The 60,948-nt window shown below is 51.1% G+C and overlaps 2 protein-coding genes across 6 annotated transcripts; one reads left to right on the top strand and one right to left on the bottom strand.

Moving 5' to 3' along the window:
- Positions 1-6,840: 6,840 nt before the first annotated feature.
- Positions 6,841-45,821, bottom strand: EFTUD2 (elongation factor Tu GTP binding domain containing 2). Of its 3 annotated transcripts, none has more exons than XM_074978773.1 (28): positions 45,764-45,821; positions 44,586-44,694; positions 43,160-43,325; positions 42,662-42,740; positions 31,456-31,531; positions 30,495-30,560; positions 30,185-30,220; positions 28,722-28,812; positions 27,265-27,347; positions 26,299-26,465; positions 25,240-25,364; positions 23,676-23,739; positions 23,011-23,101; positions 22,352-22,487; positions 21,534-21,661; positions 18,528-18,721; positions 17,488-17,599; positions 17,046-17,186; positions 16,404-16,505; positions 14,628-14,710; positions 13,729-13,815; positions 12,533-12,659; positions 11,952-12,039; positions 11,062-11,180; positions 10,409-10,503; positions 9,991-10,144; positions 7,520-7,627; positions 6,841-7,400 (listed from the first exon to the last, which is right to left on the bottom strand). In XM_074978773.1, exons 2-28 carry the CDS (start codon positions 44,688-44,690, stop codon positions 7,305-7,307), a joined length of 2,919 nt encoding a protein of 972 aa, XP_074834874.1. In that variant the 5' UTR covers positions 44,691-44,694; positions 45,764-45,821; the 3' UTR covers positions 6,841-7,304. The 3 variants fall into 3 exon arrangements, with proteins under 3 accessions (XP_074834874.1, XP_074834875.1, XP_074834876.1); XM_074978774.1 differs by having other exon boundaries at positions 45,769-45,813; XM_074978775.1 differs by lacking the exons at positions 6,841-7,400; positions 7,520-7,627; positions 9,991-10,144; positions 10,409-10,503; positions 11,062-11,180 and having other exon boundaries at positions 11,944-12,039.
- A 95-nt stretch (positions 45,822-45,916) lies between these two features.
- Positions 45,917-52,867, top strand: DNAAF19 (dynein axonemal assembly factor 19). Of its 3 annotated transcripts, none has more exons than XM_074978778.1 (4): positions 45,917-46,077; positions 47,077-47,228; positions 48,460-48,592; positions 50,025-52,867. In XM_074978778.1, the coding sequence occupies exons 2-4, from the start codon at positions 47,086-47,088 to the stop codon at positions 50,523-50,525; spliced, it is 777 nt and encodes a 258-aa protein (XP_074834879.1). In that variant the 5' UTR covers positions 45,917-46,077; positions 47,077-47,085; the 3' UTR covers positions 50,526-52,867. The 3 variants fall into 3 exon arrangements, with proteins under 3 accessions (XP_074834879.1, XP_074834880.1, XP_074834877.1); XM_074978779.1 differs by lacking the exon at positions 45,917-46,077 and adding an exon at positions 46,429-46,478; XM_074978776.1 differs by lacking the exon at positions 45,917-46,077 and adding an exon at positions 46,640-46,913.
- Positions 52,868-60,948: the final 8,081 nt, after the last annotated feature.

Below are 60,948 nucleotides of genomic sequence, written 5' to 3'. Positions count from 1 at the left end.
ACTGGCAAGGTGAACGCCCTCGTGCCCTGGTCCTGACCCGTAGCCAAAGAAAACGAGGGGTGCGCTCCCCAGATTCAGGGGTACAGGCCCAGCCAAAGCCACAGGGGCCAACCCTGAGAGAAAGGGGGCCCCCAAAAACCAGATCTCACAGGCCAGGGATGCTGGAGCCAGGCAGGGATGGGGAAGTAGCATCCGCTCCTGCCCGAGCGGAAGAATTCCAGGCAGAGCAGCAGAGAGACCCCTCCTTGCAGAAGCTGAGGGAACTGGCCAGTCTCAGCCCAGCTCCACAGCTGGGGGAGGGCTGCAGGGAGAGATACCTGTGGGAAAAGGGATTCCTGTACCGGGAATGGGCTCCCAGACGCAAAGCGGAGCCATGGAAGGTCCAGAGGCAACTGGTGGTTCCCCAAAAGTACCGGCGCAGGCTGCTGTACCTAGCCCATGATGTCCCGCTCGCAGGACACCAGGGGATCCACCGCACCAGGAGAAGGTTGTTACAGAACATTTTCTGGCCAGGGATCTTTGCAGCTGTCCGTCTGTATTGCCTGTCCTGCGATCCCTGCCAGAGGGTGGGGAAGAGCCGGGACAAGGGGAAAGCTGCCTTGAGGCCACTGCCCATCATAGAGGAGCCTTTCCAGAAAGTGGCTATAGACATAGTGGGCCCCTTCAGCAAGGCAACGCGTTCGGGGAAGAAATATATTTTGGTAGTGGTAGATTTTGCCACGCGATACCCAGAAGCAGTGGCCTTGACCTCTATCGACGCTGACACCGTGGCTGATGCACTGCTGTCCATTTTCAGCAGAGTGGGGTTCCCCAAGGAGGTCCTCACAGATCAGGGGTCCAACTTCATGTCGGCCCTACTGCAAAGCTTGTGGGACAAGTGTGGGGTCCGGCACACCTGGGCCACAGCCTACCACCCGCAGACCAATGGGCTGGTGGAGAGGTTCAATGGGACTCTGAAGCAGATGCTGAGAACCTTCATGAATCAATACCCCCATGACTGGGACAAGTACTTACCCCACCTGCTGTTTGCATACAGGGAGGTGCCCCAGGAATCCACGGGGTTCTCCCCGTTTGAGCTGCTGTATGGAAGGAGGGTACAGGGACCCTTGGACTTGCTCAGAGAAGAGTGGGAGGGGACGGCCTCTCCTGAAGGGGAGTCAGTGGTACAGTATGTACTGACCTTCCGGGAAAAACTCACCGAGCTCATGGGCCTGGCCAGGGAGAACCTCTCCATGGCCCAAAGGAAGCAAAAGGTCTGGTATGACCGTAACGCCAGGGCCCGAGCCTATGCCACCGGGGATCAAGTGATGGTCCTTATACCTGTGCGGCGGAACAAGCTGCAAGCGGCCTGGGATGGGCCCTTCAAGGTCGTCAAACAGCTAAATGATGTGAATTATGTGGTTGAACTGTCGAACCGGGCCCACAGCCACCGGGTCTATCATGTGAACATGATGAAACCTTACTGGGACAGGCAGAACTTGGTGCTGGCCGTGTGCACACACTGGGAGGGGCAGGGGGATGATCCCTTGGTGGATTTACTCACAAGGACTGGAGCCGGCTCCTTGCTGGAGTCTATTCCCCTCTCAGACCAGCTGACCCCTGCCCAGCAGACGGAGATCAAGGAGGTGCTGCATTTGCATCAACAGCTGTTCTCGGACAGACCCGGACGCACTGACCTGGCTGTCCACCGAATAGAGACAGGCACCCACGCCCCTATCAAGTGTGTGCCATTCAGAGCCACAGGGAGGACGGCTCAGGACATAGAGCGGGAGGTTGAAGACATGCTGGCTCTGGGGGTGATCCAACCCTCGTCCAGCCCCTGGGCCTCTCCCGTGGTGTTAGTCCCTAAAAAAGATGGGTCTGTTCGGTTTTGTGTGGACTATCGCAAGCTTAACGCCATCACTGTCTCGGACGCCTACCCCATGCCCAGGCCTGATGACCTTTTAGACAAGCTGGGGGGAGCCCGTTACCTCACCACCATAGACCTCACCAAGGGGTACTGGCAAGTGCCATTAGACCAAGATGCCCGGCTGAAGTCGGCTTTCATCACTCCTGTGGGGCTCTACGAGTTCTTGGTCCTTCCCTTCGGCCTCAAGGGGGCACCCGCTACCTTCCAGCGTCTGGTGGACCAGCTACTGAAAGGGATGGAGAGCTTTGCCCTGGCTTACATGGACGACATTTGCATCTTCAGCCAGACGTGGGAGGACCATGTGTCCCAACTCAAGCAGGTGCTGGACCGACTCCAGAAGGCCGGTCTGACTATCAAGGCAGGGAAGTGCAAGGTGGGAATGGCTGAGGTGACCTACCTGGGCCACAAGGTGGGCAGCGGCTGCTTAAAGCCAGAGCCAGCTAAAGTGGAGGCTGTCAGAGATTGGCCAACACCCCAGACTAAGAAGCAGGTCCAGGCCTTCATTGGGATGGCGGGGTACTACCGGAGGTTTGTGCCCCACTTTAGCTCCATCGCAGCCCCCCTCACAGAGCTGTGTAAAAAGGGAAAGCCTGACAAGGTGGTCTGGACCGAGCAGTGCCAAGAGGCCCTCTGCGCGCTGAAGGAGGCTCTGGTCAGGGCCCCAGTGCTGGCAAATCCAGACTTCAACAAGCCCTTCCTGGTGTTCACCGATGCCTCGGACGTGGGGCTGGGGGCGGTGCTAATGCAGGTGACTGACAAAGGGGAGAAACACCCCATCGTGTACCTGAGTAAGAAGCTGCTGCCCCGGGAGCAGAACTACGCAGCCATAGAGAAGGAATGTCTGGCCATGGTGTGGGCGCTGGGGAAGCTGCAGCCGTACCTGTTTGGACGGCGTTTCACCATGTACACCGATCACTCACCCCTGACCTGGCTGCATCACATGAAAGGGGCCAACGCCAAGCTCCTGCGGTGGAGTCTGCTCCTGCAGGACTACGACATGGAGGTGGTCCACGTCAAGGGGAACAACAACACCATAGCCGATGCCCTGTCACGCAGGGAGGGCCCCGAACTTCCCCAGGTCACTGGCTAAGTGACCCCGCTCAGTGCGGTCTGGAAGGGGGGAGAGATGTGATGGAGTGTGGGGGGTGCATGTGTGAGTCAGGCTGGATGTCCGAGGCAAGCAGCAGCTCCCAGTGGCTAAGGATGACCCTGGGGCTACAACTGGCAGGTAACACCTCTGCCTGAACAAAGAGCAGGGAGGAGCTGAGCTGGGTTTTGAATCGGGGGCGGCAGTTAGAGGCGAGGAAAAGGGAGAGCTGGAAGGCAGCCAGCCTGAGGAGGGGGAAAGCTACACCCCAGAGGGGCACCCCTCGGGGTCTTCCCCCCAGGACAGGTTGGAAGGACTGTCTCTGGCTGCTATGCTGTTGCTTCTGTGAGAAACTGGACATCTGTTGCCTAATAAACCTGCTGTTGTGCCTGCTGAGTGAGAGTCTCTCCTGCCAGCAGGCGGGGTGCAGTGCAGGGGGACCCCTGAACCCCATCACAGGGGCCCAGAACTGCATGTAATACGCCAGATGTGGCCTCGCCAGCGCTGAATAGAGGGGAGTAACAACTTCTCTAGAGCTGCTGGAAATGCTGCTCCCAATGCACCCCAATATGCCGTTAGCCTTCTGGGCTACAAGAGCACACTTGACTCATAGCCAGCCCCTCATCCACTGTAAACCCCAGGTCCTTTTCGGCTGCACCGCTACTTAGCCTGTCAGCCCCTCAGCCCGTAACAATGCTTGGGATTCTTCTGTCCCAAGTGCAGGACTCTGCACGTCTCCTTGTTGAATCTCATCCGACTTCTTTTGGCAAAATCCTCCAATTTGTGTAGGTCACTCTGGACCCTGTCTCTACACTCCAATGTATCTAACTGACTGCCCCCATAAGCTTAGTGTCACCTGTATATTTGCTGAGGGTGCAATCCATCCCCTCATCCAGGTCATTAATAAAGATGTTGAACAGTACTGGCCCTGGAACTGATCCCTGGGGCAGTCCACTTGAAACCAACTGCCAACAGATCACTACTTCTTGGGCCTAACCACCTAGCCAGCTTTCTGTCTACCTTACAGCCCATGTATCCAATCCAGACTTCCTTAACTGGCAGCCAAGAATGTTGTGGGAGACTGTATCAAGAGCATTGCTAAGGTCAAGGTGTATCACACCCACTGACTTCCCTGTGTCCACAGAGCCAGTTACCTCATCACAGAAGCAGATCAGGTTGGTCAGGCACAACTTGCCCTTTGTGAATTTATGTTGACTGCTCTTGATCACTTCAAACTGGATTCCTTGAGGATCTTCTCCAGGATCTTTCTGGGGATTGAGGCGAGGCTGAGTGGTCTATAGTTCCCTGCATTGTCCTCCTCTCCTTTTTCATAGATGAGCACTACATCTGCATTTTACCAATCATCCAGGATCGTTCCTGAGCTCCACGGAGTTTTCAAAGATAATGGCCAAGGGCTCACCAATGACATCTGCCAATTCCCTCAGTACCCTCGGCTGCATCAAATCCAGACCCAGGGATTTGTGTGTCTAGTTTTTCTAAACAACTCTTAAGCTGTTCTCTCACCGAGGGCTACCCACCTCCTTCCCGTGCTGCATTGCCTAGTGCCATAGTCTGGGAGCTGATCTTGTCTGTGAAGACCAAGGCAAAAAAAGCATTAAGTACTTCAGCTTTTCCCACATCATCTGTCACCAGGTTCCCTCCCTCACCCAGTAATGGCCCCACACACTCCCTGAAAACCGTCTTATTAACATGCCTGTAGAAACCCTTCTTGTTCCCCTTCACATCCCTTGCCAGCTGCTTTCGTTTTCCTGATTACTCCCCGGCGTTCTCCAATAATATATTTATACTCCTCCTTCGTCCTCCATCCAAGTTTCCACTTGTTTTAAGCATGCGTCTCTTCCTGTGCATCAGGATGGTTTGTTCCTGTGCCTTCGATAAGACTTTAACATACTGCCTGTTCTCCCGGACTCCCTTCCCTGTTGTATTAGCTTCCCGGGGATCCTGCCCATCCCTTCTCTGTGGGAGGCAAGCCTGCTCTTCTGAAGTCCAGGGGGTCTCCCCTTCCTGGGGCTGCGCTGATGTCACTGTCTGCCTTACAGATGCAACCTACTCTGCGAACAGAGCTGAAACCGGCTGTCGGCAGGGCCCAGAAATAGACAAGAGGCAGAGACAGAGATGGAGCCTCTCAGGGCCACGTCAAGGGCCTGGGCAGTCACCTTCCCTGGGCTGGACCTACGCCTTGCAGCCTGGCACTCCTGGGGAGTGGGGGGGCCCTACTGTGTGTGTGAGACAAGCTGCTTTGCTAGTTTACAAAGTTACCCTTCCAGGGAGGATCAGCGCAACCCTTGGTCAGGATTTGGATCTGGTGCTGGGGAGCTGCAAGCAGCGGGTTCCCAGCTGGTCCCAATGGGGCACACAGGACTCCTGGGCTGCATCCACACCCAGGGAGGGGGTGCACCTAGGCCTGGGCTGGGGCGATGGCTTGGCAGCCTGGATGCCAGCAAGGCGAATGAATGGTGCCTCGGCCCAGAGAAAGGTGCTCCTGGGTGAAGGCCTGGGCTGGGGCTTCACGCCCGGCTCTGTGCCTGGCCTGGCACCAGCCAGTGTGAACCGCAGTTCCCCCAGCTCTGCAGGGTGACCACCCCTCCTCTCCCGTGGCCAGCTGGTGGACTGGAACCTCTGGCTGGTACTGCGTGGGAAGGCTGGGGCGTGTGGCAGGGTCCAGGCCAGAGCCAGGCCAAGCTGTGTGTTCTCCATGGAGGAAACAGAGCTCACGGCCCCAGCACGCTTGTTGCCAACATGCACCGCAAGTCTGGCCAAGCTGGTCTCCTGGGAGCCCTGCGAGTGGCCAATGACATCCCCTCCCCCAGGCTGCTGAGAACTGCCTGCAGCCAGCAGGTGGGGGGCAGCCAAGCCCCACTCCTGTGCTCTGGCCTCTTTGCAGCCCCACCAGGCCCTCTCCCTGTCCCCACAACCCAAGCCTTAGGATCTCCTCTGCTCTGCGGCCCCACTACCTGCCGCTAGGCCCAGGGCTATGGGCCATGCCGGCGGCTGGCACACTGCACCAGTGCACACCCACGTTGGGAGCTGACTTTTGACACCCCTGGGCCTTTCCACCTCAGTTCAGTTCGATCCAGCAAGACCCCCATGAGTAAGGCACACGCTCAGCTCCTGCTGGCTCCAGAAAGCTCTGGAAGGGCTAGAGGTAGGCACCCCCTGGCAGGCGGGCTGGAGTCCACTACGAACCCGCCCAAGGGGGGAGCAGTTACAGGGAGCTGGAAGGACCCTATGGACCCAGAAGTGTTCACGCCCAGCAAGTTGGGGAGTGAAGAGACAGGCCCCCCGACAGAGCCCAAGCAGGGCAGTGCCAGCACCAGCTTCCCACCATTGCGAGCTGGAAGGGGCACTGCTGCGGGGAGGAGGGAAGGGCAGTGGCGTGCCTGGATGGAAGCAGGAGAGTACCGGCGGAAGGCAGGCCTTGGACAAGGGGACATTGTGAGCCGCAGCGCTATGGTGGAAGGTGAACGTGAGAAACGGGCACTGCACAGGCCATACGAGCCGCCGCCACAGGGCTGCTGTGAGAGGCGGGAAGTTCAGGCAGCACCAAGCCAGCGACTGGCAACCAGCCTGTCCAGGGTCTGCAGGGAGGGGGCAGGGACCCTGCCCTGCAGTGAGCTGGGGGAGTCACACCAGCGCACCCTGGCTGGTGGAGAGAATCCCCACGGGAGCTGCCCTGAACTCCTGCACCCAGCACGCCTCCCCGCCGGCGGCAGGCTGGGTGCAGCTCACAGCATGAAAGCAGCCCTCAGTGGTTCTGTTCTGTCCTGTCCTGGCTACCGGCTTCCAGGCTCCTCAGCCTCTCGGCTCTGGGACACAGCCACGCTCCAGGGGAGAGGGTTTATTTGGCAGTACCAGGCTCAAAACCAAACTCCAAATGGAAATAAAAAACCAGACTGGCGGCAGGACCTGACTCCTGCCAACCCTCCCTGCAGGTCACGAGCCGGCCCCACCCGCCGGGGAAACTGACACCTCGCTGGCTGCAGGAGCGCGGCAGCAGCTCCCGGCTTTCTCAGAGGCACAGGCAGGCGGCTGAGCCCCTTCGCTGCGGAAATCTGGGTGTGGCCCAGCCCCGGGGGGGGAACTGGTGCAGCCATGGACGCGACAGGCTGCAGGGGACGAGGAGCGGCGCCAGCTGTGTCTGCGGGCCGTCCACCCCGCGTGCGGACTCCTGGAAGCCTGGGGCCGTAGCCGAAGCGCACGGCCAGGGAGGAGGCGTTTGCAGGGTGCTGCTCCTGGGGGCGGGGGGAACTTGGCAGCAGTCTCTGGTCAGCCTCCGCGGCTGTGCGCTCACATGGGATAGTTCAGAACAACATCCTGCTTGGCCAGCTCGAGCAACATGGGGTCGTCAAAGAACTTGCTGATGCTCACGTCCTCGCTCAGGCCCTGTGGAAGGAAACGCTGGGCTGAGCTGGAGAGGCTCCCAGCGAGCTGCGCCTCCCGCCCCAGGAAATGGGCCCGTCCCACTGGGCCCCTGGACCGGTCAGCAGAGGGCCTAGCCTTACCTTCCTGCGCCTGGTCTTGATCATGAACTCCCTGGCCAGGTGAGGTGCTGGCTGGGGCTCCAAGGGCCGGATGACAATGCTCTTGTCCAAGGGGTCTCCAGGCACAATCTGAAACACGGCCAAGACGTCAGCCCGGAGACCAGCGCCACTCAAGGGGGCCGGCGGCTGCTCTTGGCTTCACTAGCAGCCCACAACCGGAAGGAACCAGCCAGGGGTCAGCAACCTGTAGCTCTGTAAGGCGCCAGGCGCAGCTCCCAGTGCTGCCACCGCTTAAAAACTGGTGCTAGGTGCTGCCAGTGGCCTCAGGGAGCCCCGGAAGGGGAAGATGGCAGCCACCTGCCCGCTGCCCGTAGGGCAAGGACAGCTGGGGGAGGGGCGGTGCTGGGGCAGAGGGGGAGGGGGCTGGGGGCGAGGGGCTCTGCCTCCCACTCGTGGGAGCTGCTGTCCAATGCGCAGGGGCACACCAACCAGCACACGCGGGGCTGGACTGCGCGGCTGGCTGCGGTCGTGTCAAGCCCAGGGTGCACACCCAGCCCAGTGACTCCCTCCCACCCCAGGGGCGCTGTACGACACCTGCCCCCACCCTGGGCTTTCAGCTTCTCCCAGCTGAAATCAGTCACAGCCCTCACAGAGGCACCCGGGCGGCTGCGGGAGAGGCGGCTGTCTCAGGCCGGTAAATCCGGGAGGGACGGAGGGTTTGGGGCTAACAACTTTCTAACACGCAAATCATTGTGTGGCTGTGCTCGAAGCTGGGGTGACACACAACCCGGGGAGGCTGTTCACTGAGGACGGTCTCGTATTCACGGGCATTGCAGCTCTTCAGGTAGTGATTTTGTAACCGAACTTGAAAAAAGGGCTCTTCTCGCTATTTCGGCTGCCGACCCTGTGCGAGACGAATCCCTCGTGACCTGCCACTGACAACCTGCCCACCCGTTCGCTCTCCAGTGGGGACACAGCGCAAATGATTCCGCACCCCCCGCCTGCAGCCTGCTTTGCCGGTGCCACCAACAGTCCCCGGCAGGTTAATCCTGCTGTACCTGGCTTGGCTCAGGTGGGGCGTGTCACCAGTGCAGCCAGCGGGGAAGAGGTGTTGGGAGAATGCACTAAGCTAAGTACTGGCACCAAAGCACCATACTCAGCTGTACGAAGGTGCGCCCAGGCTGGCTGCATGGGGGGGGTGCGCCCCGGCTGGCTGCGGTGGGGTCGGGGGATGCGTGCCTGGGCTGGCTGCGGAGGGGGTGTGCACCCTGGCTGGCTGCAGGGGGTGGGGGAGATACGCGCCCCCGGGCTGGCTGGGGTGGGGCGGGGGGATGCGCGCCTGGGCTGGCTGCGGAGGGGGTGTGCACCCTGGCTGGCTGCAGGGGGTGGGGGAGACACGCGTCCCCGGGCTGGCTGTGGTGGGGCGGGGGGATGAGCGCCTGGGCTGGCTGCGGAGGGGGTGTGCACCCTGGCTGGCTGCAGGGGGTGGGGGAGATACGCGTCCCCGGGCTGGCTGTGGTGGGGCGGGGGGATGCGCGCCTGGGCTGGCTGCGGAGGGGGTGTGCACCCTGGCTGGCTGCAGGGGGTGGGGGAGATACGCGCCCTGGCTGGCTGTGGTGGGGCGGGGGGATGCGTGCCTGGGCTGGCTGTGGGGGGGGGGGGTGTGCACCCTGGCTGGCTGCAGGGGGTGGGGGAGATACGCGCCCCGGCTGGCTGTGGTGGGGCGGGGGGATGCGCGCCTGGGCTGGCTGTGGAGGGGGTGTGCACCCTGGCTGGCTGCAGGGGGTGGGGGAGATACGCACCCCCGCTGGCTGTGGGGGGCGCCCCAGCTGGCTTGTTACCATTCAGGAAGGGTTTGCTCTTTTCACACACCAAGCGTGCAGCCCCCCGGCTGAGTTACGGCTGGGGGCTGGCAGCTCCCACGGGCTGTAGGTGCTCTCGTGATTCATTCCAGCAGACGTGTCCAGCCCAGCCCAGTATGTCTGAGGTCCCTTTAGTCAGGGAGCACTTCCCTGCTCCTGCCCAGGCCTGGTGCAGCCCAACAGCCCACAGCTCCGCCAGCACTTTCACAGAGCAGACACCCATCCGAACAGGCTCTGCAATCGCAGCTGCGGAGGAGCCAGCGGCTGCCAAGCCCGCATCTGGCACTGCAGAACCCTGGATCTCAGTTCCTGGCCCTTGCTTCCTCCTCCCTGAGCCGAAGGGCGGGGGGTGCCATTGAGACGGCCTCCTCCTCTCCCACGAGCGAAGGCCCCCGAGTGCCCAGCAGAGGTGGAAGGAATCCTGGCCGAGGAACCGGCTGCACGGCTCCTCCCTGCGCGAGGCCAGGCACAGGCCATCTGGCCTGCAGCCAACAAGCCGCTGCCATCCAAAAGGGAAGGGAGCAGAGGCTCTGCCCCAGCCCTTGAGGTGTGACTCATGCGTTCCCTTTGCTCAGGGGATACAGCACGGCTGCTGGGACCCAAAATGCACCCCGGCGGCACAGAACTCACCTGCCAGTGGTGGAAGACGGACAGGGAGAAAGCTTGTCCCTGCGTGTGAGTCCGCAGGTCAGTCTCAAAGCCAAAGGAGTCGATGGCGGGGATAAAGGCTTTGATGGTGTAAAGTGGGGAGCCGGGGATGGGCGCATCCTGCGTCACGTGACCTCTGTGGAAGAGTCACAACGAATTAGCCTCTGAGGCATGATCTGACACCACCTCTGTCCGCCCCTCGAGAGCCGGGCAGACAAGGAGCTGAGTGTGACCTCTGGCACCCCTCAGGCTGGAGCAGGAGCTCCCTGAGACCCCCCAGAGAAGGGCTCATGCAGTGCCACTGGCAAATCAACACAGTGACTGCACGTCTGGGTTTCCTCCCACAGCCCAGGGCCCCCACCTCGCAAACACGCACACCAGGCATCTCCCGGCCGCTTACCTCCGCCGGGCCAGCACGGTGTACACCGCAGACACACAATCAGCAGGGGCCTGGACTTCCACAAAGTAGTACGGCTCCATCAGCCGAGGGGTGGCCTGCGGGAAGTACGGTGGGGGAGTAAGATACCAGCACACACCGAGCCCAGGCCCTGGATGTTCCTAAGGGCAGGAGGCAGCGGGTGCATGAACTGGAGGTGAACAGCACGGTGGGCACACATGGGAAGGACCAAGACTCACTGGCTGACTGATCCTGGCACCACTGGCAGCACACAAACACAACCTTGGCTTCTCGTCTGTTCTACAGCCACCCCAGAGCAAACCCGAAGAGGGAGCGCCCCTCGTCCTGGCTCAGAGCACCCAGGCTGCTTCCTCCCTCGCCCCAGGCCAAACACAGCACTGTGCTTGGGGAGGGAGCAGGTTCCCAAGCAGACTGGGTTTAGTCTGTAGCACACCAATGACTCTGCTCCCGCCTCCCTCCTTGGGGGCTGGGAAGATTAACTGATGAATGAGTCGATTCAGGTTGTAAATGTCCCAGGACATGAGTTCACCAGGCACTGCCGCAGTATCGACCACCTGCCCCAGCGCTGCACTGGCCCTGAAGGAGAGGGAAGCTCTGTTAGGCCCTGGCCTTGTCACGCACAGCTCAGTCCTTACCATGAGGAAGGCAGAGTACACAACCCTCCTTGCTGTCGGGATAATCTGTCCTCCTCCCCGATGCAGCGGCTCCTGGGCGATCACAGCATCCAGGATCTTAAACTTCACGTTGCGGATCACTGGGAGTGGGAAATGAGAGAGCAGGGGTGATGGGTGTGTGGCTGCTGGGAGTCCCATTGTGACTGGAAGGTTACCCTTTGGGCAAGACCACTCCAAGCACCCTCCCTCGCCCTGCTCAGCCACACAGCAAAGGTGCACGTGAACAAACGCCTGAGGCGCCACAGAAGTCCCGCAGACAGGAGGCCAGAAGGGATCACTGTGGTCACCTGGCCTCAGTTCCCATGTGTCAAAGGCCACAGCTCGTCTCTGAACTAGTCCCTGTTCATTAGAACTAGAGCAAACATTTTAGGAAAACACCCTGTCTCGATTTAAATGTATCCAGGGATGGAAGAATCCACTACTTCTAGTTTCTAACCACTGGATCTTGTTACCTTTGCCTGGTGAACTGATAATGGGCTCTTCAAAGTTTTGTTTACTATGTATGTTCTTATAGACTGTGAGCAAATCATGTCTTAATCTTCTCCTTGGCCAGCTCTTTTCAAACTCTTGGAGGCAAACTGCCTGGCTAGCTCTAGTAGCTTCTATTTAACATCCTCCTTAGTTACTGGTGGTATGGAAAGTATTTCAGTACAATGACATGGCATCTGATTATTTCCCAAACACAGAACAGAAATATGTATTGAGTGCTTCTGCCTTTTGACATCTAGTCCTGCATCCCGAGTCTTGTTTGGACAGCAACACACTGGGTGGTTAAACTAGAGAAGACCTTTTGGCTGCCAAATGGCAGAAGAATTCATTCTTCTTGCACCTGCCCAAGATCTCTTACTTACATTCATCACAGAGGGGCCCTTCCCTGGTGCCCCACTGAAATCCCTGTACGATGCTGTCCTTCACAGATCCCAGCAGGGCCTTGTCCACCTACACAGGAACAGACGACAGACATCCTCGCTCAGCGCTGCTGCAGCAAGGGGAAGACAAAGACCACTCTCAAAAGGAGCAGTACTTTGCTTTGCATGTCCAAGGGCCCTCCAGTCACGTGCAGATGTTCTCTGCCTTTGGTAGAGGGGTCCAATCAGATCCAACTTTTTCCAAGTTTGGTACCGCAATCAAGGGAGCTGGACTGAGGTGGGTGCTAAGCAACTCTGGATTTCAGACTCTTTGGCAAGTGGCTAACTATGGCACAAGTGGCTGGGCCCAGTCCGTGGAAAAGCTGGAACTAGCCCAGAGGTGCCTTGACTGGTCGCCCTCAGTTTGAGCCAGGAAGACAGAAGTATGGCCACACTGCCCTCCTGCCAGCACTGGGGAAAACACGCTGCCTCTGAAGACTGCAGGGTGGGCAACACTGCCCCAAGTCATTACAATGTGACCGCCCCTCTCACCTAACCTCAATCCCCAGGACGGCCCTCCCTACCTCCGAGGGCAGCGTGTCGTCCACCAGAATGTTCGGGCCAGTCGCGTCTGGCCCGAAGGCCCAGATGGAGCGGGCAGCCAGTAAATCCCAGTCGTACTTGGTCTGGAAGAACTCACCCAGCTTCTTCCTGACGGGAGGGAACAGACAGGAAAAGATTAGAGATCCTAATTCCCGTCTTGCCGCCCTGAGCCCATGGGGCAGAGACACGCAGCGCAGAACAACCTTGCAGTGTCTCCTGCTCTTAGGGCTCAGCCACGCCACACAGCCTGGTCGACATAAGGCAGCTTATTGCAACCTAACTCCCTCATTGTCAAGGCTGCAGCCCTCCTCCCCCCGATGCAAGTGCTCTATGACACTGACATCCCAAAACCACCGTCAGCAGAGGCCTGAGGCTTACGGTGACCTAGTCAGAGCCATGCAGTGTCTGCGCAGACAACCTCCAGTACGCTGATTGTCTTGTCAGGTTCCTGGTGTGAGCTGTGAAACTGACAAGCCCCCACTCCCATAGAGATGGAGGCCGACTCCTGCTTCTGACTGGGAACTGGGGCAGCTTTGGTCCCTGGTCTCAGCTGGGAGCCTGGCAGTCTTGGCAATCCACAGCGGGGTGAGCCAGGAATCGCCAAGCCTGCCCCGATCCCCAGAGGGGGCAGGATCAAGAAGTTGGGGCAGCTGGACCCTCTCCAGTGACCAGGGCATGGGGAGGGGGTTATAGAAGCTTTAGACGGCTTCCCCCTGCTCCCAGTGGGAAATGGGCAGGGGAGAAGCCCTGAGTGGGAGGGTGGAGCGGGAAGCCCCAAGTGGCTAACCCGGATGGGGACAGTGCTGGGTAACTTCCCCAACGCCACGAGGGGAATGGAATGTGACAGGAGATGGGGAGCCCACCTGGACGCACAAGGCTGTGGGGCAGCTGGGCTCCTTGCTGGGAGCTGCTGGAGAGGCAGAGCTGAGACTGGGTCCCCAGCTCTCCACATGGCACTCCTGGCAGGGACATGTGCCACGCTGTCCCAAGGAGAGTAGCGTGGCATGTGCCACCCCAGCAATTACCGCAGTGGGTGCAGCATTTAGATCCCATCCCTACTGAATTCCTCTTCCTCACACTCTACGCTGCTGCTGGGTGACTTCCCGAGCCGAGCCGTCCATTTCCCTCTGGCTCCCTCCCACACTCACACCTCCTCTGCACTCCACACCAGCCAGACCTGTTCCAGCTGATCTGGACCACCTCATTCTCAATGTCCTCCGCAAGCCCCTTCTCCAAGGGCTCCGCAATCATCGTGATCTTGTTCCTGGGTGGAGAGAAGTGACACCAGTCGGCTAGCAGCAGAGAGGGGAGCCTTCCCATAGGGCAACAGGCTCAAGTGAAAGGGCATGAGAAGCCCACGGTATGTTCCCTCGTTCTGTGGGACAGCGGTGTTCTCAACAGCTGCACGTGCAGTACGATACCCTGGAACGTGGCTACGGAGACAGGCAGCCATGCACACGCGTCTGTTTGTATATCCAGCACTGACTCCATTCTTAGAAAGCCAGGAGCAGGGCTGTCAGAGGTGGTGGGGCCTGGGACAACCCCCCACCCATGCCCTGGGTTCTCGTTCACAGAAGCTCAGCCTCTTGGGAGGCCAGTGTAGGACTGCACTCTCCTCTGCTCTGCTGAGTGCTGGAAACACTGGGCTGCCAGACCAGACCACATGTAAGAGCCACCTGGCCCAGTACTCGGCGGGAGGGATAGCTCAGCGGGCCTGCTAAACCCAGGGGTGTAAGTTTAATCATTGAGGGGGTCATTTAGGGATCTGGGGCAAAAAAAAAAGGGGGGGCTGGTGCTTGCTCTTGCCAAGAGGGCAGGAGACTGAACTCCAAGACCTCCTGCGGTCCCTTCCGGCTCTATGAGATGTGTACCTCCATGTATGTTTTATTATTATATACTCTCCCTCCAGCAGCTGCCTGTGCTGGATGCTGCAGAGGGAAGTGCAAGAAACTGCTCATGTGGGATAATGCGCCCTCCTCACTCCTTCTAACCCCAGGAGAGACTGACTTCAGCCCCAGGGAAGGGCTCCCAGCCTCTCCCCCGGGGACCCCAGGTCAGAGATGGACTCAGACGTACTTCTTATTGGGTGTCTCAGCAAAACACTTCAGGGAGGAAGTTTCCACAACAGTCTCACAGAACGTCACGACTGGATCAGCAACCTTTAAAGAAAACAGCAGCAGATTGCACCTGTCTCAGAGCTTTACAACCTCCCAGGAACACAGGGACGGTCTGAGGCCTTTTCAGCATCCCCCTGTTACCAGCAGCGCCCAAGACCACAGTAATCAAAGGCAGCCAGAGGAAATCAGGTGCCTGTTTTGTTCCACGCTTCCATTGTGCAAATGGCAGCACAGGGCGCCAGGCAGTGCCCCACCCTCTCAGCCAGGAAGATTGCCCAGGGCAGTTGTGAGTCACTGTGGGTCCCCTCACAGCAGCAAGGGAGCGAGAAGCATTTACAAACCCAGGAAATACGAATGAAAGGCCACAAGGGGCTCTGAAAGCAGCTCTCAGGCTGTGACACTGATTGGATTTCAACTGGACAGCGGCCCTGGGAGGTTCCTGGATCCAGAGGAGTGATTCAGATTATACTCTGGGCCCAGTGAACTCTGCAGCATCCTGGGACCAAATTCTGCAGCAAACACCCCTATTGCCATTGTATCACAGATCCATGAAATGCTCCTCAGTCCCACTCCTCCCCTGCACTCCCACACACTCACCCGACTGGGCCTGAGGGTGGCAGTGCTCAGTGCTGAGCTATGCTGCAGAGTCTGGTTCCAGCAATGACTATTCCTGATGATGGAACTTTCTCTGTGTGTTCTCCCAGCTCCATGGGCCTCACTTGTCATGGTGCCTGGCTCGGCATGGCCTTTCCCCCATGTCAGAGGGAAGGGGAGCATGCAGTGGGCTTAGCCAGTCCATGCCAGTTCCCAGGCTGTGGCTGCTGGCTGTTCCACAGGCAGCGTCGCTGCCCAGCTTACACTTCTGGCTCTGCCTGGAAGCTGCCAGGATGCACTCCCTGCTGCCTGGCTCCCCGGGACAGCACGGGGAGCATGCACCCTGACCTTGCACGGAAACCTTGAGAGCCGCAGTACGGCCTGGGAGGAAACAACACGCCGGGTGCCTGCACCTGGCAAAACAACCACTTCTGCCACAGAAATAACGACAACACCAACCAAAAATGCTCAGGAGCTGTGGAAGCGATGTGCAGGGCCCTGGTTGGACTGGAGGGATGTATCCGCTTTCTTTGCTATTAGGAAATGACGGGTAACTCTTCCCCATCCCACTGCAACCCCTGGACAGGCAGTAACAATCCTTCGCTCTTCTCTACTGCGCGCCAGCTGAGTCTCAAACATCCCAAATCGTGTGTTTCACAGAGGGTAAGGCACACGAGTGGCTTGTCCAAGCTCACAGAGCTAGTCAGCGGCAGAGTCTGTCTGAGCAGACAGCAGTCTCTCTACAGCTCAAAGGCTACGTCTACACTAGCCAAAAACTTCGAAATGGCCATGCAATGAAATGGCCATAGGAATAAGGGGACTTGGAAGTAGGCGGGGTCCTTTCGAAAAGGAGCCCTGTCGGGACGAGCCGCATCAATTTCGAAGTGCCGCAGCTGCCTGCATGCTAATGAGGCGCTGAATATGTATCTCAGCACTTCATTAGTAAACTTCGAAGTGGCCATCTGCATGGCCATTTTGAAGTTTTTGGCTAGTGTAGACACAGCCAAAAGCTGCAGTCATGGCACCCCATGGGCCAATGGGCTTGGGAACTGCAGCTGATTGCCACGCTCCTGAGGGACAGGAGCTCCTGGTTTATGTACCCCAGTGACGATGACAGGAAACGTTCCGTTCTCTTCCTCACCTTGATATCAATCTCCGAATACATCTTCCGTAAGTCGTGCATCACACAGTCCAGGTACAGCTCCCCCGTTCCCAGGATCACATGCTCCCCAGATTCCTCCACCTGAAACACCACAGCAGATACCCCAAGCTAAGGCCTGGCATTCCTCTGACCTAACCTTGCTCCACAAGGCCAAGAAAACAGAGACCCAAGAGGAGAAGCTGCCAGCTCCCAGTCAACATGGCAAGTGGGCCAGCTCCTGGCTGTCTGTGAAGAGAGAGAAGGAAGGGCAGCCCTAGCCCAACTCCCAGCAAGAGACCTTGCAGGACATGCTGCAGAACCATCTGGCTGTGAGGGAGCACAGTTACTCCACTCTTACGCTCTTCACCCCAGAGCCTGCGCCGCTGCCTGGCCGAGCTCCTCACAGGGAAAGGTGCTCTAGCAAATGACACTGGTCTCGCCCTGGTGGAATCCAGGTCGGCTAGGCCATGCAGACTAGACAGCAGCGCCTTTCAGCAGGAGAACAGCAAAGCCAAAATCAGGCTGGTTTTCAACCTGCAAAGCACTGGCTGAAGATAGTCCCAGGGCGCCCACAGAGCAGGAAGGGGCTGGGAGTACTGCAGCCAAGGGCCCTGGGTAAGGGTCTGCCCAACCACCACACACCTTGGTGGTGAGCGACGGGTAGCTCTTGTTGACTTTCCGCAGGCCGTCCAGCATCTTAGGCAGCTCTGAAGGGTTGACGGGCTCCACGGCTATTTTGATGACTGATGTGGTATTGAACTTCAGTGGACGGAAGATCTGAGCCTGAAACCAAAACAGAGCAGTCGCTGAGATTCGGGAGCCAAAGGAAACCTGTGGCACCTGGAGTCAGCCATGACATACGCCCCGTTGGCCCCTCCCCGACAGGCAGCTGCATTCCTGGCTCTCATCATGGCCTCTATGGAGTGGCAGGCATAGACAGGCACCCTGAAAACTACTAATCCACAACGGGACTGCCTTGCTCGCGGGAAAAAGTAACACCCTGATTGGAGGAAACTGCTGCCCCTCAGCCTAACCAGCCCAGCCAGCCAGCATGTTTGTCACCCCTGGGGGTCACGCACGGTACCTCCTCGTTGCCGCGAGGCTCTGTGATGGTTGCAGTCTTCACAATGGGCTGGTCCACCCCCTCTATCAGGACCCAATTGCCAGCAGGGACACGGTTCACTTCTATGTGGTATCTGAAACACAGAGTGGGGACAGCGGGCCTGTTAGGCACTGTGGTGAGCACCTCCCAGTGGTCTGCTCACCCGCCCCCTCAAATCGCAGTCCCCCGTCCCTTCATTCTCACACTTCCTCCATGCAGGACAAGGCCCCCGGGCTGAGCAGGAGACGCTGCTCACTTCCTCTGCAAACTTCTCTTCTGGGACAACTCCAAGCAATCACACTAGGGCCCCGAAGGGCTGCAGATGGGCTATCCTACCTAGGGCCTGATTAACCCTTCACTGGGCCCTTAGCCTAGGCAAAGGCACACTCCTCCTGCTCCGGAGAGGCTCAGGGAAGCCTGAAGAGGGAGGGTGCTTGGATCTTGCAGTGACAGCTCCTGACCTGGCTTCCTGCTTTAGGCGCTGCAGCCTGGTATGTGCAGGGGTCACAGTCCCACTCACGTTTGGCCAGCTGAGCGATGTGGTGATCGGTGCCAGGTCCAGCCCCACCGGAGGGGAGCCCCCCTCCACGCTTGGTCTCCAACCCCCCTGAAACCCTCAGGGCCCCCCTCTGCACTGGGCAGGAGTAGGGTTGTGGTGTTGGTGAAGCAGGTGCATATTTGTGATGATGGACCACAAAACAAGATTGTATGCAGGTGGTGGGTCTGAATCCCACTGCCCCATGGGATAATGTAAAAGAGAATGCCAACCCTGTACCGAGTGGGTCTCTCTGGGCATCCTTGGGACGTCCCTCAGCCTCTCCCATTGGAAGATCTCTGGGGCTTGGGGTATTTTTGATCAGTTTGGTAAACGCAATGTGCCACCAATCCAGTCAATTTGGGATTTTTCACCACATTAAATGTGCCCTTGGAACGTCTCTCCTGCACATGGCAGCGCCAGGACGAGCAGAAAGTCAGGACTCCCAGAGGCACCTACTGCTGTGGTTTGCCCTCTCCAGGGATACCTGGCCACCGACACCCAGAGCCGCCCCACAGTGCAGATCTGAGAATCCTCTTCATCCTCCAGTGTGTAGTTTTCTCCCAGGACCTTCACAGGCTGTCCGGCATGGATGGTCCCACTCAGCACTCTGCCGAAGGCGTGGAACTGAACCCCATCATCCGTGCTGTACATTTTTGTGGTGTGGCACATTAGTGGACCCTTCCCGCAAAAGAGAAACCAAAGTCACTGCCAAGACACACACTTGCAACGCAGTGAGGAGACCCACAAGGAACTGTCTGAAAAATCCATAAGAAACATTTTGGGGCCCTTAATTGTCTTCCTTTGCCTGGAATTCCCCCCCCATTGGCCAGAGCCCTGGACAGATCACAGTGATCTAGGGCTAGAATTTCTGTGCTGCTGGAGCGCCAAACCCAGCCATGACCGTCTGTGCTGGCCAAAGTGGGCATGTGTGACCGTACCAATGGGGTAAGGCACGCGGGCTGAGCAGGGGATGATCTACTCTTTGCAGATCAATTCGTCCCTTCCCAAGCAACAGCCTAGCAGTGGTGGCACTACTGACAGCTGCTAAGCGCCACCCCAGAGGAAGCGACAGCTGAATCATAGAATCATAGAACACTAGGACCAGAAGGGGCCTCGAGAGGCCATCGAGTCCAGTCCCCTGCCCCGACGGCAGGACCGAGCGCTATCTACACCATCCCTGATAGACACCTATCTAATCTGTTCTTAAATATCTCCAGCGAGGGAGATTCCACAACCTCCCTTGGCAACTTATTCCAGTACTTGACCACCCCGACAGTTAGGAACTTTTTCCTAATGTCCAACCTAAACTTCCCTGGCTGCAGCTTAAGTCCATTGCCTCTTGTTCTCTCCTCAGAGGCCAAGAAGAACAAGTTTTCTCCCTCCTCTTTATGACACCCTTTAAGATATCTGAAAACTGCTATCATGTCCCCCCTCAATCTTCTCTTTTCCAAGCTAAACAAGCCCAATTCTTTCAGCCTTTCTTCATAAGTCATGTTCTCCAGACCTTTGATCATTCTAGTTGCTCTTCTCTGGACCTTCTCTAATTTCTCCACATCTTTCTTGAATTGGGGTGCCCAGAACTGGACACAATATTCCAGCTGAGGCCTAACCAGCGCAGAGTAGAGCGGAAGAATGATTTCTCGTGTCTTGTTCACAACACACCTGCTAATGCATCCCAGAATCATGTTTGCTTTTTTTGCAACAGCATCACACTGTTGACTCATATTTAACTTGTGATCTACTAGAACCCCTAGATCCCTTTCTGCTGTACTCCTTCCTAGACAGTCTTTTCCCATTCTGTATGTGTGAAACAGATTATTCCTTCCTAAGTGCAGCCCCTTACATTTATCTTTATTAAACTTCATCCTGTTTACTTCAGACCATTTCTCCAATTTATCTAGATCATTCTGAATTATGACCCTATCCTCCAAGGTAGTTGCAACCCCTCCCAGCTTGGTATCATCTGCAAACTTAATAAGCGTACTTTCCATGCCAATATCCAAATCATTAATGAACATATTGAACAGAACTGGTCCCAAAACAGACCCCTGCGGAACCCCACTTGTTATGCTTTTCCAGCGGGATTGAGCACCATTAACAACTACTCTCTGGGTACGATTAGCCAGCCAGTTATGCACCCACCTTATTGCAGCCCCATTTAAGTTGGACTTGCCTAGTTTGTCGATAAGAATATTATGCGAGACCGTATCAAATGCTTTACTAAAGTCTAGGTATACCACATCCACTGCTTCTCCCTTATCTACGAGTCTCGTTATTGTGTCAAAAAAAGCTATCAGGTTGGTTTGACATGATTTGTTTTTTTACAAAACCATGCTGGCTGTTCCTTATCACTTTACTACCTTCCAAGTGCTTGCAGATGACTTCCTTAACTACCTGCTCCATTACCTTTCCTGGCACAGAAGTTATGCTGACTGGCCTGTAATTTCCTGGGTTGTTCTTGTTCCCCTTTTTGAAGATGGGCACTATATTTGCCCTCTTCCAGTCTTCTGGAATCTCTCCTGTCTCCCATGACTTTCCAAAAATGAGAGCTAACTGCTCAGCTACCTCTTCTATCAGCTCCTTGAGGATTCTAAGATGCATTTCTTCAGGCCCTGGTGACTTGCAGACATCTCATTTTTCCAAATGGTTTTTAACTTGTTCTTTTTTTATTTCAAAAACTAACTCTACCCCTTTTCCACCAGCATTCACTATGTCAGGCATTCCTTCAGACTTCTCTGTGAAGACCGAAACAAAGAAGTCATTAAGCATCTCTGCCATTTCCAAGTTCCCCCTTACTGTTTCTCCCTCCTCACTGAGCAATGGCCCTAACCTATCCCGTTAGGACAAGGGACACCATAAAGGCTGACTCTCTGCCCAGGTGAGCTCCAGCCAGCTTCTCAGGTCAGACTTTTGTGCAGAGAACCTACCTGCCTCCAAAATGGCAAAACAATTGTCCACAAAAGGCCCCCAAGAGCCATCCGTCACAGCACAGCTCCCAGCGGCTGGGAGTTCTGTCCTGAGCTGTGCTCTTCCCTGAACATTCTCCAATAACCCCTCTCCCCAGGGCTGCCCTGCAGTGGTGCTAATAGCCATCACAGGCCCAGGGGCACGCTGCGAGGGGGCCCCAGCTCCCTGCCCCCAGAAGGGGTGGGACAAAGGGCAGTCCTCCCCATGCTCCTGAAGAGCCATGGCACAGCGGCCCTCGGCTTTTCAATTATCCTTGGAGCTTTGGTGGTGGCTGGAGGTCTGAGCCCCTTTGAAATGCCAGGCCCAGGGTCAACTGCTGCCCTCCCCGTCAGCAGGCCTGCTCCCCTGGCAGGCTGCTGCATTTCTCAGAGCAGAGATTTGCATCACTGGCATAAGAGAGATAGGGAAGTGCTGCTGGAGGTCCCTCTAGGAGTCAGCTGCCCGGCCGTCCCCAGGAAAGGGGACTTCTTGGCTGCCCTGTGCTGCTTTCGCAGACTTAACAAGAGGAGAAAGGAGTCCTTACATCAGGGTCACACTCGCTCATGGCCTCTCCCAGGTCTGAGTCAATGCCGCCAGTGTAGGTGTGCTCGATTTTCATCTTGGCTCCCACCTTCGGGGAGGGAATGTGCTGCACACACATGTCCACAAAGCCTAGGGGAGCAGAGCTTCATGAGTGGTGCAACCCAGAGTCCAGCACAGAATAAAACACGCCAACTTTAACCTCGAGGACCAGCCAGGCTTCAGTCCTGGGCAACACCCCACACTTGGGAGCAGACAGCTTACACTGGAACTGCTGCCAGCGCAGGGGACAGGATCAGCACAACTCCACACGAGACTGTCCTACTGATCTTCCACAGCACAGTGGGACATTCCAGGGCAGCCTTGTAGGAGCACATGTTAAAGACAGAGTTGAGGACACATGTGACCTCTGAGGCACTACATGGCATACAGTACCCTGTGCAAATCAATGCCGTGTGCAATGTCTGACCTGGAAGCTATGCCAGCGCCTCTGCGCACCTAAGTCCCACTTCCTCCAAAGGGGAAATTGGTCAAATGAGTTTAGGTGCAAAGGCCCAGACCTTTAAACACCAGAAACCTCCAACGTGCCTCTAAATCCAAATGCAGGCAGGGAAATAAGCAGCCTGACTTGTGGGGCTACCGGCACCAGCTGAGAAGTGAGAGGAACCTGAAATGTGAGGACATCACCACCGAAAACGTGACCCTAACGCTTTGCCTGCAGCAGGTTAAACTGGTACTTGGGGCAGCCGGATGTTGACCCAGAAGGCTGGCGAGAGAACCGTACAGCTCCAGCAGCCGGGGCGGGGTGAAAACAGGACCTACCTGTGAACTCCCCAAAGAACTTCTTGCAGACCAGCCTTAGCAGGGGTCGGATGTTCAGCTTCAGCTCCTCTTTGGTCAGGTGGATGCCCAGCTCATCCAGCGTGCGGGGGAGAGTGGTGTCCACATCACCAACCACCTGTGGGATGGCACACACCAGCTCCACCATTACTGACAGACTCACTCCCCTGACCCCAGGTGCAGACAATGGTATGTCTCACCCATCAATGGACAAGGATGAGGGTGGGGATGCTGTGGGCTCACGCCTGGCTTTTTACCCGGGGACAGCGGGGTTCGGATCAGTTTAGTTGATGCAGTGAAACTACCTGGGGGAGTTTGACGTTCAGTAGCTGGTGCTCATTGGAATACAGTCCAAAACCAACATGCCTGGCGTGGGCCCCCCCAAGGAGAGAACCGCCAAGGGAGGGCATATTTGGGCTGAGAAGCCAAGCAGGCACAGGGAGAGAACAGGCTGCCCCTTCAGACACAAAGGTTGGTGGCTGTGGAATTTTCCTGACAGCTGACAGATATCATACCTAGCACCATCTAGTGTTGGGTCTCTAAGCGCTCAAGCGATGGGAAAGCTTACAACTCCCCAACTCTACAGGCTTCAATTACTTGGCCTTGGCCCCCTACCAAAGAAAAGGGAAAGCAGCACATACCTGCGCCAAGATCTTGTACAGGGGCTCTAGGACAAACTCCACAAAGCTCCGCTGGGAACTGCTGGTCGGGGCCTTTTTAGTGAACTTTCGTCTGTGTACAAAAGCCAAGAAGAATGATGGGAATGGAAAGTGCTCTGCCACCCAAAAGCACTGCGACCTCTTTGATGCGTACACTAGCCCTGACCTTCCCCCTACCCTTCCAGGCCCTCACTCGGAGTGCAAGATCTGCTGGGCAGCGAATCTGACCTGCCCTCTCCTGGGAAGCTTCTAATGCTATACCCGTTACTAAAAAATACAAAGACCCTCCGTGGACCCTGGGGGATTTGGTAGGAACTGGGGGTCCCCAGAAAGAGAACCTGCAATCCATCCAAGACTCCCAAAACCATTCAGAAAACCAGGAAATCAGGTCACAGGCTGCCCTGCATCTCCCTCCGAAATCCCCCTGCATAATCCTGGTGAGGCGTGCAAATATAGCAAACACAGCTAGCCCTGCTGTGCAGAGCTCAATCACTGTACCACCAACTGGCAGGGCACAGCAAACAGAGGAGAGGCTCAGCTCAGCCTCTTCCATCTCCTCTCTTGTTCTACACAATGGCAGGAGTGCAAGGGATGCTGCTTGGACAGCAAGCAAGCTGGTGAATGAAGATCATTAAAACACTACGTACGTCTTGGGGTTGAAATAGATGTCACCCCAAAGCCGCTTTGCAAACTCTTGGTAATTGATATCTCCTGTAAGGGAATAAAGAAAAGACCTCAGCTCTCATTGACAAAATGCTGCTCCCCGCTCATGGGGTCCTTGTTTCTTTGTGAATGGCCAGAAGAGTTCAGCGCTGGGGCAGGGTGCTGACATTCAGGCAGCTGCGGAGCGAGATTCCCTGACACCAATCTCTCCCAGAGCACCTCAGCTCTAACTGGGAAAACCATGCCGGGACTAGAGGAGAGCACCTTGCCTGTGGCCTGATTGCTGACAGGGGTCAGGTAGGGCCCAGGAGTTTGTTCCGTTCTGAAGGGCCTCAGGACTCAAAAAAATTATGGCTGGGAAGAGTCGCCTACTAGATCCACTCACTCCCCCAGCTGACTTGCACCTGCTGGGCCTTCCAGCATTTAACATCTCAGGCTTAGCACTGAAGGACAGCAGGCACAGCACCAGCTCCACCCCCTGCCTCTCTGCCCACCAGCATCCCTCAGCATCCCTTCCCTGCCCTAGCTTTGAGCTCTTGTCCAGACGCAAATATCCCCCCTCAGATGCTCAGGGAATAGGCTGGACTGTACCTCTAGATTTCAAGTCACGCTGAGTTTATGACATCAGCAACCACTCACGTTACATCTCCTCCACTAGGAGCACAGCCCAGAAGTGTGCCTTGCCAGCTGTTACCCACATGCTAACTTAGCCTGAGTGCTGGGAAAACCTCGAGCCACGCATCAAAGGATTTTTTTTATTCCTCCTTAGATGAGAGGGTCAGCCCCCCGATTACTGAACAACGGCTGCTTTTCATGCCCCTCCTCCACAGCAGGGCCGGCTGCCGGGCAACACCCCCCCGCATTTCAACTGCAACCTGACAGACCATTCCAAACCTGGAAGTGCCAAGTTCTAGCTGGCCAGGCCAGTGCAGAAAGTACATGCTAGTCTTTGACGGCCTACTCTTTCAAAGCAGACAGACTACCTCGGGCTGGCGGCAAGGGAGCAGCGTCTCAAACCACAGCCAGGACAGACAGTTACATAAAAAAGATTCGATGGCACCAAGAGGGCAAGAACCCCCAGGTCAAGCTGCAGCCTCGATACAGCTGCGTCTCAGCTCCACAGAACAGGGCTTTCCTCAGGGCAAAGCAGACAGATTCTTAATCCTTTCACTACTGGACCATTTAGTTACCGCATGCACAGCGCCACTGACATGTAACCCTTTATCTCCACCAGTGCCAATGGGTTCCCCACTACACAAGTGCATATCACACAGTGGTGTCTAACCATTCTGATGCTTACAAGGCAGAGAGTTACAAGGGAAAATACTGATCCAACAAACAATGTTCCTCATTAGAATTCCTGAGGCCTCAACAACCAGAAAGGGCAGGTGAGAAATAGCCATAATGGGGCTTTCAGCTCCCTAAATGTTGCTGAGTGCATGTGCTGGTGCAGAAGTGCCAGTGGAGACCTAAAATGCTGTACGTACTTACAAGGGCTCCACAGGACTCGAGACACTGATGTGTGCATAGCTTTTGGCTGAGCCTTACCAAATGTGTCTGCATAAATCTTTGCAAAGGAGCCAAGGGTGAAGCAGATGCTGTACTGGGAACTGGCGAAGCAGACATTCCCCAGGAGAGGAGACAGGACCAGATTCTCATCAGTGGAATACATGCTGAGAAAGAGAGACAGCTTTTATGTTCAGCATAAGTCTACAGAGCGATGGAGCAGAGACTGGAGCTACGAACAGAGAGACACTGTCAACAAACCTAAACTCAAGCCCAGAAACAAGACCCAATCCACTGGAGGAACTCTGCACTGCTCAGACAGACCTGTAAGAGGGCTGTTATGTTTCAGACACAAAAGAGGGAGGCTTTAGGGTTGGCTGCCCCCTCCCCATCACAACTTCACCCACAGGTGCTTTGCAGTTTACATACCTATTGTTTTTTCTTTTTAAGAGCACATGAAAGAAATGGAGAAGGAATTTTTTGGACAGCTGACAGGGAGAGACTGACAGATGACAAACAAAGCAGAGATGGAACAACAAGAAAACATGAATGCCCGGCATGCCACTATCCCAACTGCCAGCACTGCTCCGGGGGTGGATAGCCAGGGTGCCTGCTAAAGCAGCAGACAGTAACACATGGAGTGCATGGACAGCTGTGAAATATTACCTTCTTCCCCACTGCCCTGTGTGGGAAGGGCCCCACTGCACTAGGGCACAGCCTTAGGCAGGGATGCTTGAGACAGCAGTACTTCACCAGGCATTTAGCAGGCTGAAATGCCCAAACGCTCAAGTCACTTGGTCATGTGGGCCTTGTACCATTTTGAGGACATCCACCACGGGACAGGCTGGCCCCTTCAAAACACAAGGCAAGGGCCAGCTCCCCAGCCCCCACATTATGTGCGCAGACCATAGAACAGTGAAGCCCTCTCCAACAACGCTGTGTTTTCCAAGTTATGGCTAGAGCAGGCGCTCGTTCGGAGTGGAACCTGTCACGACTTTGACTTTTGATGTGAGCACAAGTGATGCTCAAACACAGACTTCGAGATGGATTACGTGGGCCCAGGACACTGTCCCCATGACCACTCCCCTCACAAATCTGTACCTGATCAAGCCATTGACCTCATCCACTATGTGTCGGAGCTTGTAATAGGCATCAGTGGGGGGGAGCTTCAGCTCCAGGATCAGTCGATCTATCTTATTAATGCACACGGTCACTGCCAGCCTCTCCTGCACTGCGTGCTTGATCAGCCTCTCAGTGTTCAGCATAACCTGTGGGAAAAAGGAGCCCTCTCAGAAGAGCTAAAGCTCTTGGTAACATGCTACATGGGGCATGACAGACACAGCTGTGACCCCACCCACTGCGCCAGCAGCATGCAGGAGTCGTCTAACTCACCCCCAATGACCTGCTAATAATTTGAATTTTATAAGTATGTGTTTAAACCAGCACATTCCTTCAATCCCCCCCTTCCAGCCCCCTGACATCAATAACCCGCTTCATTTCAGATGCCGGGGGGTGGGGAGTGGAGATACAGAGCAAGTAGTCCAAAGTCACAGCGCTTCACTGCCAGACCTGAAAATGACCCAGGAGCCACGACTCTGCTTCCATGGCTAGAAATCGCTACCCCAGCAGAGTTCAATACGCTCCCCATGCACCAGATGTGGCAGTGCAGCGTGGTGAAGGGGGGGCTCCTCCGGCCGCTCTGCACACACCCCACCACGCGGTGGGAAAAGCATGTGGCAGCAGCAGTGGAGGCAGATCCTCTGGCCCCGGCAGGTTGTGGTCACCATGTCCAAGTCCCAGGCGGCATGGCAGCTGTGATGCAGGGCGACTTCAATGAGTAATCTGGGAGGAGGGTGTGTGCATGTGCGTCTGGCTGGGAGGGCAGCAGCAATCCCTTACAACTCTTTTGGGTGCCACTGTACTACCCCTTCTACACCAGCCACCAGAGAGCCCCGTCACCGATGCAAAAGAACTCTACACAGATTGCTTCTGCCAGTGTGAAGTCAGGATCTAAGAGCCCAAGAGTCTGAAACACATCCACAGTAAGCAAAAGGGGCCAACACTTACCCCTTCTGCTGCATCGATGAACAGCACGACTCCGTCCGAAATACGAAGGCCGGCAGTGACCTCATCAGAAAAGTTCACATGACCTTCAAAACAGAAGCAAAGCTCACAGTGAGCCACGTCTGCGAAGGAGCGTGGGGAAAGCTGCCCCCAGCTCTAGTGACCTCACGCTGGCCACAGGCTCGCACTCGAGAGGGAGAGGTTGGGGTGAGAAGAATGGTGTTCCTCTGCCTTGCAGAAGCATCTCAGTTGAACTAGACAGAGAGCTGTTGCTAACTCTGCATCTCAAGTGGATTTTTGAGCCTATGGCAAGCTAATGTAGTTCTTAAGTAATCGATTTGCAACTGCAGCTCTGAGGAAAGATGGTAACTACAGCAGTACTTTCAGAGAGGGGAACAAACAAGGGTAAGGAGCAAAGCTATAATCCCTGGAAAACCCCCCTCCTTCCTCTGGTGTCTTGTGCTTGTCTCTCCTTGGCTTCACTGAAAGCTTCTTGGGCACGAGTGGTTGTTTGGAATGTGCCGTGTCAGTTTCCAGTTCCATGGTGTTTTATAACCCCTCACAGAACAAGCAGAAGTGGGCCTATGGTCAGAGCAGGGATGAATGCATTTCACTTCCTTGCCCAAATGGCCCATGAGTTCCAAAGAGCTCAGAACAGCAGATGCCAAATTCTTCTGGAAACTAAGCAGAGGTCTCACAAAAATCTGGCCCAAACATGGATGTAAAACCTTGCAAATCTGAGCACACACCCATGTCCCATACGTTTAAGTCACGTTTGCTGATTCTCCCCAGACACAAATAAGTTCCATGAATTCCAAGGCCAATAAGAGACCATCGTGATCATCTTGGCTGACCTCAAAAAAGGGAGAGACCAATGTGTGCAGCTCTATGAGCCCTGAAGGAACCACTCCAGCTAAGGGAGCATGAGCTGAAGCCTATGCTGCTTTCAGCATCAGAAACAAAAACTACCAGCTGCAAAACCTCTCTGTAGCTGGTGGTGGGTTCAGAAACAGAAAGCAGCCACCTGAAGGGCAGACGTGAAGCTCGGTTTGCAGGGCTGGGATGGGATCACTAAGAACTTCCCCAGGTCACCTTTGAAGAGACACTCTTTGGAGTGGTGTTGCACTTTATAACGTCTAACTGGGATAATCAATCTGTTAGACAGACATTGGATTCGATAGACTGTAAACTGGTTTGTTGCAAAACCCCATCATGCCCTAGCTCAGCCTCTACTTTGGTAGACAACGGCTAATATTTTTATCATCCTATTCATGTCTGTGCACTTTCCTTCAGAAGGACTGTAGGTTTTATGAATTGCAGCCCATCTTCTGAAGCCTCTACTGAAAGGTGCATTTCTAACTCACACCAATAGCAGCACTGGCTTCACAGAATCTAACTTACAGGCAGGTCTGCCAGAACTAAGCCCACAAGTTGTTAGCATCTGGATCAGCTCAACACACCTGGTGTATCCATGACGTTGAAGAGAAAGGATTTTCCCTTGGTGTCTGGTAGAACAACTGTCACTGGAGTGCTCTTGATTCCAACACCTCTCTGAAAGAATTGAGCTCAGGGTTAGCAATTAAATTACAAGTCTCAGAGGGGTAACCCTGTTAGTCTGTAGCTGCAAAAACCAGGAGGAGTCCTGTGGCACCTCAAAGACAAACACATTTATTTGGAAATAAACTTTTGTGGATAAAAAACACTTCATCGGATGCAAAAATTACTTTACCCACAAAGCTTATGGTGCTACAGGACTCCGCCTTGTTTTTAAATAAATTACAGAGCAACATGACTGGAGGAAGTGGAAGTCAGCCATGGAAGAATTCTGAACAGTGTCCTAGCTCCTACCACACCGGCTTCGGAGTGAGTGAACAATCTCTAGCAGTAACAAACACTCACTTCATCTGAGGAAGAAGAAATATCCTGAACACTGAACTCAACTAACATGGGAGAATAAATTCCTTCCGCCTCCTTTTCCACTGCAGCCAGCAGGTCATGCTCTAGCGCATAAGCCCAGTCCATGTGCAGTGTAAAGCAGTAGCAAGATGGAACTAGAAAGCTGACAGAAGAGACCCAGACACGATTTATCAGCATAACCCAGGTTTTTTAAAAAATATAATCTAAGACGCCCATCTAAAAGGCCAGACCCCATAAAACCCAGGATTTATTTTTGTTCTGATCTCAGAGTTCAACCTCCACTGCCCTGTGGCTGTTCTTTGCAGACTGAACCTATCTGAACACTGGGGTAGCCTCAAAACTTAAAGCTTTTAATTTTATAACCACCATAATCATGGCAAATCCCACAGGGACACAGGATCCTTGCAGATCAAGTGCTGTCTAGATTCCTAAGGTGATCTAGCTGGATGGTCAGTCTGACCTTACTTTGCCACAGGAGCATTTGTTTACTGGACTGGCCTTGCTTGGTACACACACTTCAGAATTCACTGGTCTTTCATCCTAACAATACCTCCAGCACCAATTTTACATTTACCACCTACACGCAGGATATCAAATGGCCCTTTCACAGTACTATGCTGGTCATGTTTGCCTCAATGTACAGAAACTCTGGGCTGTTTCATCCACAAGGACAACTGACCAGATCACCATAGGTGGACACTTCCTATGAGATTGCACCAGCTTAGATTTTATTTGTATTTAATTATACTTGACTATTAAAATTGTACACAGGGACACGAGAGTAATGAAAGGAGGAGAAGATCTGATTGGCTTGTCACTGCTTGAAGTAAGTAGATCCCTGGTTTATAGATCAGCTGGTGTGATGGATCAAAATGAACTTTTCTCTCCAATACAGGGCACAAGAGGTCACACATGGAAGCATTGTGAGTGAAGAATTTATTCCTTCATGACTTTCTGTAGCTTACACAGTTTGCCAGAGTTAATACCTGTCTCAAAGTGCACTCACCTCTTGCTCTGTGAACAGAATATCTGTGTAGCAAAGCTGCAGAAAACAAAGTTCTCAGGGTTAGATCAGGCAACAAGACATTTTTATAGCAAACATTTTAAATTCCGAAATAGGAAGTGGTGTCTGTTTACACATAAATAACAGTAAATAAATGGCAGATCTAGAAATAGAACTGCACCGGGTATACAGCTCCCTGCTGTAACCATTAGATCACATTATTCCTCCTGCACAGAATCTCTCTCTTTGAAAGGGAGCACCTTTTGCCCTCATGTCATGCCAAATGATCGGAACAGATGGAAATACCACTCACATCCTGGTCGTAGCGCTTCCTGATCTCTGGGTGCGTCTGCTCTATCAGGCAATCCACAAAACAAGTCTGAAAGCATCAAAAGGCAAGAAAATGCAAGATGACCTTATCACTGATAAACAGATGTAGATGGGCCATCAAATCTTTGATATTTGAGCCAGAGAGATGGGAGGGAGCGGAGCTGGTGGCTAACTGTATGATAATTAAAGCAATAATCTCTCAAGGAACTAAAATGATCAGTAGTGATTAATTAACTGACAGATCATTACTGTTACAGTTTTACTATGGGCACGCTCAGGATAAGCACCAGTACAAACATAAATAGCTATAATCTGAATTCTGAAGAGCTTCCAACCTAAGAACCACACAGACATGAAAGATCATGAACAGGGACAGAAGGTACAAACAGAAGACCACCGTGAAGAACGGACAGAGTTTGGCTACTTACAGTTTTTTGTTTTGTCCTTCTCTTTATTCATTGGGAGTATAGGTCAGCACTGGGGAGTCAGTAGGAGCAAAGGAGGGAGGGGCAAAGGGACTGTTACACTCTGTCAGCTCCCTAGCCTTGAGGGGCAGGCCTGGTTTTGTAGGCATTACAGCAAAGGAGTGCCATGACTGGGCCATGGTGAGGGTGTTGCTCCCCCTCCCTCAAGCTGTTTGACTTACCTACATATTGTACCGACAAATACTATCAAACACTGCTGAGCGGATGCACACACAGATAGCTTCTTGAAGGAGTTACACAGGCATTAGCCAGAAAACACAGAACAAAGTGCATAAACTGGCTTTACTTTAACCACTGAGAAGCCACCAATGACTGGGTTGGCCTCCCAATAAAATAAGCACTCACTACTGGGAGCCAGCAAGCTCTGCACAAGGCATTGCCAAGTGCATGGTTATCCATCAACAGCACCAGGCACGTAACACAGAAGACACCCTAAGCACAGCCCTGTATTCATTCTACCTTGCCATGGTGGAGGTGCCCGCACAGGGTCACATTCCGAATCAGCTCAGAGTTGTCCATCAGATCTGCCAGGAAACTAGAGGGAGGGAAGAAACAAATGACTGTTAGCTGCTTCTAGTGAGCCTACAGCACCATCCCCCACCCTGCAAGATCTGGCACTTCAATTGCAACTTTCAGCTCAGGGTCTGGACGTGCTTTACAACACTCATTCCCCTAGCTCCCTGCCAGGTAGGTAGACATTATCCTACATTCACTGACCGGAAAGCTGACCCACAGAGATTAAGTACTGGACCAGTGGAATTGGCCCAGTATTAGATGAAAAAGTAGCACTGTCAACAACAAGTCTGAAAAGGTGCATGTGTTCAATAAATACTTCTGTATTCTACTTTGGGAAAAACAAATGAATATGACGGCAATACACTTCCCATGCCAACAGTAACTAAGGAGGATGCTAAACAATAGTTATTAAAGCTAGAAACATTATAAATCAGCTGTTCCAGACAACCTGCATAGAAGAGTAAGAGAGAGAGCCATGTCCCATTGCCAACTTTGTCTGCAGATCTATTCTGGAGATACCATCAGTGGACCTAACCAGGTTACTCACAGAATCACAGGCACATTCTCATGTTCCTCCACTAACATGATGTGCCAACAATGCTCACATACCATGTACATAGGACAAATGGTAAAACACTCTTCAACAAAGAATAAATGGACACAAAACAGACATCAGAAAACTCTTAATTCACAATCCTGCCAGCCAGCACTTTAATGGAGTGGGCCATTCTGTTAATGACCTGAAAGTCTGTATTTTACTGAAGGAACTCCCTGCTGCTACTCGGGACCTCATTCACTCAGACACACCAGCTGAGCCGCAGCCTGGATTATTCTGTTTACTTCCCAAAATCCACAAACCTGGAAACCCTGGACGCCCTATCATTTCAGGTATTGGCACCCTTACCACCGGACTATCCAGTTATGTGGACTTCCTCCTCAAACCCTATGCCACCAACACTCCCAGCTATCTCCGAGATACCACCTGAGGAACTTCCTGAGGAAATTACAAAACATCAGAAAAGTTCCTGATAACGCCATCCTTGCCACAATGGATGTAGAGGCTCTGTACACTAATATTCCACATACAGATGGATTACAAGCAATCAGGAATACCATCCCTGATGCCACCACAACCAATCTGGTGTCTGACCTCTGTAACTTTGTTCTCACACACAATCATTTCCGATTTGGGGACAATTTATACCTCCAGATTAGTGGAACTGCTAAGGGCACCCGCATGGCCCCACAATATGCTAATATATTTATGGCTGACCTGGAACAACGATTCCTCAGCTCTCGTCCCCTATTACCCCTCCTCTACTTAAGATACATTGATGACATCTTTGTGATTTGGACCCATGGTACAGAGGCTCTAGAAGAATTCCACAGAGACTTTAACAATCTACATCCCACCATCAACTTATCCCTCAATTACAACATGCAAGAGATAAATTTCCAGGACACTACAGTAATAATCAGGGATGGCCTGATCAGTACCACATTGTACCGAAAACCTACTGATCGCCATACTTACCTACACCCTTCTAGCTTCCATCCTGCACACGACTAGATCCATTGTTTACAGTCAAGCTCTTAGACACAATCGCATTTGCTCTGATCCAACTGACAGAGACCAAAAACTACAAGAACTTTACCAAATATTCATAAACCTGAACTACCCACCAGGAGAAATAAAAAAGCCAAATCGACAGGGCCAGACGAATACCCAGAGACCAGCTACTCCAAGATCGGCCCAAAAAAGCCAAGAACAGAACACCACTGGTCGTCACCTACAGCCCCCAACTCAGACCACTGCAACGAATTATTAAAGACCTACAACCTATCCTTAATCAAGATGCCACACTCCAGAACGCCCTGGGTGACAGGCCTGTTCTCTCCTACAGACAACCTCCCAACCTCATGAGGATCCTCACTAACAGCCACAGTCTATACCCCAGGAATACCAGTCCTGGAACCGTTCCCTGCAACAAAGCCCGCTGCCAGCTTTGTCCACATATCTTCTCTGGAAATACCATCACTGGACCTAACCAGGTTACTCACAGAATCACGGGCACCTTCTCATGCTCCTCTACTAACATCATATATGCCATCTTGTGCCAACAATGCCCAGATGCTTTGTATATTGGACAGACTTCTAACTCCCTTAGACAAAGGGTTAATGGGCACAAAACAGACATCAAAACACTCCAGATCCACAAACCAGTTAGTCAGCATTTTAATGGAATGGGGCATTCTGTCAATGACCTAAAGGTATGTGTGTTACTGAAAAAGAACTTTCACACCGTTCTTCAAAGGGAAGCAGCCAAGCTGGCTTTTATATTCAAATTTGGCACATTAACACATGGTTTAAACCAGGATGGGAACTTTCTGAGTCACTATAGGGGCTCGTCTGCATACTTGGCAGTATTTAATTCTTGACCTCCCCCCCATTCCTCCACTCTCTGATTTGCTCACCTTGATTATTCTTTTCTGATTGGTCAACCTTGACTACTATTTTTGGTTCTCTGTGCCTTAAATATTGAGTCTGTTCTGGTCTGGCTATGGTCTGAAGAAGTGGGTCTGTCCCAAGAAAGCTCACCTAATAAACTATTTTGCTAGTCTTTAAAGTGCTACTTGACTGCTTTTTGTTTTGATAGTGTATAGACTAGCATGGCTTCCTCTGTTACTATTTTACTGAAAAGGAACTTTAAGGATTGCCTGTAGAGAGAAAGTGTGGGAACTCTCTTTCATATTCAAATTCAACACATTAACATGTTGTTTGAACCAGGATGGCAATTACCTGGCCCATTATAAGGACTCTTTTAGATACTTTGCTTTATCTGACTCTTGTCTCCCCCCTCCGCTACTGCCCCTCTGCTCTTCTGATTTTCCCACCTTGATTACACTTTTTCTGATTTGTCCACCTTGATAACAAATTAGTTGAAACAATAGTCAAGAATAAAATTGTCATGAACGTAGAAGAATATAATTTGATGGGCAAAAGTCAGCATGGTTTCTCCAGAGGGAAATCATGTCTTACTAATCCGTTACAGTTCTTTGATGGGGTTAACAAACATGCAGACGGGACATCCAGTGGATATAGCATACTTAGACTTCCAGAAAGCCTTTGACAAGGTACCTCATCAAAGGCTCTTATGTAAATTAAGTTGTCATGGGATAAGAGGGAAGGTCCTTTCATGGATTGAGAACTGGTTAAAAGACAGGAAACAAAGGGTAGGCATAAATGGTAAATTTTCTGAATGGAGAGGGGTAACTAGTGGTGTCCCTCAAGGGTCAGTCCTAGGACAAATCCTGTTCAATTTATTCATAAATGATCTGGAGAAGGGGGTGAGCAGTAAGGTGGCAAAGTTTGCAGATGACACTAAACAGTTCAAGATAGTCAAGACAAAGGCAGACTGTGAAGAACTTCGAAAAGATCTCATCAAACTGAGTGATTGGGCAACAAAATGGCAAAGGAAATTTAATGTGGATAAGTGTAAGGTAATGCACATTGCAAAAAATAACCCCAACCATACTTAAGAAAGCTGTAAAGTAGCACTTTAAAGACTAACAAAATAAATTATTAGGTGAGCTTTCATGGGACAGACCCATTTCTTCAGACCAAAGCCATACTACTTTTTTGTTTTGATAGTACATAGAGTAGCATGGCTTTCTCTCTGTTACTAATCAACTATGCTTACAGTATGATGGGGAGTTAATTTACCTATAACTAAACAGGAAAGAGCTCTTGGTGTTATCGTGAATAGTTCCTTGAAAACATACACATAGTGTGCAGGGGCAGTCAAAAAGGCAAATAGGATGTTAGGTATTATTACAAAACGGATAGAAAGTAAGACAAGGAGTATCTTATTGCCCCTATATAAATCTATGCTATGCCCACATCTTGAATACTGTGGACACATGTGGTGGTCTCACCTAAACAACGATATCCTGGCAGTGGAAAAGGCTCAGAAAAGGGCAACTAAAATGATTAGGGGCGTGGAACGGGTCCCGTATAAGGAAAGGCTACAAATATCGGGACTTTTCAGTTTAGAAAAGAGGAGACCGAGGGGGGACATGACAGAGGTATATAAAATTATGACAGGTGTGGAGAGGGTGAATAAGGCATAGCAGGCACCCTTCAGTCTGCACAGACTATGGATCGCGCCCTTTAAAGTTTCAATTGAGGACTTCATTTACAGCGTCTATTGTGACTATAAAGACCCACACGAAAATGACAGTCCTTGCTGCATCTCTTGCAGATGTAGTGGGTGTCTGGCAAGTCCTTATTGTGCTTTCTGTGTGCTCGCTTCTCCTCTGCTAGCTGTCTGACCTTCAACTTGCCCTTCTGAAGGCCCTCGTGTAACCCCTGCCTCCATCTGCCGCAGTCGTCTGCTAGTTCCTCCCAGTTGTCCAGCTCGATGTCTACCTCTCTGAGGTCTCTCTTGCAGACATCTTTGTAACGCAACTGGGGGCGTCCGGGAGGTCTTTTGCCAGAGGCCAGCTCACCATACGGGATGTCTTTTGGAATCCTTCCATCGTTCATCCTGTGGACGTGGCCAAGCCAGCGGAGTCGACGCTGCCTGAGGAGGGTGTGCATGGTTGGGATTCCAGCTTGCTCGAGGACGGCGGTGTTGGTCACTCTGTCCTTCCCATGATATTCCAAGGATGCGCCTGAGGCAGCGCAAGTGGAAGACGTTCAGCCTCTTTTCCTGGCGGGCATACAGGGTCCAAGTCTCGCTGCCATAAAGGAGGGTGCTGAGGATGCAGGCTCTGTAGACTTGCATTTTGGTGTGAGTGTACAGCTTGTTGTTATTCCACACTCTCTTGCTGAGTCTGGACAGAGTTGTGGCCGCTTTTCCGACCCTCCTATTTAGCTCAGTGTCCAAGGACAGGGTGTCAGTGATGGTGGACCCGAGGTAAACGAACTCGTGGACGACCTCTAACGTATAGCTGTCAATGCTGATTGATGGGGATTCAGCAACATCCTGACCGAGTACGTTCGTCTTCTTTAGGCTGATGGTAAACCCAAAGTCCTTGCACGCTTTGGAGAACCAATCCAGAAGTTTTTAAAGCTGGTCTTCTGTGTGAGACACTACGACAGCATCGTCTGCGAACAGCATGTCTCTGATGAGGACTTCCCGCACCTTAGACTTCGCTTTCAGCCTTGCAGGGTTAAACTGTTTCCCATCAGATCTTGTGCGCAGCAAGATGCCCTCTGTTGAAGATCCAAAGGCATGCTTCAGGAGGAGTGTGAAGAAGATCCCGAACAATGTCGGAGCAAGCACGCATCCTTGTTTGACGCCGCTCCTGATTCTGAAAGCATCCGATAACGCGCCGTCATTTTGGATGGTTCCTCTCATGTTTTCGTGGAACGACTGGATCATCTTGAGTAACCATGGAGGACAGCCTGTCTTTTGGAGCAGTTAGAACAGACCATCCCTGCTGACCAAGTCAAAAGCCTTGGTCAAGTCGATGAAGGCTATGTAGAGTGGCTTTCTCTGCTCCCTGCACTTCTCCTGCAGCTGCCTTAGAGAGAAGACCATGTAAACGGTAGACCTCTCTGCGCGGAATCCCCACTGCGATTCGGGGTACACCCTATCAGCAATCTTCTGGAGTCTGCCAAGGATGACGCGAGCGAACAGTTTACCAGTGACGCTTAGGAGGGAGATTCCACGGTAGTTGTTGCAGTCGCTTCTGTCTCCTTTGTTCTTATACAACGTTACAATGTTAGCGTCGCGGATATCCTGTGGAACCTCACCCTCTTTCCAGCACAGGCGCAGCAGCTCATGCAGGGGTTCCAAGAGTGTGTCCGCGGCACATTTGATTACCTCTGGTGGTACCATCCTGGCCAGGGGCCTTTCCAGCTGCAATGCTGTCGATGGCTGTCTTCAGTTCATCCACAGTCGGTTCTTGATCCAGTTCGTCCATTACTGGTAGGAGCTCGACGGCATCGAGGGCTGCGTCAACCACAATGTTCTCGCGTGAGTACAGCTCGGAGTAGTGCTCGACCCAGCGCTCCATCTGTTTGGCTTTGTCAGCGATGACTTCACCAGATTTGGATTTCAGAGGTGCCATCTTGTTCTGGGTGGGTCCTAATGCCTTCCTCATACCCTCGTACATTCCTCTGAGATTACCAAAGTCGGCACAGGTCTGGATGCTGCTGCATAGCCGGAGCCAGTGGTTGTTGGCACAGCGCCTGGCTGTCTGCTGTACTGTTCTCCTGGCCTCTCTAAGTGCTTGCTGGGTACTCTGGCTCGGTGAGTGTTTGTACTCCAGGAGTGCAGCGCGCTTCTTTTCAATGATTGGAATCATGTCATTGGAGTTAGCTTCGAACCAGTCGTTCGTGTTTCTAGCTCTTCTTCCAAACACCGACAAGGCTGTGCTGTAAACTGTATCCCTCAGACGTTGCCATTTGGATGTCGCATCAGCGCCCCCAGGGCCGCTGCGCAGATTTTCCTGGAGGGTCTCTCTGAACTTTTCAGCTTTCTCTGAGTTTGCCGTCTTTCTGGCGTCAATGCGGGGCCTTCCAGCAGGTTTAGAGCGGTACAGCTTCTTGGGTCTCAGCTTGAGCTTGGAGCAAACTAGCGAGTGATCTGTATCATAGTCAGCACTATGATAGCTGCGCGTCAGAAGGACGTTTTTGAGGTTATTACGCCTAGTGATGACCACATCTAGTTGATGCCAGTGCTTCGAGCGTGGGTGTCTCCACAACACTCTGTGCTGTGGCTTCGTTCGGAAGAATGTGTTTGTGATGCACAGATTGTGGTACGTGCACAGTTCAAGGAGACGCTGTCCATTGTCATTCATTTTTCCCACATCGAAGTGTCCTAAGCAGGAAGGCCATGAGGCCCAATCAGCTCCAACTCTTGCATTGAAGTCACCCAAGATGTACAGTTGTTCATGAGCAGGTATTTGCGCTACAGCAGCACTAAGCACGTCGTAGAACTTGTCTTTTACTTCTGGTGTGGCGTACAGGGTTGGGGCATAAGCGCTGATCAGGTGGATGGGACCGGTGCAAGTTTGAAGCGTGATCCGAAGAAGTCTTTCTGATCTGCCCATGACTAAATCCACCATTTGTAGAAGGGTGTTTCTGACAGCAAAGCCAACACCATGCTCTCTGGGCTCTTCTTGGGCTTTACCCTGCCAGAAAAAGGTGTAGTCCTTTTCCTTTAGAGATCCCGAATCTGCGAGTCGCGTCTCTTGCAGTGCAGCGATATCAGCTCGGAGCCTCTTCAGTTCCTCGTTGATGACAGCGGTCTTGCGGGTGTCACTCATGGCCTGAAGATCTTCAGTCAAGCCGGTCAGCATGGTCCGCTCATTCTAGCAAGCAAGCTTGAATTGTTGATGTTTCTCATTTCTTGTTGATTTTCTTATTGGTTTGCCTGGTGCCCAAATTTCAGTCACTTGTCAGGTTCAGGAACCTTAAGCCTCACGCACCCAGCGAGGCAGGTGAACTGTGGTGAGACAGTACCCTATTGGCTGGGGGCTGCGCAGCTTGAGGTGGGCGGTGACTGTCCAGTGAGATGCGAGGATCTCTCCCACCGTCGAAGGCAACCCCTGGCGCTCGTTCTCTATGCCAATCGAGCAAGAGCTTATAACCGGTATCTGTTGCCTCCCGTGTTGACGCAACGCTGTTCAGCGATGCCAGAGTACCTCTCCGGGCGCGAGCCTGGGCATTTGTTATGGAGACTCTGGGCTGCCCAGACACCAGTGTCCCCCTCTCGGCTTTACTGATATAGTCCAAAGGACAGGATAACCTCCACGTCTGGTACCAGCTCAGCTGCAGGAGTTGCTGGGACAGTGCCAGAAGTTGACACCGAACCGCCTTCGGACTCCACTCCGGGTTTTCTGTCAGGGTTTACTCCCTTAGCCTCTCTCCTTCCCAGGATAACCCACAAGGCAGTGGGGTGTGGAGTGAATAAGGAGAAGTTACTTACTTGTGCCCAGAATACAAGAACTAGAGGACACCAAATGAAATTAATGGGTAGCAGGTCTAAAACTAATAAAAGAAAGTTCTTCCTCACTCAGCACATAGTTAACCTGTGGAACTCCTTGCCAGAGGAGACTGTGAAGGCTAGGACTATAACAGAATTTAAGGAAGAGCTGGATAAATTCATGGAGGTTAGGTCCACAAAAAGCTATTAGCCAAGGGTAGGAATGATGTTCCTGGACTCTGATGGTCAGAGACTGGAGATGGATGGCAGGAGACAAATCACTTGATCATTGTCTTTGGTCCACTCCCTCTGAGGCACCTGGCACTGGCCACTGTCGGCAGACAGGCTCCTGGGCTGGATGGATCTTTGGGCTGCCCCAGTGTGGTCGTTCTTATGTTGTTAAGTGGGTCTGTCCCATGAAAGCTCACGACCCAATAAACTGTTTTGTTACTCTTTGAAGTGCTCCTAGACTGCCTTTTTGTTTTGCACAGAAGAGTTTTCTAAGAGCTGGCCAAGAAGCTCACTGGACCATTGCTGCTGCTCTTCGGTAACTGCTGCGATGCTGGAGAAGTTCTAGAAGCCTGAAAGGAAGCTAATGTGGTGTCAACGTTTAAAAAGGAACGACCCAGGTACTTGTAGAGATCTGCCACCTCGACAAGACAATAGAGTGGCTGACACAGGGTTTGAGAAGAATTAAAATATGTTAATGGAATTAATGCCAATCAACTTGCATTTATTTGTACAATTAATTTATAACCCATTCAAATAGGTATCAAGTTTCGTTGATAATGGTAACACACGTTGATCCCTTAGGTAAGACATTTAGTGTGTATCAGAGAGGTAGCCTGTACCTTTGAGAACAAGAAGTCCTGTGGCACCTTATAGACTAACAGATATTTTGGAACATAAGCTTTTGTGGGCAGAGACCCGCACCAGCATTTGGCCTGGTACTGCATGCCATTTTCTTTACCTAGAACATGGCTTCCCAAACTGGGGGACATGAAGAAATTCCAGGGGGACAGAAGACAACCCAGCCCCCCCACCCTCCAGTCATTCCCCCCACCCCAAGAAAGAGCCAGCCCTTGCTTCCAGCTCTCAGCCCCTGCCACTTCACATGGGCCACCCAGTGCAACCACTATAAAAAGCAGGCAGCTGGCCAAGGTGCTCATGAAGCTAGGTGCCGCCTGTAAAGGTGAGTAAGTATAGGATGGCAGGGGATGTGTTTAGATGAGGGGCTGGCAGTGCCTGGCTTTGGGGGAGGGGAGGGGCTCAGGCAAGTAGCTGATTGGCGGCTGGGGTGGCTGGCCCATGGTTAAAAAAAAAAAGGTGGGGGGTGGTGAGGGTTTCTCAAAAATCGAAAGTGGAGAGTGATGCTGAAAAGTTAGGGAACCACTAAACTAGAATGATACAAGATCAACATGGAGCACATATTAAATATTGAGCTAACCTGAGGAGCCAGTCTGAGGAGATAACTATTTTATCGAACTGTAGGTGCAGCGAGGAACTGATCATAGCCTGTAAATACCCATGTGAGGAACAGAAATGTAACAAAGGACTTGACCACTGGACTGACAGATCCTGTGGCTGGAAGCTGAAACTAAACAGCTTCAGACCAGAAATAGGGACAAGTTTTTTTTTTAACCGTGAGAGTAATTAACCACTGTGAAAACTTAAACATAAGAACATATAAAAATGGACATTGGCTCTTCTAGTCTAGCACCCAGTCTTCTGACAGTGGCCAGTGCTAGTTGCTTCAGAGGGAGATGGAACAAGGCAATTTACTGAGTGACCCATTCCTTGTCGCGCAGTCCCAATTTATAGGAGTCAGAGGTTTAGGAACATCCAGAGCACGGGGCTGCACTTCTGCCCATGTTGGCTAATAACCATTGATGGGCCTACCCTCCAGGAACGTATCTAATTCCTTTTAAAACCCAATTATACTTTTGGCCTTCAAGTTCCCCAGGCTGACTACATATAGTGTGAGTACTTCCTTACATCTGTTTTAAATCTGCTGTAAACCAATTTCATAGGTTGACCCCCGATTTGAGTGTCATGTGAAGGGGCGAGTAATACTTGCCTGCTCACTTTCTCCACACCAGTCACAGCTTTATAGACCTCCGTCACATCCCCCGCTTAGTCATCTCTGTTCCAAGCTAAACAGTCTCAGTCTTTTAATTCTCCTCATACGGTAACTGGTCTATACCCTACTCATTTTTGTTGCCCTTCTCAGTATATTTTTTAAGTCTAGCGTATCTTTTTGAGGATGGGAGGAACAAAACTGCATGCTGTATTCAAGATGTGGGGTACCCTGCATTTATATAGCAGCATGATGGTATTTTCTGTCTTAACAGTTCCTAACATTCGGCTTGCTCATCTGAATACTACCGCACACTGATCAGATGTGTTCAGAGAACTATCCACAATGACGCCAAGATCTTTTCTGCAGTGTAACAGTCAATTTAGATCTCATAACCCCAACTATATGTACAAAATCATATTTTCTAATGGGTATTACTTTGCATTTATCAACACTGAATTTGATTACCATTTTATTGCCCAGTGACCCAGTTTTGCGAGATCCTTTTGTAACTCTTTCCAATCTGCTTTGGACTTAACTTGCTTGAGTAGTTTAGTATAATTTGCAAACGTTGACCCCTCCCTAGTTATCTATTTTTCCAGGTCATTTATGAATAAGGCTGTAAATCTTTCATGGAGCTCAAAAAGCAGCTGTCAGTCCCATGACCCCCCAAACGCAGACACACCCCAGAAGCAACTAAGATTTAGTCACAGGCATTTATAGTAAAAATCATGGAGAGGTGAGGGGGAAGGATGGGGGTGGTCAACACTAGGGTTTGGAAGTTAGTGAAGTAAGGGCACCATGCATGCTATGCAGTGAGTGGATATAATTTTAAGCTTTAATTTCTTTTGTACCTTCTTCCTTCTCCCCTCTAGCCAGAAAAAATGGGAACCAACTGCTCTTGCAGCTATGCCAATGAAAAGTTAAACTGCTGCTCTTTTAGAAAACTGGAAGATGAGATGATTTCACCTCCATGCTAAAGCAACTTTTTCCTCCAAGTGGTACACACAAATCCCTCTCACTCATTCCCCTCAGGCTGTGAACATGGGGAAAAGAAGCATACACGGTACGAATAACTTGAACCAAATATGAACTTTAGGGGGGGGAAAAAAAAAGAAAGCCACACATTACTCACTCCATTTCATACACAGTGACAGGCAATGTCTGCTCCATCAGGGAAAATTTCTTGGTTTTCACAGGTTTAATAATAGGCTCTGAAAACAAAACAGAGAAAAATGAAAGGGTATTCCTTAATATCTCTTAGCCCAACACTCACACTAATCTCAAGTATTAACTGTAATAAATAGTAGACAAAAGTCAAAGCTAGCAATGGGATTTTCAAGTTCATGGACTCCTTTTACCTCTTGTACATGCAGAGAATCAAAATCTAAACTGAAATAACTTTTATTCTGCCTTTTTATAGTAACTTATTTTTTGAATCTAGGAACAAAGTTCTTCTTTGTTAACTATCGCACCAGAACTTCTGTTAAAATGACAGAAATTAAATGCTAGCCACAATTAATTCTGAAAAGAGGAAAGTAATGATACTACCAGTAGTAAGACCTACAAGTTTGCTTTAATAAACCCTCCCTGATCAAACCCACAATTTACTAACTGACAGATCATTACGCACCAGTAAGAGGCTGTGTATCTTCCTCCTGCACTATGGTCTCTACTTCAGGCCCATAAACCTCTTCAGCAGTTGGATAGTACTTCTTATCCTCGTGCAATACCACCTCCATTCCAGGAGGATCGTCATCATGATCTCCTATGTCATCATCGTCCTCCTCATTGTCAAGCTGAAATAAAGAAAAAAAAAATACTTTGCTGTTCTTTAGTATCTTCCATCCAATGATCTCAAAGTACAATACAAACATTAAACTTCACAGTATTATCATCCCTATTTTACAGTTAGGAAACTGGAGGCTGTGAGTGCCTGGGTGATCTGCTGATGTTCACACTTCAAGTCGTTGACACATCCGGAAAAGATTCTGGTCATTGTAACTATTATTGCAGGCTGCCGTCTTTCTGAATTAGGCACTAAACTAAGTCAGGTCCAGAAAACGGTTCTGAGGGGCTCCCCAACTTTTTTAGTTTAGAGGTCATTTTTCTATTTGAATCCATTCCAGATACCCACAATAATCAGCAAGTCATCTATAAAGCAGATGCCCGTGCCGTATACAAGTGATGCTTGCACAGCAAGCCATCAATACTGATACCCTTTATCCATGTACACAACATGCCCATAGCAGGCAGGACAAGTTGTGAGATACACTGGACTCCTTCTGTATCCAAGTACAACTATCAAACCCCTGTGCATGAAGTCCCCAAACCCCAGTTGTGTGGGAGTTATAATTTCACTAAAAATTAAGAGGGATTCAGTGTAAAGATCTTGCTTAAAAAATGGGATATAGAGTTCATATTTGAATGCACACAATAGCAGAGAAACTCACCTAAAATAGAGGAAGTTTCTTATTTTGTTCCACATTCGAGACAAAATATTTTGTCTTTTTCTGGCTATCAAGAGGGCAGCTTCTCACTGGATTTTTCATTACACATTAAGATAATTTGTCTTTAAAAATCTACTAAACCAGAATATTTAACAGTACATCCAAATTTCCCTTTACAACAGTAAGTGTACTGTAAGGTCTTTTTCTTTCTTTTTTATTTTAGAGACAGAAATACTTTTCTGGGGACAGGAGACACTGACTCAAAAGAAACAGTCTAAGAGAGGTAGCCTTGTTAGTCTGTATCTTCAGAAAACAAACAAAGCAGTCCTGTAGCACCTTAAAGATTAACAATATTATTTATTAGGTGATGCTCATCATCTAATGAATCATATTATGAGTTTTTAAGGTGCTCTAGGACTGCTTTTTTCAAAAGAAATAGTTACTTTTCCACTTGCACCAAAGGGATGTTGATAACTGTAGTCAGGATAAGAGTTCAGTAGAAAAACGCTACAGCAGAAGGAGGAGAACTAAGGCACAAATAATCTTTTCAGTTTCACATTATGTTGGTGAAAATATAAATGAAGGCTTTTTCAACAAGTCGCACTGCACCTCATCAAGATCTTTGGCTTCTCTGCCCAGTTCATCGTCGTCATCGTCAGAGTCAAGCTCTGGCCCGATATAATTCCCAAACTCATCATACAGGTCTGTGTCCATGATGCTAAGTACCAAAAGAGACAAAGCCATGTGTAACTAGACTTACCGGGGCAATGGTTTCCCTGCACCAGGGATGAAGCTGCATCACCCCACCCTGCCCTTTAAGTTTGTTTATGAAACACGTTTGATAACTGACCCGTTCCGACAACACCCAGTGCTCACCCGCCTACCCCTTTGCCAGCATGACATCATCCCTTCTACAGCCCCCCCGAACAAGAAACCAGTGCCCATCCCCCACTGCACTCCTGGCACATCACCAGCCGCCTCGATCTCCCTCTGCCAGCTCCCAGACTTACCAGCACACCTCTCCCACCCTCAGTCCATCCCGCTGGCCAAGTCCCCACCCTGCCTTCTCCAGAGTCCCTCCATCACAGCCCAGCACCCTTCCACGCCCTGATCATCCGCATGCAGGACACCAGCACCCAGCACAAAGACCCCTCCAGAGCCCACCTCGCCCCAGCCCCTCCAGAACCACCCCGCCCCCCTCGTCCTCTCCAGAGCCTCCTCCCCCTCGCCCCAGCCCCTCCAAACCCCCCCGCCCACCTCGTCCTCTCCAGAACCCCCTCCCCCCAGCCTCTCCAGAACCCCCGCGCCCCCCTCGTCCTCTCCAGAACCCCCTCCCCCCCGCCTCAGCCCCTCCAGAACCCCCCGCCCACCTCGTCCTCTCCAGAACCCCCTCCCCCTCCCCCCAGCTTCTCCAGAACCCCCCCGCCCACCTCGTCCTCTCCAGAGCCCCCCCGGGGCCCCTCCAGAACCCCCCGCCCACCTCGTCCTCTCCAGAGCCCCCTCCCCCCAGCCCCTCCAGAACCCCCCCCGCCCACCTCGTCCTCTCCAGAGACCTCCCCGGGGCCCCTCCAGAACCCCCCGCCCCCCTCGTCCTCTCCAGAGCCCCCTCCCCCCAGCCCCTCCAGAACCCCCCGCCCACCTCGTCCTCTCCAGAGCCCCCTCCCCCCCGCCTCAGCCCCTCCAGAACCCCCCCGCCCACCTCGTCCTCTCCAAAGCCCCCTCCCCCTCCAGAACCCCCCCGCCCACCTCGTCCTCTCCAGAGCCGCCCCCCCCCCGGGGCCCCACACCTCACTCAGCGTTCGCGCTCCCTGTCTCGCGCCTTCCCTTCCTCCCGGCAGCCGCCGCGACACCAGCGCGGAAGGACCCAGGGCTGGCGCTTGGCCTGCCTGACGGGCCGCTTGTAGCGCCGCGGCCCGCACCGAGCCCGGGAGGTGCTCGGAGACCCGGGTCCGGCTGGGTCCGCGGTCTTCGGGGCCGGGCCGTCAGGCTGCGTAGTCGGGTCCCATCAGGCGCCTGGCACGGACAGCCCAAGGCGGGGGCCTCGGCGCCGCGGCGCGTTGTCGTGGAGACCAGCGGGGAGGCCGGGCTGCCGCGGGGGCAGGTGGGCTCGGTTCCATGGCGGCCCCGCTCCCCTGCGAGCCTCCCGGGGCCGCCGGCGGAGCTGGATTCCGCTGCCCCGGCTGGGCCCCCCGGTCCCCCTCAGCCCCTGCGGCGCAGCCGCTACCCCCGCCCCGCCCCGACACCCGCGGCACGTGGGGCTGGCGGCGCCCCGGGAGCTCCTCGGGCCCAGCCCGCCTGGACCATCCCACTCAGGGATGTGGCCGGTGCCCGCCGGCGGGAGGGGAGGTCGCGTGTTCCCCGGGCCAGTCCCGCCGGCCGGTGGCGCATCGCCCCCTCCCTGCCTGGGAGCACCGGCCGGTAACGTGCAGCTCCGCAGGGGGAGGGCTCCTGCCCGGGCTCACAGCGCGTTCGTTTTAAGGGTCCCAGGCCGTCCCCGACGAGGTAGTAATACACGGAGGGACCCGGGGAGTCCTTGAGTCCAGTCCCTGCTCTCTCGGCGGGGCCAAGCACCCTCCCTTTTTATCTCAATTTTTAAGTGTTGCCCCAGACCCCTAAGTGCCCCCTCAAGGACTGAGCTCAGGACTCTGGCTCATACTGGGCGCTTGTGCAGCCATTGCCTGTTTTTAACCCTTCGGCTTTATTAACAGCCTTGTGAGAGCCTGTAACTTTAGTAAAGTTTACATCGTAGCCGCCTTAAGTCAGGGGTTGGGGGTCTGGTGATCAATATGCAACGACACCTGTTTTATGCGACTGAATCCAGATCAAAAACATTTGGTGATAGCGGCTGTTCTTCCACAGCAGGTTAAACAAAACTGCACTGGAAGATTTGGCCATACTTTGAAGAGGTTATTTAAGACAGGAGTTTGCCTGACTGAGGTGGGATCATGAGCAGATGATATACTCTATTATTAGTGACTGCCGTTGAGTCCAGCAAGAATTCTAGTGATGAAACGGGTGGATGTGAAGGAGTGAGGGGTATTTTCTTCTATGATGCTTATTTGCCGAAAGTCACTTTCATCACCATATGTGTTGCTTCTAGGGTTTTGACATGGAGGAAACTGGAGCAATAGATTTTCATGCATTAGAGAGAGAACTGCAGGCTGCTATTGCTGCTGATGAAAAGTATCAAAGAGAAAATGATGCCAAGTTCCGAGCCATCCGCCAGAAGGTGGCATCCTATGAAGAATTCAGGTTTGCAGGATTTTGTTTTCTATGGCAAGTTAACTTTAGGAATATAACAGTTTCAGTAGGATGAAAATTTCATATGAGGTAATCATAGAAATGCAGTTCTGGATGGTTCATCTAGCACTGTCATATGTCATCTCGCACAGTGGTCCTTGAGCTGAGGCAGGAGTTAGTGTACTAACCCTTTCTTAATGAATCCCAGCATTGCTTTTTTGACTGCTGTTGCATATTGAGTGGATGTTTTCAGAGCAGTTAAATAAGATAAGCCATTGCCTCATATCCTTTAAGGCAGAATGTGTTTTGTTGATAAAACCATGGAATGTAGACAAAGCGCTATACACACCCACTAGAGGCACAAGATTGCTGCTTTCTCTAGGACATGTCTGCACTATAATATTAAAGTGAACCTAACTTATGTCAGCACGCAAGTGCACAGTAATTACATCACTTGTGCATGTTTACATTTAGTTCCTTGTGTGGGCACCGTGCATCCTTACCAGGAACGCTTCTATTGATGGTATCATAAACATGGGGCATGGCAGGGTACATCTTCATAAACGGCAGCAATCAACATGAGCAGTGCAGTGCTTCCACTGACACTGCATCAGCCTTGACTCTGTGCCGCTCATAGAGATGCAACTGTTAAATTAGCGGAGCTGGGCAGTTACATCAGCAGGAGTGAAATCTAAGCATAGACAGTTCCATAGTTAGGCTGATGTAAGCTGTCTTGCATAAGCTTAACTCTGTAGCGGAGACCAGACCTAAGATACAGCCCAATGAGGATACAAAGATCTTTAAATATGAGTAGTAGCTTCCTTTCTGAAGGTTTAACTACCACTTAGAGCGAAGTCTTTGGGTCTGTCTCTCTCTCACATCCACACTCTCTCACCCTTTCTCTCTCTTGTTAGGAACTATCAATTAGGGACAGAGGTCCAGACACTCTGTCACAACGCCCTTAGTCCCTTTCTGTTCTGGGACGAGAGATCAGATTTGAGAAGTGGAATCAGATCTCTTGCATGTTAGCCAGTTTAGAGAGTGGTTACTGGGAACATGGGGTCTGGCCACAAGAGATTTTGTGATCTTGATTGGAACCCAGATCTTTAGTGTGGTAGAACTTTGTACCACAAGCTCAGTGAGTGTGCTAGTCTCACAGAGAGGAATCAAACTGGAGATGGTGTTAATTTCAAGAGGGCGTTTGCTCTTGCTGGGCTTACCGTTCCCTTTTTATTGCCTGCAGGGATATTGTGCTAGCATCACACCTGAAACCACTAGAGAAAAAGGACAAAATGGGAAAAAAGAAAAACCTGCTGTGGAATTCCTGTGCTACCCGAGCTAAGTGCAAGCAGGGCGGAGAGATGGAGCTAGCCCAGGTGAGGAGGAAACTTCTATTACTTAAGGATTTCTCTACACATGAAGGTTATTTTGTATTAAGGTAGGGTTGTAATTTAAAATGCAATAGCTGTTCCAGAATAATTCCATGTGTGGACACACATTCTAGAACAAGAGTGCCTTGGTCCACTTTAGTTTAATCTACTTCCTAAGTGGATTGATTTGAAGGCTTGTCTACACTTTAAAATTAATTTGGATTAAGGTAAGGAGTGAATTTTCAAGCACAATAGCTATTTTGGAATAACATAATGTAAAGAAATCTCCAGAATCACCGCAGTATATCACACCAATGGTCTATCTAGTTTCTAGTCCCACATCTCATTTCTGACAATGGCCATGACCTGCGGCAGCAGAAGAAAGTGGAACGCACCCCCTGGGAAACAACCTAGATCATACGATTCTAGGGTTCACTCTGGGTATTACTCTGAAGCATAGATTGTCTTCAGAGCCACTGTGAAATGATGGAGACAGCCACAGGTAGGGCTGAGAGTGCTTTTTATTTAGAATATTGGCTTGTTTAATCATCAGTGGGATTCCTGGTCTGTTACTGTCAAAGTTTTTAGTCGTCAGCTCTTCTCATGTTGTGAGTTACACCCATGTAACAGCAAGGCATGATCTGTCTATGCCATGCCAAGGGCTCTAGGCCAGTGTGCTATCAGAGATAACTAATCAGTACCCTCACTCTCCAGGTAGTTTGCATACAACAGCTTCATTGGTTGTAATGAGTCAGTGATAAAAGGGAGACTGCACAGATGGTGAATTATTTGGGCCAGTTGAATGCCACAGGTTTTTCAAAGGTTGAATTGCCACCCACAAAACTTTATATAAACTCCCCCAACAGATCCATACAAACTCCCCAGCACAACACACACATCCAAAGAAATCAACACTAATCTACCCGCATCCTTCATGTGCAAATCTACACAGCTCCGAACACAGAGCTGCTCCCCATAGCATACAACCCCCTTCATGTGCAAGCTACACAAATCAACACACGACATCTCCCAGCACTCCCGTAGATGACATTCAACACAAATCTCCCTGCACCACACTCAAATACAAATCAACACAAGTCCCTGAACAACTACTCCAGACACAACCACACACATCACAACCAGCACACACAATTATCCCAGACATACACTGTCTCTCACCATAGCCAATCTTCCTCATTCACCTGCTGCACAAATGAAAAATTTGCCATTGCTCATACTTACAATGTAAATTTGAGTGGCAAAGCCATTTTGACTTAACCAATTATATTCAGTGATAGCATAGTGTTTCCGTTGCTAATTATGAAATGACCTGTTCAGAGGGGAATTCTGCTCCCAATCCCTGCACCAGCTGGTAGATTCTGTATTTTATATTTTCATCCTGTTTTACTTAACTGTTACTGACCATCTTTTCATCCAGGGATGGTATGGACTTCCTGAAACGTCTGCAGACTTTTACAGGTACTGGCGCAGGTGTTTGAAAAGCGGACAAGAAAGATACCAGTTCCTGTGTCAGCTTGGTGGCAAGGCCCTGAGCAGAATCTTTCATGCTGATGTCAGCTTTGGCCTCCTGGGGGAATTTCTTGTGGTGCTGGCTGAGCACATCTGTAGGGGAGACAGAGACGCTGTCCTTCAGATATTACAGAGCCTTTCTGGGACCAAACGCTTTGGACTAAATGTGGATCTCCTGAGCCAGGTGGAGAAGGATAGCTGTAGGGACTTGTTTGGGAAACTGCAAAGCATGGGCAGGCACTGTGGTGCTGATGGCCTTCCTGAGGGCACGGCTGATGGAGGGGCAGCTGCTTTGCACGAAGAGCAGAATGAGGCTGAGAGAGAAACCCATCTGAGTGGGTCTGGCCAGCAAAAGGAGGTAGATGACAGACTAATTAAAGAGCTGCTGAAATGTTACGGCATTAGCTGAAGGAGCACAGGCTCACCCTATTGCTCACGCTCCACCAGAATTACTAGGAGCTGAGGGCCACTGCCCTGTCGTTAAAGGCAGAGGGACTGAGAGCCTCTTTTCTAAAGGAAGTTGTTGACTGAGTTTCACTTTGTATCTGCTTCACCTATGCAGAAGAATGGCCTGGTACAAATAAATATTAGTCACCAAAAGGATGATATTGCAGTCACTGGGGGAGGGAGCATAACACAGAAGACACTTGCTGTGAATAAATAGTATTGAATATATTGTTTAGGGGTGGGAAAAATAGCACTTGTTTTAGTCTCGGGGTAACCACGTTAGTCTGTAACTTCACAAGTAACAAGCAGTCCTCTAGTTTTAGTTAGGGATGTTAGTGGTTAACTGGTAAGCAGGAAACGGGTGGGGCTTACTGGTTATGGCGAACCAGCCCTTCAGGGCCTGCCATGGGGAGTGGGGTGGGAACACTTCAGTACAGCTGGAGCGGCCTTGGCAGGGCGGCAGCAGGAATCCGGCCGTTAAACCAACTAAATTCAGTTCTGTTATCTTAGCAGCGACAGGGCAGGAAGCTGCAGAGGAGTCAGCAGCAGCAACTTCCAGAGCTGCAATGGCTCCATCCAGGTCCTGGGGGAGAGCAGTCTGGCCCCAGACAGGGGAACTAGGGATGGGCAGTTTTATGTCCTCCCTCCCCTGCGCACCTGTGTCTTCCACGTTGGCCAGCTCTCTTCCTCCCAGGTCAGCGGATCTGGAGGCTGAGAAGGGATGGGAAGGTCGAATGGGTGCATGGTGATGTAGGAGGGCTTGGCCCCTCTGCCTGCTGTGGGCGACAAGTGCCCCCCTCTCCCCTCCCGGCATGGCCAGGCCACAAAGGTACACAGGTGCACACAGGTGTGCTTTCCGCTCTGCTGGCAGCACGCAGGGTGGGGAGGAGGCAGGGCATGCTGCTGCCACCTGATGAGTGGGCAGGGAGCTGGTGCTGGGTCTCGTGCAGAGCAGCTGCTGCGTCCGCACGCTGCTGCTCCTGGGAATGCAGGAACTCGGGCTACCTCGAACCAGCAGCAGCAGCGTCAGTTCCTGGGACGCCAAGTGGGGCCAGTGCCTTGGCTCAGGCTGGGAGAGCGGTTGTGACGCTGAGTGCCACCTGCAGGGAACTTGCTGCCCAGTTCCTCCTCCTCAGCATGGAGGGTTGATGGGAACATTGCTCCTTCCTGCTTAAGAGCCTGTCCCCAGGCGCAGCATTTTCTTGCCTTCATTTGCTCTCCATTCCAGGGATGAAAGTAACTTAACATTTCTAATTGGTACAAATCATTGTGCATGCGCTGTTCTTAAAATAGAGTTATAGAATCCTAGGGCTGGAAGGGACCTCAGGAGGTCATCAAGTCCAGCCCCCCGCCTAAAGCAGGTTCAACCCCAACTAAATCATCCCAGCCAGGACTACGTCAAGCCAGGACTTAAAAACCTCTAGGGATGGAGATCCCACCATCTCTCTTGGTAACGCATTCCAGTGCTTCACCACCCTCATGGAGAAATAGTTTTTCCTGAAAACCAACCTACTCCTCCCCCCATCATTACAAAAAGTCTGGTTGGATGTTACTTATTAAGGACAGTCTCCTATTCACATGCATTGCAGCTCTCGACATGTTGATTTTGTAACCATATTTGAAAAAATGGCTCTCACTATTTTGGCTGAAGACCCCTGAACTCGCCCATGCTGCTTTGCTTGAGTGCTGCCGCTGGAGTAGAGATCATTGAACTAAATGCTTCACTGTAGAAGGGTGGTCAGTTAGGCAGCTAGATGGAGTCTCAGCAATCACTTCCCGCAAGGGAAATCCAGTGCCCCAAGCTCTTGCTTTTGGAAGGTGAAAGTGGGGAGGGCTTAATGGCCTAAGTGTCTGGTTTGAAATTGCAAGTGCCCTGCCGCTGCCCCGGAAGTCTGTGGTCAAATGTTGCCTGTATAGAATCCCACACAGCTCTATTGCATGTGAGTCTTTCAATGAACAATGGAGGGTCTTGTTCTGATCTAACAATGGAGGTGTGATAGGACAGGGTTTCTGGGCACACTCAGACAGCAAGGAAATTCAGTGTTCTACCCCACAGAGCAAGGGGGAGGTTAGAGCTTGATGGTGCAAGGAAAAGCCTCAGCTATTGAGCCCTAAAATGCCAAAATCTCGAGGATGTGACACCAAGGTTGTGTTGTAATGAGAGGCAATGTGGATTTAACTAATGTGATGCTGTTACCAAAAGCTGTAAACCTGTACAATGTGCATGAAGTCTAGAAAGAACCATGGAAGAGGTTGAAATTGATGTATAAGCATGAGGTGTATGTAAAAGGACTTTGTAATTCTGAAATGTCGGTGTTGTTGTCTGTAACTAGATGTGCAATTTCTCACATGACAAGAAGCATTCGAAACCTACTGTGTGGTTTAGAAAGGGAAACTGAGGCACACAACTATTTTTCTTATATGGCCCAGAAACTAGAATCATACACTACAGGAGACATTTGTCTGTACATTTACTGGATAGTGACTAAATTCCAAACATTGCTTGCGAACAGGGCATTTGCTAACAGGAGGGAGTTTTGAGAGGAGAGTTTAGATGACGCTAGTTACCTCTGACCACCTTTAGACATAAAACTTTATATCCCAAACATTTAAACAAAAGCCCTGTATATAATCAAATTTATTCTTAGGACAAAATGCAGGCAGAAGCCCGCCAGCAGAGTGGGGGCTATCCTGTTTATTGCGTTGAGTGTAACAAGTATGATTACCTGCCCTGTGGGCGGGTGGCATACATGTGCACCCAGTCCAAGGAGCTCCTGCCTCTCAGAGACTAACTTTGGGCTTTGGAGGCCAGGCAGGCTGAACTGGAAGAGCTAAGGGAGGCAGAGACAGTTGTTGATAAGGGTTTCCTGGACACTGTAGTCCTGTCTCGCCTCCAGTCTCACAGCCTCAGCACTGTTAAGGAGGATGAAAGGCTCAGGGGAAGAGAGCAGTCAATGGAAGCAGAGGGACAGCTCCTACACTGCAGTGCTAGACAACGCAGTACGGGAAGGTGGGAGGGCAGCCATCAGAGGGGAAGGAGCAAGTTGAGAGCTACCTAGAAAAACTAGACGTACACAAATACATGAGTCTGGATTTTATGTGCCCAAGGGTGCTGAGGGAATTGGCAGATGTCATTGCCAAGCCTTTGGCCATTATTTCTGAAGACTCTTGGAGACTGGGAGAGATCCTGGATGACTGGAAAAAGTCAAACGTAGTGCCCATCTCTAAAAAAGGAAAGAAGGACAATCCAGGCAACTACAGACCAGTCAGCCTTACCTCAGTACCTGGGAAAATATTGGCAGGGATCCTTAAGGAATCCATTTTGGAGCCCCTGCCAGAGGGGAAAGTGATCAAAAGTAGTCAACATGGTTTCACCAAGGGCAAGTCGTGCCAGACCAATCCGATAACTTCTATGACAAGGTAACAGTCTCTGTGGACATGGGGAAACCAGTGGATGTGATATACCTTGACTTCAGCAAAGTTTTGATACAGTCTCCCACAACATTCTTGCCCATAAGTGGAGGAAGTAAGGATTGGATCCAAGGACTATAAGATGGATAGAAAGCTGGCTTGACAGTTGAGCCCAACAGGTAGTGGTTGAGGACTAAATATCTGGATGGTGGTTGGTTTCAAATGGAGTGCCCCAAGGATTGGTTCTGGGGCCAGTATTGTTCAACATCTTTATTAATGACCTGGATGACTGGATTGCACCCTCAGCAAGTTTGCAGACGACACTAAGCTCAGGGGAGAGGTAAATTTTTTGGAAGGTAGAGGTAGGATCCAGAGTGACCTGGATACATTGGAGGATTGGGCCAAATGAAATCTGATGCAGTTCAATAAGAAGAAGTGTAGAGTCCTGTACTTTGGATGGAAGAATCCCAAGCATTGTTATAAGCAGGGGACTGACTGGCTAAGTAGCAGTACAGTGGAAAGGGACCCAGAGGTTATGGTGGATGCAAGGCTGGATAAGAGTAAACAGTGTACTCTTGTAGCCAAGAAGGCTAATGGCATATTAGGGTGCATTAGGAGGATCATTGTGAGCAGATCTAGAGGAGTAGTAATTTCCATCTATTCAGCACTGGTGAGGCCACATCTGGAGTGCTGAGTCCAGTTTTGGGCCCCCCCAGTACAGAAAGGATGTTGATTTGGTGGAGCAGGTTCAGCGGAGGGCAACAAAAATGATTAAGTGGCTGGAGCACATGACCTATGAGCAGAGGGTGAGGGATTGGGGCTTATTTAGTTTACAGAAGAGAAGACTGAGGGGTGATTTAATAGCAGCCTTCAATGTCCTGAAGGGGGGCTCTAAAGAGGATAGTGAGGAACTGTTCTCAGTGGTGACAGATGACAGAACAAGGAGTAATGGTCTGAAGTTAAAGAAGGAGAGGGGTAGGTTGGATATTAGGAAAAACTACTTCACCAAGACGGTGGTGAAGCATTGGACTATGTTGCCTAGAGAGGTGGTGGATTTTCCACCCTAGAGATTTTTAAGTCCCGGCTTGACAAGATCCTGGCTGGGATGACTTAGTGGGAGTTGATCCTGCTTGAAGCAGGAGGCTGGACTAGGGCTACGTCTACACGTGCCCCAAACTTCGAAATGGCCATGCAAATGGCCATTTCGAAGTTTACTAATGAAGCGCTGAAATGCATATTCAGCGCTTCATTAGCATGCGGGCGGCAGCGGCGCTTCGAAATTGACGCGCTTTGCCGCCGCGTGGCGCGTCCAGACGGGGCTCCTTTTCGAAAGGGCCCCACCTACTTCGAAGTCCCCTTATTCCCATGAGCTCATGGGAATAAGGGGACTTCGAAGTAGGTGGTGTCCTTTCGAAAAGCAGCCCCGTCTGGACGCGCCGCGCGGCGGCAAAGCGCGTCAATTTCGAAGCGCCGCTGCCGCCCGCATGCTAATGAAGCGCTGAATATGCATTTCAGCGCTTCATTAGTAACCGGGACTTTGGGGCACGTGTAGACACGGCCTAGATGTCCTGAAGTCCCTTCCAGCCCTATGCGTCTGTGAAATCATCCCATAGTTGGGACCCTCCTTCCAAAGGATGTTATGGTCTCCTCTCGCACTGAGGATGCTTCTCTGGGGGTGGGAACGCCAGTTGTTAGGAAGAGGCAGGTGTTAGTAGTGAGTGATTCGATCATTACAAACCTAGATAATTGGTTTTGTGATGACCAGGAGAACCACATGGTGACTTGCCTTCCTGGTGCAAAGGTTGCGGATCTCTCAAGGCATCAAATAGACTTAAGTGTAGTGCTGGGGAGGATCTGGTGGTTGTGGTACATGTAGGTACCAATGACATAAGGAGGGGTAGCAGAGACGTCCTGGAGGCCAAATTTAGGCTGCTAGGGAAGAGAGTGAAATCCAGGACCTCTACGGCGACATTCTCAGAAATGCTTCTTGTTCCACACTCAGGGCCAGGTGGGCTGGCAGAACTTCAGAGTCTCAACGCGTGGATGAGACGATGGTGTGGGGAGTAGGGGTTTAGTTTCATTAGGAACTGGGGACAGTTTTTGGACAGGGGGAGCCTACACAGGAAGCATGGGCTCCACCTAAGTCAAAGGGGATCCAGACTTCTGGCACTAAATGTCAAAAAGGTCGTAGAGCAGTTTTTAAACTAAGAGATGGGGGAAGCCAATGGGTGTGGAGGAGCTCATGGATCGGACGGAGACGTTTCTTAGAGGAGAGTCCATTGACAGAGATTCTCTAGGTCTTAGTCAGAAACAGGGGAGGTGATATAATACGCACCAGATCAGAGAGGAAACATTCACATATAAAAGAATCTAATACCTCAGGGAAGGGCAGACAAATAAATGGTGGCAATTTTTTAAAGTGCTTCTACACAAGTGCTAGAAGTCTAACTAGTAAGATGGGTGAACTAGAGCACCTTGTACTAAAGGAGGACATTGACATAATAAGCATCACAGAAACCTGGTGGAATGAGGACAATCAGTGGTACACAATCGTACGGGGATATAAAATATATCAGACGGACAGAACAGGCTGTGTGGGTGGTGAAGTGGCACTGTGAGTGAAAGATAACGTAGCTTCAAATGAAGGAAAAATCTTAAATGAATCAAAATGTTCCATACGTAGTAATTCCATTCTCTGATAAGAATATAGCAGTAGGGATATCTTAGCGACCGCCTGGCCAGGACAGTGATAGTGAATTTGAAATGTTCAGGTAGGTTAGAGAGGCTATCAAAATAAAAATCTCAATAATAGGGGATTTCAGTTATCCCCATATTGAATGGGTGCATGTCACCTCAGGATGAGGTACAGAAACAAAGTTTCTCAATGCCTTAAATGACTACTTAGAGCAGCTGATACAGGAACCCACCAGCGAAGAGGCAAGGCTTGATTTAGTACTGAGTGGAACACAGGGTCTGGTCCAGGAGGTAACTATTACAGGACCACTTGGGAATGGGCAAAACACCTCAGGAGTCCAACACTCTGGTATTTAATTTCAAAAAGGGGAATTACATAAAAATGAGGAGGTTAGTTAAATGGAAATTAAAAGATACAGTGACTAGAGTAAAATCCCTGCAAGCTGCATGGAAAATTTTCAAGGACACCATAATAGAGGCCCAACTTAAATGTATACCCCAAATTAAAAACATAATACGAGACCTGTAAATGAGCCACCCTGGCTTAACAACCATGTAAAAGAGGCAATGAGAGATAAAAAAGACATCTTTTAAAAAGTGGAAGTCCAATCCTAGTGAGGTAAATAAGAGGGAACATAAACACTGCTAAACTAAGTGTAAAAATGCAATAAGAAAAGCCAAAAAAGATTTTGAGGAACAGCTAGCCATAAACTCAAAGTAAAAGCAAAATGTTTTTTAAGTACATCAGAAGCAGGAAGCCTGCTGAGCAACCAGTGGGGCCCCTAGATGATCAAGATACAAAATGAGCAATCAAGGATGATAAAGCCATTGCAGAGAGACTAAATGATTTCTTTGCTTCAGTCTTCATGGCTGAGGATGTCAAGGAGATTCCCAGACCTGCACAATCATTTGTGGGTGATGAGTCTGAGGAACTGTCCCGGATTGAAGTGTCATTAGAGGAGGTTGTGGAACAAACAGAAAAACTTAACAGTAACAAATCACCAGGACCGGATCACATTCACCCAAGGGTTCTTAAAGAACTCAAATGTGAAGTTGTGGAATTATTAACTGTGATTTTAACCTATCCTTTAAAACACCTTCCATACCCACAGGCTGGAAGACAGGCAACATAACTCCAATATTTAAAAAGGGCTGTAGAGGTGACCCTGGCAATAACAGACCAGTAAGTTTAATGTCAGTACAGGGCAAATTAGTCAAGGTGGTGAAGAATAAAATTTTCAAACAAGTAGCGCATAATTTCTTGAGCAAAAGTCAACATGGTTTCTGTAAAGGGAAACCATGTCTTACTATTCCATTAGAACTCTTTGAAGGGGTTAACAAACATGCAGACAAGTAGGATCCAGTAGATATAGTATACTTAGAGTTCCAGAAAGCCTTTGACAAAGTCCCTTACCAAAGGCTCTTGTGTAAATTAAATTGTCATGGGATAAGAGGGAAGATCTTTTCATGGATTGAGAACTAGTTTAAAGACAGGAAACAAAAGGTAGGAATAAATGGTGAATTTTCTGAATGGAGAAGGGTAATGAGTGGTGTTCCCCAAGGGTCAGTTCTAGGACCAATCCCATTCAACTTATTCATAAATGATCGAGAGAAAGAGGTAAGTAGTGAGGCGGTAAAGTTTGCGGACAATACTAAACTGTTCAAAATAGTCAAGATGACAGCAGACTGTGAAGAACTTCAAAAAGATGTCACCAAACTGAGTGTATGGGCAACAAAACAGCAAATGAAATTTAATGTGGATAAGTATAAAGTAATGCACGTTGGAAAAAATAACCCCACTTATTCATATAATATGATGGGGGCTAATTTAGCTACAACTAATCAGGAAAGAGATCTTGGGGTTATCATAGACAGTTCTCTGAAAACATCCATGCAGTGTGCAGCGGCAGTCAGAAAAGCAAATAGGATGTTAGGAATTATTAAAAAAGGGATAGAAAATAAGACAAACAATATATTAGTGCCCCCTTTATGAAAGTATGGTACGCCAACATCTTGAATACTGCATACAGATGTGGTCTCCTCACCCCAAAAGAGATAATGCCAAAATGGTATTAGACAAGGTTCAGAAAAGGGCAATTAAAAAGATGAGGGGTTTGGAATGGGTCCCATATGAAGAGAAGTTAAAGACTGGGACTTTTCAGTTTAGAAAAGAGGAGACTGAAGGGGGAAATATGATGGAGGTATACAAAATCATGAGCAGTGTAGAGAGGGTAAATAAAAAAAATATTTATTTGTTCCCATAATATAAGAATTAGAGGACACCAAATTAAATTAATGGGTAGCAGGTTTAAAGCTAATAGAAGAAAATTCTTTTTCACACAGCGCACAGTCAACCTGTGGAACTCCTTGCCAGAGGAGGCTGTGAAGGCTAGGACTATAAGAGTTCTAAGAACAGCTAGATAAATTCATGGAGGTTAGGTCCATAAAATGCTATTAGCCAGAGGGTAGGAATGGTGTCCCTGGCCTCTATTTGTCAGAGGCTGGAGATGGATGGCAGGAGACAAGTTGCTTGATCACTGTCTTTGGTCCACGCCCTCTGGGGCACCTGGCACTGGCCACTGTCAGCAGACGGGATGCTGGGCTGGATGGACCTTTGGTCTGACCCACTAATGGCCGTTCTTATGTTCATCTGCCAGAGCCTGCTTGGATAAATTCACTCTTTTGTGCAGCTCTAGCATGAGCACATGGGATGTGAGGAAGTCATGCTGCAAAAGCTGATCCCATTCACTATGGTTCTAAATGAGCATTGTTTTGGCTTGGTAGCAGGATATACTGAGCCTGTAACTGCACGGTTGAAGCTTGTGTTGGACAAGCAGGGGTTTTGCAAGCCATTCAAATGGAACATGGGTACTTGTAATATTGGATTAGAAGCCGAAGTGACCCAGACCCAAGCATGGGAAGTCCCTGAGATGCATTCAGAGATGTTACTGGCAACCCTTCCTGTAGCAGTTTTGGAGGGTGGGTGGGCGGGTCAAGTGACTGGATTCTTATAATGGGTCTGGAAGCTATTTTAATGCCCAGTGTGGGGATTGGCCCCAAATATTGTCCTGGGGGTGCCGTGTCAGGTTTCTAAGGAAAGCCAACGATGCCCTGAATCTGTGTACGTTGCTTATATGTCTGTATCTTGTTTGTATGTAAAGTTATGGATTTTAGCTCTGCAGCTGTGTGAGAAATGCCTCAGTGCTGAGGTTCACAGTGGGAGGTGGGGCTCCACCCAGCCAGGACAATAGACTGAGCAAAGGCCCAGATGGCTACTACCCATTTTGTGATGGTGGGGTTTCCTTGTGGGACTGCAACGAATGGAAACTCAGCACAGTGACCCAGCGGGGCAGGTGGTGAGCCAAGAGCTACGGAGAAGAATGGAATTCCCCCTCCGCATATGAAAAGCTATAAGATGGGCCCTGGGGAACTTTCTTTGTTCTTCAGTCCTCATGAATTTAGCCTGTCTGGACTGGGGCCCATCCCTCAGAGGGCTGATGTAGATTTAATAGTGTCCATCTTGGGTCTTTTGTCTTGTGGTCTCCAAAGGGCCATGTCCCAACATGTGGACCCCAGTGGGCCAGATCTACAATGCTCCTGTCATGGAGTTTCACAGAATCACAGGGGGACCCCTAGACCCTGCACCCTGTCTGCAGGCACGAGTGACTCACGCAGCAGGACAACAGCAGGCTTATTAGCCAACAGGGCACAGTGTCATACAGAGGAGTCAGTACAGCCAGCAGAGACAGCCAGTCCAATACATTTTGGGGAGAGGAGGCCCTGAGGGGACCCTAGAGCTGGGGCCTTGCCCCCTCCTTTGTCCTTCTCTCTCTCCCAGCCCAAACTCACTGCTTCCCAACTCCCAGTTCCAATTCAAACCCCTCAGGCTCCACCTCCTCCTTTGTCTGTAGTCCAGAGGTGTCACCTGGTTGCCAGGTTACCCTCAGCAGGAGCCCCACACCCTCTGTGACACATACACACATACAATTTGAATAGTAACAGAGAGAAAGCCGTGCTAGTCTATATACTATCAAAACGAAAAAGCAGTCAAGTAGCACTTTAAAGACTAACAAAATAATTTATTAGGTGATGAGCTTTTGTGGGACAGACCCACTTCTTCAGACCATAGCCAGACCAGAACAGATTCAATATCTAAGGCACAGAGAACCAAAAATAGTAATCAAGGTTGACAAATCAGAAAAAAAAATGATCAAGGTGAGCAAATCAGAGAGCAGAGGGGCGGAGGGGGGGAGGGAGTCAAGAATTAGATTAAGCTAAAT

The sequence above is a fragment of the Carettochelys insculpta genome, chromosome 28 (genome assembly GCF_033958435.1).
Source record: "Carettochelys insculpta isolate YL-2023 chromosome 28, ASM3395843v1, whole genome shotgun sequence".
NCBI lineage: Eukaryota > Metazoa > Chordata > Testudines > Carettochelyidae > Carettochelys > Carettochelys insculpta.
The sequence above is the reverse complement of the archived record's forward strand: the minus strand, read 5'-3'. Positions and strand labels throughout refer to the sequence as shown.

What these genes read in the sequence shown, in the direction of transcription:
- EFTUD2 (XM_074978773.1), bottom strand. Translation starts at nt 44,690, where the DNA reads ATGGACACAGACCTGTATGATGAGTTTGGGAATTATATCGGGCCAGAG. An exon ending in AGGGCCCCTCTGTGATGAAT is followed by an intron (nt 11,181 to 11,951) that starts GTAAGTAAGAGA and finishes TCCCACTCCCAG; the next exon opens with TGATCCGCAACGTGAAGTTT. An exon ending in CCGTCTTCCACCACTGGCAG is followed by an intron (nt 7,628 to 9,990) that starts GTGAGTTCTGTG and finishes GCCGTGTTTCAG; the next exon opens with ATTGTGCCTGGAGACCCCTT.
- DNAAF19 (XM_074978776.1), top strand. Translation starts at nt 46,782, where the DNA reads ATGCGACTGAATCCAGATCAAAAACATTTGGTGATAGCGGCTGTTCTT. An exon ending in CAGGAGTTTGCCTGACTGAG is followed by an intron (nt 46,914 to 47,076) that starts GTGGGATCATGA and finishes TGTTGCTTCTAG; the next exon opens with GGTTTTGACATGGAGGAAAC. An exon ending in GCATCCTATGAAGAATTCAG is followed by an intron (nt 47,229 to 48,459) that starts GTTTGCAGGATT and finishes TATTGCCTGCAG; the next exon opens with GGATATTGTGCTAGCATCAC.